We start from the raw sequence: 68,861 nt of genomic DNA, 5'->3' as shown, positions 1-68,861 counted from the left end.
CAGAGAGAGAGAGAGAAGCCCAGAGAGAGAGAGAGAAGCCCAGAGAGAGAGAGAGAAGCCCAGAGAGAGAGAGAGAAGCCCAGAGAGAGAGAGAGAAGCCCAGAGAGAGAGAGAGAAGCCCAGAGAGAGAGAAGCCCAGAGAGAGAGAGAGAAGCCCAGAGAGAGAGAGAGAAGCCCAGAGAGAGAGAGAGAAGCCCAGAGAGAGAGAGAGAGAGAGAAACCCAGAGAGAGAGAAACCCAGAGAGAGAGAGAGAGAGAGAAACCCAGAGAGAGAGAGAAACCCAGAGAGAGAGAGAGAGAGAAACCCAGAGAGAAACCCAGAGAGAGAGAGAGAGAGAGAAACCCAGAGAGAGAGAGAAACCCAGAGAGAGAGAGAGAAACCCAGAGAGAGAGAGAGAGAAGCCCAGAGAGAGAGAGAGAAGCCCAGAGAGAGAGAGAGAAGCCCAGAGAGAGAGAGAGAGAGAAGCCCAGAGAGAGAGAGAGAAGCCCAGAGTGAGAGAGAGAGAAGCCCAGAGAGAGAGAGAGAGAGAGAGAAGCCCAGAGAGAGAGAGAGAAGCCCAGAGAGAGAGAGAGAAGCCCAGAGAGAGAGAAACCCAGAGAGAGAGAGAGATAAACCTGGAGAGAGAGAAAAAGAGAGCGAAACCCAGAGAGAGCAAAGGAGAGAAAAAGAGAGTCCCAGAGAGAGAAAGAAAGAGAACAAGTCCCAGAGAGGAGATTGTGTCCCTAAGAGTGTCTCGCCAATCGTGAAAACAATGCAGGTAAAGACTGAAGTTTGGAAAACTGGACCAGCACAGCAGACCCCAACGGTGAAAGGTCTGGGTAATTAAAAAGGGCAAGGTCAGCACCAAGGGTGCAAATTGTCTTGCCAGCAGTGTCCTAGTGGAGGTTCTCCACACCAAACATTAACCTGCTCCTTCTCCCCATCCCCAGAAAGGCTGACAAACTCATATCACATTGCCAGCACAAAGAGAAAGTGACAACTCTAGTTAAGGTCTGAAGTTTTTGAAATTAAGTGAGGCCAAAGAGTCACAAAATTATCAACTATAAAGATATCACCCTATCCTCAACCTGAATAGAGCTTAATTAGGAAAATACAGAAGGCCAAAGGTAGACACGTTCACAAAATATGGGTAGGCAAGATGCAAAAACCCGGAAAATGGGACAAACCCAACTTAGGTTTCTACCACAGCAGGGAGGAAACAGGATATTTTGAAAGTCCTGATGTAGCAAGTGGCATCATGAGAAGGATGCAACTGAGACAGAGAAATTTGGAGTAAATGGGAAATTTACAGCAAAGGTGGTGTGAAATAGTGCACTCCAGGGGTTGTTCCAAGGGCTTGGATGTAAAAGGCAAGGGCAGCGTAGAAATTTTAAGCAAATGTATTTCGTTCTCTAACATTCTGTCATGCTGCTGCACAACAATTTACGGTGGTATTTGTTTTGAATAACCATATTTTACTAACAAGAGGTAACTTCTCAAAGCATTTGAAGAATCAACTGGTGGTCAAGACTATCCATACTAGTACATGGGACTGATACGAGAAAATTTCACTATTATTCGCTTTCTGATGCTTTTTTTTAAGGACAAAAAGTATATGCTCCACAAAGAATGTCACAGGAGATTTATCAAAACTTACAATTTGCTAAATATACCTAACTTTAAGAATAAATGTTCCATAGAGTGGTATGGTACAGGAGTTGTATGAAATCACAAAGAGAAAAGGTATTCTGTTTGTTTGTCTTTTAAAATGGCTATTAAATCAACCATGAGAGGGGCCAGACGCTGCTGCAGGACTGCAGCCTGCAAGTCTTCCTATAACTATTGTTCACTGACCGCTCCAAATAAGAATACTTATATAACCAGTATTAGAAAAAAAGATTGACTAATTGTGCTTTTAATCAGAGGCAAGATTGCTAATAGTTCTAATCTCTTACTAACAATATTCTAAAGTTAAAAGATTACACATATCATTACAATGCAGTTTTGAGTAAATACAATGTTTGATGTGGTCGTTAAGGTATTTTAGATTAAGGCTAGCCAGCACTACCTAAAATACCAGGTGCAACATAATACGATCAACACAGAACAATTAACCTCATGAATCAAAATCATTCTAAGAATCATGATGAGAGCACAAAGCAGAATGTGACCAAGGATATCAGAAGAACATGAAGGAAACGGAACAAGAAATGCAATATTTGTGTTAAGATCTATAATAGAGAGCAATAAAAGTCCAAAAAGATGTATACCTATGCATTATAAATTGCACCAAGGCACAAACAGATGTTTGAAATGCCTCATTAATCTTTCCCTTCTATACCTATGTTAAGACTGCTACAGAAAATACTGGGGCCAACAGCTGCAGTCAGTATAGATAATGAATACAGTTAATGGATAGCTATAAAAGGTGTGCAACAAGGTTGTGTTCTTACTCCAGATCTTTTCAATCTTTACAGTGAAATTATTATAAGATATCTATCAGAGTTACCAGACATGCAGTAGGTGGACAGAATATAAATAATCTGAGATACGTGGATGACACAGTATGGCAGTTACAAAGGAAAATCTACGAAGACTCAGAATGACGACTGTAACAAACTGTAAACGGATGTAGGTTACCATTAAATTATAACAAAACGTTATGCATGGTAATATCAGAGAAGGATTGTACCTAAATGCAAAATAACAGAGGAATTGAAAAAAATTAGGATAGAATCATTTTCTTATCCGGGTAACCTAACAACATCTTTTGGGGAAAGTGCTTAAGATAGAGAAGTGCATAACATTTTCAAAACAAACCACCTTCATTAAAATGTCAAAATTCTTTAGTAATAAGAACATCTCTATGGAAAGCAGAATGAAGTTACCAAAATATTACATCTGGTCAACATTACTATTATGGATGCGGAAGTTGGAATATAAACAAAATAATGGAAGATAAATTACAGACAACAGAGGTGTAGTTTGAATGTATGATGAGGATTAGCTGAGAATGTTTTGAGGAAAGCAAGCACACAAGAATAAGTGCGAGGATCACCCTATTATTCATTGGGTCCCTACTTAGAATTGAGAAACTAGAACATACAGTAGTGACTGGGGAAATTGAGGGCAGCAGAGCGAGAGGGAGACAAAGGTACAAGTACTCCGACAACTTAAGAAGCACGTACAAGACACAGTAGCCACATCTTGGTGTGGTTCTTATGAAGAAAGATGCAGAGCCATGATTACCGAAGTTGTAAAACACAGCATCTAAAGAAGCCAAATTGTTCCTGGCCACTCTCAAGTTAGTTGATCTTAGCCAGACCAAAAAATGAAAGCACTATAACTGGCCTCAGTATCAAAGTAAGAAGTTTAACAACACCAGGTTAAAGTCCAACAGGTTTATTTGGTAGCAAAAGCCACACAAGCTTTCGGAGCTCCAAGCCCCTTCTTCAGGTGAGTGGGAATTCTGTTCACAAACAGGGGCTTGGAGCTCCGAAAGCTTGTGTGGCTTTTGCTGCCAAATAAACCTGTTGGACTTTAACCTGGTGTTGTTAAACTTCTTACTGTGTTTACCCCAGTCCAACGCCAGCATCTCCACATCCTCAGTATCAAATAGCCAGGGGTCTTTAAGGGGAGAAAAGGTAAATAATCTGCTTGAGTAGCATCCTAATGACAATGCTAAAAAACACATCTAATCTGAGGGCATCATCAAGCTCAACTACAATGTCCTCCTACGAAGAACTTATCAACATGATCAAGCAGGTTGCTGCTGATGGTACAGCCATACCCAGCTTAAATCCATTCTGAATGATGTGGATCTCACTTTGCGTATTGAACATGTTTATATTTGTATGGCTGAAATTAAAAAAGGAAAGGGTGACAAGGAGAGTAATGAATACATCGACTGTTCATAGAAGTCTGCAGCTGCCAAATCCAAGATTAACTTCAGATAATTTATCATGTCATTCCTTTATTATCATAAGGATCTGTTGGTATTTTTAAGACTTGGGTTTAGACCAACAGGCAGACAAGTATCAATGCACAACATGGAGCTAGTGGACAAATGGTCACTGATCATCAGAAATGCAATCAAATCAATATCTGTAGTAAATTGAAAATCCGATCTAAATTTTGCAAATACCGGAAGTTGTTGTAAATCCAGAGAGTGACGCTTGTAGTTTGATATCACCCATGTCTCAGCTCTGTAATAGTTCCCAAAAAATGCTTTGTTCTACATTTAATCATTGAGAGTTGGGGAGGTGGGTGTGAAGAGATGAGAGAGATGCAGATACTTATTACAGCTTGGCCTGATCCTATTTACAACCAAACCATTCAAACTCTCCAAATAGGGTGATAAAACCAGCCCACTAACTGAGAAAGTGACCCACAGTTTCATATTTGCCAATCTTCTCCCTGTTAAAGCTCCCAAGAATCATGGCTGCAAATCAAATTATTAATCCTCAACTGAAATGCAATATGCCAGCACATTTAACCCTGTATCAGAGAGTTTCAGTAATTGAAACAAACAATAGTTCTCATGTTCTAGAACCAATTCTAAGCAGCTGACAATTCAAAATAAACACCAAACTGCCCCATTCCAAAAGCTGAATTCGTACCTTCCATCCAGCTGAACTGTTGCTATCTCCTTTGTCCTTGAAGTAAGGCACAGATTTGACCATCCAGTCATAGATTTGAGATAGAGTCAGCCTCTTGTCAGGAGAACTCTCAATTGCTTTGGTGATAAGGTCTGCATAAGACTGATGGCCCCATGCATTCCTTCTAGCGGAACTCTTCCGTTGAGCACTTGTCGCACCGACTTGGGAACAAGCCTCTGCATTCAGACTAGTTTCACACTCTGATTTTACAACACTAGAATCAGAAACATCCTGCTTTTCTTCTTCGGTTGGGGTTCCTGAGGCAGAGTCTTCCTGTTTGACAGTTGTCAGATCTGGTCTCGGCAAAGGCCAAGTGCAAGATCTGGGGCGGCTCTGTGGTTCAAAGTCAGGGTCAATTTCAGCCTGCGATGCTTCTTCAGCCATAACTGATAAGATATTTTACACAAAAAATCTTAAATTCAGACACAATGGCTAGTTTCTTTCTGTAAATAAAAGGCCATGACTACTGTCCTATAAAATGCATGCAGTTTCCAATTAATTCAAATTTTCCACATTAGAATAAAAACAATTTTGTATCTTTATAAAAGGAAAAAGATCCAGGCATAGTTCCAGTTATTTGTAAAGTCAAATTGGTTATAGCAAGCGCATATGCAAATATGCTGGTACTTCTCAGCAGTTGTAATTTTGATTTCAAACGAAGGTCAGTTTTAGTTCCAGATAATTAAGACAACGTAATTCCAACCAGGAGAAACAAAACTGGCACCCACTGTAATATGATCTGACATGTCCTTTCCAGTATTCACACATGCTCTGCATTCAAAGTCCAATTACTCTTAAACACTTGGCATCTTTCCTATGATGGAGAATCCGATTTGCTTATTATAAGTCATATAATACTGCACAATCTCAACACGCCAGTAGAATCAGACTTTAGTTAAATGTTGAAAACGACGTTCACGAAATCTTTAATCTTGTACAGCAACCTGAATGGCGATCTTCAGTAAGAACGATGTGATGCATAAAATAAAAACTTGCTTCAACATGGGAACACTTGCAGTCAGTAATTTCGAGTTTAAGTTCGTTTAAAATTCACAAAATCGGTGTAATTCCCGAAAAAGCATCCTGTGTGTAAAAAAAAAAGTATCTCCAAACTGGTGAGTTTGCAGTCCGTTTTCCTATGGAATACAGTATCTTATTTCATTTTGTGTAAAAAAAAAAGGCAGTGTAAAAAAGAACAAGTGAAAATTAATTCCTGATGGCTTTCTGTTCTGTTTCTGCAGGATTAAGTAGTCTTGTCAAGAGACTTCACTAAATAAAAGGTACACGGTTAAAGGAGGGGGGGAAGAGTTTCAAGAAGAACTTTAAAAAAAGATCAATGTGCACCCCTCAGTAAGTCAGTCCTGATTTCTCATGGAGCCATTCGAAGTGGCGGAGTCTCCAAGGCCTGTGGTAGTGGGTTGTCTGTATTTTTTTCCTCTGAAGGGGACAAGGAGCAGCTGCTGCTTCTTCTGCCTGCTGCTGCTGCCCTCACTCGCTGAGACCCGGTCGGGTTCCCGCCGCAGGGCCCGGCCACAAGGCGCCTGCACTCCAAACGACCATCTTGACGACGAGGGCGGGCAAAAGCACCACCGATGGCAAAAAAAAAGATTAAAAACCTGGAACCTCCAAGTTGAAGGGGGAGAGAGGCGGCAGGAGCTCCGATTCGCCTACCGGACACCCTGGCGGCAGCAGGAGGAGCGGCGGCGGCCTCCGCCGGGACCGCCGACAAACTTCATTAGAAGTGATTCCACGCCAGGGACGGATGAATTTTAAAATCGCCTCAAAAATCGAGCCTCTTTTTTTTTTAAAGAAATCGCTTATTTTCTTTTTCACCTTCCTCTCTGTTTTGACCCGTTTGGCTTCTTTTGACGCGTCTTCATGGCGTAGTTAACATCAGCGCCTGACGCTGGGGGGGGGGGGCAGGGGAAGGGAGAGAGAGAGAGAGGAAGATGGCGGCGACTCGCTGCAGCATGACGGGAATTGTAGTCCTACCGCTGCCGCTCCCGCCAGCGTTCGGGTGGGAACCCCGACGGCTGTTGAACTACACTTCCCAGAGCGCACCGCGGGAGTCCCGGCCTTCCGTTACAACAACAACTCTGGATATGTACACACACACACTGCGCCCTGAGGCGCTTCGGCTCCAGTCGTCGTTTGCCAGCTGACTGGATACCCAATCGTCATTGAATTGAGTCGGTAATCTTTTATTTATTTTTGAATGGGATTACGTTCTCAGTTGAACCCCTGTTTATTTTCTCGCTCGCTCTCTCCTCTCTGCAGCACGAAGCCGATGAAAGTGCCACGGCGATGGGGCTGATGCCAGCCATTTTGCCGCGGTGCCCGCTGGGGGTTGTAGTCCTGAAAGTCGGCGGTCCCGCGGCTTCGGGCGGCCGAGTTGGCGGCAATGGACTACAACTCCCAGCAGGCACCGGGAACAGGCCTCCCTTGTTTAAAAGCCTCCACGACGTGGAAACCCTTTTAATCACGAGTAAAGTAAAGAGCGTGCTCTTCTTATGATTGACAGGTCAACCGAACAAATGCCGCAAAATTTTGGCTAGCAACGTTTTAAAACAGGATGTCAACTAAACACGTTGGCCAGTAAAAAGCTGGGGGTGGCTGTCGCTCATGTGATGAATCAAGAGGTTGTAGTGTAGCATGTGGCCAGCTTTCCATGTTATACACAAGGGTTATAACGCTTCTAACTACTCTTTACAAAGAGAAATCAGGACTGATTACTGAGGGGTGCACATTGATTTTTTAAAAAAAGTTTGTCTTGTCTGATGGCCCGATTATTTTTAATACCAATATGAACATAAACACCTTTAATAAAGGTGGTTTTAAAAAAATGTTTGTCTGACCTCCACAGTCAGAGCATTTTAAACTGAAATCCCATATGTCAATCAAAGAACAATACAGCACAGGAACAGGCCCTTTGGCCCTCCAAGCCCGCGCCGCTCCCTGGTCCAAACTAGACCATTCTTTTGTATCCCTCCATTCCCACTCCGTTCATGTGGCTATCTAGATAAGTCTTAAATGTTCCCAGTGTGTCCGCCTCCACCACCTTGCCCGGCAGCGCATTCCAGGCCCCTACCACCCTCTGTGTAAAATGCGTCCTTCTGATATCCGTGTTAAACCTTCCCCCCCCCCCCATGAACCTATGACCTCTTGTGAACGTCACCACCGATCACCCCTCATCCTCCGTCTTTCCAGTGAGAACAACCCCAGTTTACCCAATCTCTCCTCATAACTAAGCCCTTCCATACCAGGCAACATCCTGGTAAACCTCCTCTGCACTCTCTAAAGCCTCCACGTCCTTCTGGTAGTGTGGCGACCAGAACTGGGCGCAGTATTCCAAATGCAGCCAAACCAACGTTCTATACAACTGCAACATTAGACCCCAACTTTTATACTCTGTGCCCCGTCCTATAAAGGCAAGCATGCCATATGCCTTCTTCACTACCTTCTCCACCTGTGACGTCACCTTCAAGGATCTGTGGACTTGCACACCCAGGTCCCTCTGCGTATCTACACCCTTTATGGTTCTGCCATTTATCGTATAGCTCCTCCCTACATTAGTTCTACCAAAATGCATCACTTTGCATTTATCTGGATTGAACTCCATCTGCCATTTCTTTGCCCAAATTTCTAGCCTATCTATATACTTCTGTAGCCTCTGACAATGTTCCTCACTATCTGCAAGTCCAGCCATTTTCGTGTCGTCCGCAAACTTACTGATCACCCCAGTTACACCTTCTTCCAGATCGTTTATATAAATCATTTAAGCAAATCAGCTGGATTGACACCTCTAATGCAGGCAGTATTGAATGCAAGAACTCGGTCATCTGAATTACTTTTGAATGGTACATGGATGCTACAAGATAGCATTAAATGAACTCGCAGATCATCTCGCTGCAGTTTGTGTGATTTTACTTTTCCTGAAATGACATCTGAATTGCCTATCTGACAACAAGCATTGCAATTTTAAAAATGTTTGAATGGGAGACATTTTGAATCATTTCTGTCAGACACTTGATAAATGAAACTATTTTTCTTTTGTTGTTTCAGTTTTTACTGTGTGAATCCAGAGCCAAAGATGCACAGTTTGTCTTGTTACTATTTGGGAGACTTCCACATTTCATTATAGTCAAAGTTTAAATGCAGATTATCTTGCTCTACAGTGGCTAGATTGCAAAATTACTTCGGCTACGAAGGATATGTTGAGCTCAGGAAAGGTGTGCAATGCAAGCTCTTATGTTAAACTTTCAAATGAAGCTCAACTGTTTCCAATTTCTATGGCTAGTTTTTGATTTGTAAATTAGATAAGCTGCAGAATTAGTGTGCAAAATTGGTGTGCATTGAATTATAGTTGTTTGTCCTTTGTTGCCGGTTGTGGCTCAGTTGGGAGCATTCTTGCCCTAAGTCAGAAGGTTTGGGTTTAAGTGCTACTCAAGGCATTGAGCACAAATGAGCGGCACAGTGGTTAGAACTGCTACCCCACAGCACCAGGGACCTGGATTCGATTCCTGGCTTGGGTCACAGTCTGTGCGGAGTTTGCACATCTGCGTAGGTTTCCTCCTACAGTCTGAAAGATGTGCTGGTTAGATGCATTGACCCAAACAGGTGCTGGAATGTGGCGACTAGGGCAATTCATAGTAACTTCATTGCAGTGTTAATGTAAGCCTACTTGTGACTAATAAATGAACTTTAAAAAGCAAGGCTGACACTCCAATGCAGTGGTCTGAAGAAAAATCAAATTTTGCCAGGCCTGCTGAGTTTTTTCAGCATTTTCTGTTTTTAATCCAGTGCAGAAATATGGGAGTGCTTCACTGTCAGAGGTGCTATCTTTCGGAAGAGGCATTAAACATTTTCTGCCCTCCAGGTGGCTGCAAAAGATCCATGGCATTATTTTGAAGAGCAGGGAATTTTCCCTGTGACCTGGCTACTGTTTATCCCTCGAATATCATGCAAACAGATTGTCTGGTTGTTACCACATTGCTATTTGTAGGAATTAACTGTGTGCAGTGTCGCAGCTGTGTTTTCTACATTACAACAGTAATTGCACTTTAAAAGTGCCTCATTGACTATAAACGTTCCAGGATGTCTACTATTCATGAAAAGCCTTATATAAATGCAAGTGTTTATAAAATCAACATCGCAAAAACAGATTGGTCTTTGTCACGTTCTGTCTGTGGGGGCGTTCTGTGTGCAAATTGCATGGCATGTTGCCTACATTATGACAGTGACTACACTCCAAAAGTACTTTGCACCTTGATTGTGAAAAGTGGTACATAAATACAAGCTCTGAAGAACAGTCACACATATTCAAAATGTTAACTCTGTTTCTCTCTCCACAGATGCTGCCAGACCTGCTTGAGATTTTCCAGCATTTTCTGTTTTATTTGAGATTTCCAGCATCTGCAGTATTTTACTTTTAATATAAACTCAAGCTGTCAGAATTCAGGAGCTCCCGCCCGAGCCTCACTTTGGGTTTACCTAAAGCAAACAGACTGCAGCGATTCAAAAAAGTGGCTCACCACCACCTTCTTGAGGACAATCGGGGATTGGCAATACTCACATACAATGAATGTTTTTTTTAAATTGTGTTCATTCTTAGCATGCTAATCAGACATAGGATTATTTTCTAATTGCTGTTAAGTATCAAAGTATATGAGTTTGCAGATGAATGCTTTATCGTGATTGACTTTACCACAATAGAGCTTTATTTTGAAAGAAATCAGGTGTCAAAAGAAAATGGCCACGAGTCTATCTTTCACACCTTATCTTCTTTATTATTAGAAATAGTTATTATCTCAATTGCCTGATTGTTCTAGCACCTTAGGCCAAAGCAGAAATGTAACTGAGCAACAGTCCATGATCCTCAGTTGCCACTTTTCTTCCTTTAATCATAGTAAGTAGTCTCACAACACCAGGTAAAGTCCAACAGGTTTATTTAGCAGCACGAGCTTTCAGACCGCTGCTCCTTCATCAGGTGAGTGGGCACTCACCTGATGAAGGAGCAGCACTCCAAAAGCTCATGATTCCAAATAAACCCCTGTTGAACTTTAACCTGGTGTTGTGAGACTACTTACTGTGCTTACCCCAGTCCAACATTGGCATCTCCACATCCTTTAATCATGAGAAGGGTCTGTAAGAGTTTAAATTGATTGAAGTAAATTGTCAGGAGTGTATCTCCTTATTCTGAAATGGTTTATGTATAGTTCGAGTGAAGTATTTTACTTCAGTACTAAAATACATGTGTGGTGTGTAAATAGGGCATCAAAATGACAAACAAACATTTTGAATTAATCAGGTTCTGGGGACCTGGGTTCGAATCCCACCATGGCAGATGGTGGAATTCAATAAAAAATATCTGGAATTAAGAGTCTACTGATGACCATTGTCGATTGTCGGAAAAACCCATCTGGTTCATTAATGTCCTTTAGGGAAGGGAGTCTTGCCATCCTTACCTGGTCTGGCCTACATGTGAGTCCAGAGCCACAACAATGTGGTTGACTTTCAACTGCCCTCGGACAACTAGAGATGGGTAATAAATGCTGGCCAGCGGGTGAATCCCATGTCCCACGATTGAATAAAAAATATTAATAAGGTAAGAGAAGTGGATTACAAAGAGTGACTTTGAATATATAGCACAGAAAAAAGAAAACCACACATTTATATAGCACTTTTCATGAAGTTTCAAAGCGCTTTACAGCCAATGAATTATCTTTAGAGTGTAGTCACTGTTGTCATGTCAGAAATACAGCAACCAATTTGCACACAGCAATCTCTGACAAACAACAATGTGATAATGACCAGATCATCTGTTTTCAGAGATGCTGATTGAGGGTGTAGCGGGATCTTTCTCTTTACTCCACTTACAAGCCGGTATTTGGGGGTCTGCCGATAGCTGCGAGTGTTTCTCTCTTACAGGCCTTGAAATTTCAAAGGCCGGGGAATGCTGCACTGGGGCAACTCCGCAGGAGAGAGCGCTGAACCAGGCTCACCGTTTATACCTGACCGGTAACCTGATACTTATATCACACAGCCATCCCAAAACCGCCACCAAGGCCTGAGTGATTCTCTCCCTTGTCCGTGGGAAAACGGCCACCCTGCACCCACTCCACTCGAGTAGGTCTCCAAGAGAGAGAACAGAGAGACTCTGTTCTTTATCTCCTGACCAGCAGTCTCCCTTGAGTGAGCGGGTTCGAATCGCTCAGATCACCCTCGATTCTAGACTCCGGATTTATGGTAAGGGATATTGAAACTCTGACCTCGCCAGAGTGCGCTGATGAGAGAACAAGAGGCAAGACGAACTACAAACGAGTTTCAAAACTTAGTGATTTATTTAACAATAGAATCAACCTCTCCAATACCACACCGCACATGAATAAAACTTATACTTTATACTATCACTATGGGAGAAATGCTAACGGGTACAACGTAAAATCTTACTTTACACAGTTCAAAACAAGATTACTGAACTTTAAAATTACAATACACCACCCCTCCCTTTGCCTCAACCTCTATCCTATCCTCGGGAGCTTCACAAGGTTGGCTGGGACACTCTCAATTCTAAAAGGGGTTCCTTTGTGATGGGCTCGAACGTCTTAGTGCAGGGTCGAAACTGGGCTGCTGTTGGTCTTCACCTCTGCACATGAGCTTGCGATTCTGGAAGAGAGCTTGGTTTGGCTTGTCTGCCTCCCTTGATTTTGACTTCAGCCCAATTTAACAACCAACTTCCCTGCCCCCGTAGGTGATTTTCAAGGACAATGGGCTTTCGATCACTGGCAGTCTCAGTTTAATTGAGTCAAGTCCAAACACAAAAGGCTGGAACTGCCTTGACCCCCGTTGGTCGTGATTTTAATGTCTTTTTAATGCTCTTCCGGAGCTTCCTGAACGGTGTCCCATTAGTGGGATGGGTCTTCTTGTCTTCTGTGGATGGGCCGGTTTCCGTGGCCATTGTCTCCCTGCTGGTCTATTTACTGTTCATCTGCTGGTCTCCATCTCCCTTTGTCCTTCTGATGATTAGATCACTGATGTGTCTGCCTTTCTGCCGCACCTGGCAACTTGCATATTCAGGGGCTCACACCTTTCCTTAGCACAGTCCACAGGCAGGTTATGTTTGTCCTGCCGAGCCTTCTGGGAGGTTTTATCAGCCAGCAGCCAGAGTTGGCCACTTTTAAACTGTCAGGTTTCTCCTGAGTCCTTTTAAAATATGGAGGATTGCCCTGAAACTTACAAGGGATAATATTGGCAAGGACATCTGGAAGAATTCCCTTGGTTTTGTTCAAAACATTGCCATGGGATCTTTTACATTTACCTGAGAGGGTAGACAGGGACTTGGTTTAACATCTCAGCTAAAAAACAGTACGGCATCTCCTCAGTACAACAGTGGAGTGTCAGTCTTCATTTTTCTGATGAAGACCTGGGGCTGGATGTTATGGACCTTCACTGGGCGTGTTTTTGTTTGGAAGGCACATTAAATACAAGATGTGGATAGCCCACCACCTTCTTGCCCACTCCTGAGCTGTCCCCTGTGAAGGGGAAGTGGGTGGGTGCCGAAGTTAGCAGCCCATCTACCATATATAAATAATTAAGGGTCAAGTGGACTTATTTACAAGTCAATTGACCCCGATATTATGCTGCCCATTCCAGGGCTTGAGAGAAGAGAGTGCATACATTGCCAACAGCTGGTGCCTCAGCACCATGTTGTAAACTGAGTTTCCCGTCTGCTGTGGACCTATTGTGATAGGCGAACTGTAGTGAATCCAGACAATCTAGAAAACCGGAGTTGATGCGTGCCATGACTAACCTTTCGAAGCACTTCATATGATGGAAGTCAGAGCCACTGAGCAGTAGGCATACTGCCTGGCTTTTCTTTGGTACAGGGATGATGGTCATCATCTTGAAGTGGGTAGGGCCTTCAGGTTGGTGTAAGGAGGTTAAAGATGTCTGCAAATACCCCTGCCAGCTGGTCTGTGCAGATCTGATAGCCAAGTTCCGCACACATGAGGACGGCCTAAACCGGGATGTTGGATTTATGTCACATTATCAGTAACCCCCACAGCTTGCCTCCTGGTCTTGCAGAATCTCACTAGCTGTTCTGTCTGGAGACAATACACATTTCTTTAACCTGTGTTTAATGCTCCCTCCATCCACATTGTCTGTAGCACGGTAGCACAGTGGTTAGCACTGCTGCTTCACAGCTCCAGGGACCTGGGTTCGATTCCCAGCTTGGGTCACTCTGTGTGGAGTTTACACATTCTCCTCGTGTCTGCGTGGGTTTCCTCCGGGTGCTCCGGTTTCCTCCCACAGTCCAAAGATGTGCGGGTTAGGTTGATTGGCCATGCTAAAATTGCCCCTTAGTGTCCTGGTATGTGTAGATTAGAGGGATTAGTGGGTAAAATATGTAGGGATATGGGGTTAGGGCCTGGGTGGGATTGTGGTCGGTGCAGACTCGATGGGCTGAATGGCGTCTTTCTGTACTGTAGGGTTTCTATGATTTCTTTAAGACCTGGCTGGCTGTAGGGATTCGCATTCTAATCAGTATTCTGTAACTTGATTTTGTGTCTCTGTGCACTGTTTGAGAGCACATTTCCACACCATCTGACGAAGGAGCAGCGCTCCAAAAGCTTATGGTATTTGCTACCAAATAAACCTGTTGGACTTTAACCTGGTGTTGTGAGACTTCTTACCCAGATCTGAGTATCCAGGTACCCCATCCAGGCCAGTCGCTGACCCTGGGTTAACTTTCAAGAAGGCCGATCTGACATTTGCTGTGGTGACCTTGGATATGGTTCGGCCGAGGCTTCCAGAGTGAATGACATCCTCATGCTGACCTCTTGCTCAAAATGGGGATAGAATGCGTTGAGCTCATCAGGGAGGGTACATTGTTGCCGACAATTCTACACGCCTTCACCTTGTAGCCTGTTATATCATGCAGACCTTGCCACAGTAAGTAGATGTTAGTATGGCTAGCCTGGAACTGTAACCTGGTCCAGTACTAGAGCTTGGGTTAATGTGGGATTAGAGAATAGCACTGCCTATGGTATGAAGTATAAGAGTCACATGGTAATTGACTCAGAGAGAACACTCTGGAAGCAGCGCCGTGCATGACAATAACCTGGGATCTCTAAATAGTTAAAGACAAACAATAAATGGTTCATGTTTAGGTTACTTATGTTTAAGTTTACATCAGGAACTTTGGTAGTAACCAGAGGTGATTATCAGGGATAATTTTAAACCAAAGTGGTCCAGTATCACGGAAGAGTTGTTCTTCCACACCAAGACTATTAATTTATGTTATTACTCAGAGTCAGGAAAAGGTTCAGAGTCAGCAACCATTGCAGATAAATGGCAGTAGGTAATGCTGCTGTGGGCATTCACCAGGAAGTACTTCCTGTGTTTCCAGGTTTGCCAATTGATTCTGCTGCGGGAGTGGAAGAGGAACGTTAATGTACCAGTCCTACAAATACATGAGAATGACATTAATACAGTTATGGTTGGATAATAGCTGTAGTGTTAGGTTAATATCGTGGGGTTTTCAAGCACCTACTTTAATCTGTCAATTAAGTTTTTGCATTCACCATCAGCATAAGATTAATTAACAGGATAAAGGCAAAATACTACAGATACTGGAAATTTGCAGTAAAAACAAAATATGCTGGATATACTCAGCAGGTCAATCGTAAACCTGTTATAACGTTAACATCTTCCAATTCCAATGAAAGATTAACTAACGGAAACATTAATTGGATGTTGTCTGTGACAGGGCGAGTGTGGAAGCAATTAACCACCAAATGTCTGCCCTTTTGAGAGGCTGGCTGTTACTGCAATTAAGGGACAATGAAATTGTAATATTCAGGGTAAAAGATAACCAGAAAGAGCGGTGAAAAGATTCTCAGTTTGCAGCTTCTAATAATACTTCAAACAGTATTCAGCCTATTTTGACCACGGGAAATAATATCTCAGCAATACATTAGGGTTACTGAAAAAATATTGTCACAAAAACAGAATATCTTTCTGGCAGGCTGTGTGCAGTGGAGTAATGTCATTGGTTTTCTGTACCTGCGCATGTGTAGATGGGTATCCGTGGCCACCTTGCATTGACAGGCAACACTGGTGATTAAATTCTAATGGCAGGGTTTTTCTTGCTACACCTTAGTCACGTGAAAAGTATAAAGAGGAACATTTAATAAAAGCTAAATACATTTTATCCCTGATTCTCTGTGGGAAATAGGTATACAGCAAATCATTTAATATACAAAATGCAAAATAGTGTGGATGCTGGAAATCTGAAATAAAAACAGAACATTCTGGAAATGCTTAGCAAATCTGGCAGTACTGGTGGAAAGAGAAACAGAGTTAATCGCCGAAAATCTCCAACATCATCCATGGCTGGGATTCTCCGCTGTCGCTGCAGTGGATGGAGTTTTGGGCTGAGGTACAGACGAGATTGGAGAATCCCACCTACTATTTCAGATCTGTGACCTTTCAGCAGAATTGTAAGTGTAGCAGGTTTTAAGCAAATACAGAGGCAAAGAAAGGGACGAGGAGGAATATCTGATGGGCTGAAAAGTAGGGGAAATTCAACGACAAAAGGGATAATGGATTTCACCCATTAAGGAACCATTTTCTTGAGTGAGGAGGCGGGGTCATGAATTAGTAAGTGGAAGTTCAGTTGAATAATCTGGTTTTGCCAATTTGCATTGGTTTGGGATGGGAATTTGCCTTGTATCCCAATTTATGGTGAACAGGCAATGATCAAAGTTCTGCCGCCACCAAATTTGTTCAACCATCACTCCTGGCACCCGATTAAGCAATTAAGCAAGCTTAAAATTCTCATTCCTGTTTTCAAATTTCTCAAAGGCCATGCCCATCCCTATCTCTGTAATCCCCTCCAGTCCCATAATGCTCTGAAATATCCGCACTTCTGGCATTTTGAGCACCCTTGGTTTTAATCCTCTCAGCATTGATGGTTGTACGTTCAGCCCCCTAAGCTCTGGAATTCCCTCACTGAACTATGTTTCTCCACCTCTCTTTCCTCCTTTTAGGTGCTCCTTAAAACCCACATCTTTGACTGCTGTAACATAAGTTCTTTAGATGTGTCAGTGATGAGAAGCTCAGACTTCTATGTTTTAACATGAACTGTTTATAGTTAATCTAACTGTTTACAGATCCCAGGTTACTGTCATGCACAGTACTGCTTGTATGCAGGTAGGCTGCTTCCAGAGTGTTCTCTCTGAGTCTATCACCGTGTGACTCCTGTACATCATACCATGGGCAGTGCTATTCTCTAGTCCCATATTAACCCTTGCTCTGCTGAGCACCTTTACATTACAATGGCATGCACACAATATCTAAGCTTCTGGTCATCTGTCCTTATGATCTCCTTATGTATCTTTGTATCAGATTTTACTTTATAACACTGCTGAGAAACACCTTGATTGTTTTATTATGTTAAAGATGCTATATTGTATGCAAGTTGTTGTCACAACAAACCATTTATGTTATGTACAGATAATTTAAGTTCCCACCTTGTTTTATATGTTTCTCCCTCTCGATACCCAGTGGATGCAATGCTGAAACATTTTATAATCAGAAACACAGGATGGCAGGTTTAGAAGTTAATTGCAGATCCACTCACCTTACCTATCTCTATCTACTGTCCTATTCAGCATTTCAGGCAGTAGACCTTCCTTCTGCCATGTGTTTTGAGACTGAACTTTGCTGCATTGCTCTTGTCAATCTACTAATTTAGAAGAATCTACTCCATGCTTCTCTGCTGGTTCTGCACACTGAGTAACATTTACACAGGCTCAATTTTGTGTGGGCCTGGGTGCAGCACGACCAGGCCCATCCATTGCTACTATTCCCATCCTCCTGATCCAGTGCCTGCATTTTTGGCATGTTGTCTTTGATCAGTTCAAAGGTCTTCCAGTACGAAGAGCGGTCGACGACCGTGTGCTGCAAACTGACATATATGCCAAGATCCTGGACAATGTGCTGAGAGGCACACTAAAGTTTGGAGCAGCAGCCGGAAGGGTTCAATGGGGAAACGCCACTGACCAAGGCCCACCTTGAACACACTGAACAGCTGGAAACTGCAAAATCCCCCGGGCTTTATAAAATATTTGACATGAAATGTAAATTTACATTGTAAGTATAACCTGTAATGGCAAGTGTGATGAGGAACCTTGTGTTGGACTGAAAGAAATTGTATCAGACTAATGTCAAACTTGAACAGTTATGTAATATACTTTCATACATTTTATGAATAAACTATATTTTTGGAAAAATCTTTCAAATCCTGCAATGTTTATTACTAGTCACTAGAGGGTGAACTATGACTTACATTGGTGAACTGAGGTCTGGTGGGCAAAACCTGACACTGCAGCAATGCAAGACACTTAACCCATAGAATAGAGCCATTGAGCCCCTACAGTGCGGAAGGAGGCCATTCAGCCCATCAAGTCTGCACTGACTCTCCAAAAGAGCATCTTACCAAGGCCCACTGCCCTGCCCTTTCCTCGTAACACTAAGGGGTAGGGTTAGGTCTTCTTTAGCTTATAGGATATCAGAGTGAATCGTCTATTGCACCCACCATTGCTTGTCTCTGATGAGTTCAGACTTTAAACCTCCGTATTCACAGTCCTTTGCTATCCTTGAGAGATCATTTATGAAGGACTCATTAGGTTCCCTTGGTTGGACTCTCTTATTGAATATAGCTCTCTCCAGTATCTTATTGATTTGGAGTTAAAATAAATGTCAAAAGATTTAAAACCCTCTGAATTTCCCAGATGACTCGTTAATACCCTGTCTTACAATAATGTGTCTGCAATTGGGCCTATAGAGTAAAACAGCATGTTCACCTGCTCTTCTTTTGACTAATTTTTAGACCAGAAGTGATGCTATATCATAAAAACATTCCTCTAAATACCCCAGTTTTGTGACTGGTCTGGCCTCGGGATTGTCCAAAGGGTGTTGGAAGTGTTGAATTGTGATACATGTTAAAAATAAGTTTATATTTTATGAGCAGCTTTAAGAGCTTACAGGCTTTCAACATATAGTCGCCGTTGACTCCAAGACAAAGGTATTTCCCACACTTGCCAGTTTTGGCAGGCAGTGCAAAATGGCAATGGTGCACTTCTTGAAAAAGACTCTTAGCAATGGCTGACTGGAAGGGGTGTGTGGCGACTTAGTTTGTTCCACAGCTGGCAATGCAGATTAAGAAGGTGTTCAAATTTAAAGTTATGCATAAATAAAGGCAAAGTACTGCGGATGCTGGAATCTGAAACAAAAATAGAAAATGCTGGAAAATTTCAGTAGATCTGATAGAGTCATCGTTTTGTGTCTTGATGCCAGACTTATTGAAATATTGGCTCTATTCTCTCTGCATAGGTGCTATCAGATCTGCTTAGATTTTCCAGCATTTTCTGTTTTTGTTAAAGTTATGCTTGCCGTTTTACAAGCTGGACGGACACAGCATTCCAGAGAGATTTAAATATTAATTATTTTTCTGACATGTTCAGAGGGCATGTATTGGGGCTCCAGTTGGGCAATTGGATTTTAGCTACCAGCTTTTCTTCAACAGTGCCTCTGACACTGAATTAGGGAAAGAGTTCTCAGAATGGTGCAGCATGGGTTAGCACTGTGTGGGTTAGCACTGCTGACTCATAGCACCAGAGACCCAGGTTCGATTCCAGCCTTGGGTGACTCTGTATGGAGTTTGCAGGTTCTCCCCGTGTCTGTGTGGGTTTCCTCTGGGTGCTCTAGTTTCCTCCCACAAAGATGTGCAAGTTAGGTGGATTGCCGAGCTAAAATGTCCCAAGATATTTAGATAAGTTGGATTAGTCATAGTGAATGTGGGGGGAGGGCCTGGGTAAGAAACTGTCAGAGTCGGTGCGGACATAGTGGGCTGAATGGCCTCTACACTGTAGGGGTTCTATGATTAGCTGCAGCCTGGAACTTTAGAAGATTTAGCTCATCCTTGCAGGCTCTGTGCACTCTGCGCTCTGAAGCTGGCATTCCAAAGGCGATTCACTGGAATCTTTTGCTGCAGGAAAATCTCTGCTTTCAATCTCCAGGCCATTTCTCTGGTGTGTTTTCTAATGACTTTTATTTGTGTCTTCAGTTTCTGTTGGGAGTTTCTCTCAGGTTAGAGTTTTTGTTAGTTTTTTCTTAGTCTTCCACCATCTCAGCTTGTTTCAGCATTTTAGTGAGCTTGAAGATTTTTGATCCCCAGTTGCCATCATTTTGGCAGAGTTTGGTGTTTCTTGAAGAAGTCTTCAGTGGGTTAACTAAGTGTTTATTAAGAAGTAGAACTACTTATACATGTGTCGTTAAGGTTACAGGCTATGAACAATGTCAATGCTTAGATCTTTTCCCATTTCTGCTCAACACCACACTACCTCTGGATTTGGGCCATGTGCCGTCTTACATAACTGTGTGGGCAGTCTTGTACTCAGTCCACATTAACCCTGTATGTGCCATATCCTTATGTCATAGAAATGACTTGTCATAAGTATGAGGTTTATAAAATTGTTATGTTTTGGGATTGTGTCTTTAAGATAAAATGAAGGTTTTCTTATGACCTATTCTCAAGTCTTCCTGACAGCAAATCTAGGTGGTTTGATTGTTAGTGATTAAAGCAGTGGTTCCCAAACTTTTTTCACTGGGCCGCACTTTCGGAATAAAAATTTGCTCGCGCCACACCAAATTTTTTATTGATAAGAAATACGTTCAAAAACAAAAAAACCCAACTCCTAGCAGTGCTTGATTCATAACATAGAACACAACTACTTTATAACATGATCATGGGACATCCAGAAAGTATAAAACAATCACTTTGGAAAAATATCTAAACCATGTTTAAATGTTTCTTTGATTGTCCTTGAATCTTCCCGCCACACTTGCCATCCTCTCTTGCCACACCAGTGTGGCGCACCGCACCCTTTGGGAACCACTGGATTAAAGGGTATCAGAGGGATTTTACTGCAAAGAAAGTGAAGAGTGTTTGCACTTGGAGACAATGGTAGGAGCCTGTGTGCTAACAGTGTATAGACTATGAGTCTCCAATGTTCCAGAAAAGTGCTGAGCATGTGGGGTTGTAAACAGTTGTGCTTTAAATTATCCGGATACTCCCAAGATAAAAAAAAGAGTTGGGGGGGCTCAAGGATAGATAATCAGCATTTCCATCTGGATACAAGGCCAATGTGAGATGGGATTTCAGAAGCCAAGGTTCTAAGATATATAAAAACTCAGTCAAGTTTCTCTGTCAGATCTGGGAGAGGGAGAGCAGCTACAGGCAGCGAGGTGCTGTGGTTTACCAGAGAGCTCTCACTCAGATTGAAAAGACCAAATTTATGAGGAATTAAACAATGTTGGAAGATTCGTCAAGTTTGCACTGGAGGAAGAATGCCTGGGGAAATGTCTCACTGTGAAAGATAATTCGGAGATTAAAAGTTTCCATGCCGAGAAAGGAAAAGAACAGAAGTAAACACTTGAACCCTAACAAATCATCGTGAGCTAGTTCCAGGAAAATTGAATGTCTACTTCTACTTAATGGACTGTATAAAATATGTTTGTGAAGTGTGTTTTCGGTTGTGCTAAGAGAAAAAAAGGGAATGTTCTGTTTGTGGTATAAAGTATAACTTGCCTATATGGATAGTGTTTAGTCAAATGTGCTTTTAGTCTTTTGTTACAGTAAAAGTTTTAAAACATTAAATCCTGACATGTTATCCTTTCAGTTAATAACTTGAAGTTTAAATTTCTTTTTAGAAATTATCAGTCTCCACAGAGATGATAACGAACTGCATTGCCCCGTTGCAGCAATAATACGTCCCACTACACACCCATTTCTCCTCGGATTGAAATACTACTCTTACCAGCTCACTCTGCTCCTGTGTGAGAGAGCCCTGTCATTCAATCAATACACTCCTTGCCTCTGAAGTGCACCATGAAAAATAACATGCCTCGCTACATCCTTGCTGTCTTTAAAATTTTCCTCAATGGTTTTCTCTTTGGCCTCTTCTCCACTTCTAGATGCTCTTCCTGTGTCCATTTTTTTCTCTGTTGAGTGCTCAATTGCTAGAAAATGCAATCTGTTGTACAAAATTTTAAATTGTGGTTTTGTTTAGTGTTGCCAGTTCTTCCCAGACACTGTCTTTTGAATGTTGCATTGTTTCTTTGCTTCAAGGCAGTGAAACCAAGATTATGAATAACCGTAACGGCGACAGCCTAAATTTCACAGTATCTTTATAGTCCAGAAGGAGGCCATTTGGTCATTGAGTATTTATATCACACATTTAATTCAAAATAATATCCCAATGCACTTCACAAATAAATCATTTTTATTTACCTAGCACTTTTGACATATTGAAATGCCCCAAGGCACTCCATATTCTAGAACAAAGAACGACACTAACCACAAAAGGAGATTTTTTAAAATTCAGGGCATCACTGGTTAGACCAGCATTTATTGTCAATCCTTAATTGCCCTTGAACTGAATGGCTTGCTAGGCCATTTCAGAGGGCAGTGTCAATCAAATTGCTGTGGGTCTGAAGATGTATGCACTCTAATTCAGGTCTATTATGCATTCCTAATTTTACAAGACTCCACTTTGCCTTTATTTATGCATGACTTTAAATTTGAACACCTTCTTAATCTGCATTGCCAGCTGCGGAACAAACTAAGTCGCCACACACCCCTTCCAGTGAGCCATTGCTAAGAGTCTTTTTCAAGAAGTGCACCATTGCCATTTTGCACTGCCCAGATTTGCAAGCTGTTATCAACCTATTTAATGTTGCATAGAGGAGATCCTGCCTGTCCTTGAATGTTGTCAAAACAAAAATCCTATTTCAACCCAGACCTCACCAGTCAAATATTCTATCTCCCATTTATGTTGAAGGACAGACTCTGGAAAATATTGAGTCCAGTTCAGTTTCTGGTCAATGGTAATCCCCAAGATTTTGATAGTGGGGGATTCAGCGATAGTGATGCCATTGAATGTCAAGGGGTGATGTTTAGATCCACTCTTGTTGAAGATGATCATTGCATCACACAGGGAAGGAGGTAGAAGAGGGGGAGGGGTAGCATTATTGGTCAGAGATTGTATCACAGTGTCAGAGAGGAGGTTTGATGAGGACTTATCTGTTGAGGTAGTATGGGCGGAGATTAGAAATAGGAGAGGAGAGGTCACCCTGTTGGGAGTCTTTTATAGACCTCCTAAAAGTTCTAGAGAGGTTGAGGAAAGGATTGCGGAGTCAATCCTGCTTAGGAGTGAAAGTAATAGGGCAATTGTTATGGGGGATTTTAACTTGACTAATATTGACTGGAATTGTTATAGCTCTAGCTCGTTAGAGGGGTCAGTTTTTGTTCAAAGCGTGCAGGAAGGTTTTTTGACTCAGTATGTAGACAGGCCAACTAGAGGTGAGGCTATATTGGATCTGGTGCTGGGAAATGAGCCAGACCAGGTGCTAGACTTGGAAGTTGGTGTGCATTTTGGTGATAGTGACCACAATTCGGTTACGTTCACCTTAGTGATGGAAAGGGATAGGCATGAACCTCGGGCCAGTGGTTTTAGCTGGGGGAAGGGTAATTATGAGGCTATTAGGAGAGAATTAGGAAACATAGGTTGGACTAGGAGATTACAGGGACTGGGAACGTCCGACATGTGGAGTTTTTTCAAGGAGCAGCTACTGCGAGTCTGTGATAGGTATGTCCCTGTCAGGCAAGGAGGAATTGGTAGGGCTAGGGAACCGTGGTGCACCAAAAAAGTTTCTTTGTTGGTTAAAAAGAAAAAGGAGGCTTATGTTCGGATGAGACGTGAGCACTCGGGTAGTGCACTAGAAAGCTTTAGATTGGCTAAGAGGGAGTTGAAGAGCGAGCTTAGAAGGGCTAAAAGGGGACATGAGAAGACTTTGGCGGATAGGGTTAAAGAGAATCCTAAGGCGTTCTATAGGTATGTCAAGAACAGAAGGTTGGTTAGGGCAAGTTTAGGGCCAGTTATAGATGGCAGAGGGAAGTTATGTGTGGAACCGGAGGAGATTGGTGAAGCATTGAACCAATATTTCTCTTCGGTGTTCACGCAAGGGGACATGAATATAGCTGAGGAGGACACTGGGTTGCAAGGGAGTAGAATAGACAGTATTACAGTTGATAAGGAGGATGTGCAGGATATTCTGGAGGGTCTGAAAATAGATAAATCCCCTGGTCCGGATGGGATTTATCCAAGGATTCTCTGGGAGGCAAGAGAAGTGATTGCAGAGTCTCTGGCTCTGATCTTCAGGTCGTCGTTGGCCTCTGGTATAGTACCAGAAGATTGGAGGTTAGCGAATGTTGTCCCATTGTTTAAGAAGGGGAACAGAGACTTCCCCGGGAATTATAGACCGGTGAGTCTCACTTCTGTTGTCGGCAAGATGTTGGAAAAAATTATAAGGGATAGGATTTATAGTTATTTGGAGAGTAATGAATTGATAGGTGATAGTCAGCATGGTTTTGTGGCAGGTAGGTCGTGCCTTACTAACCTTATTGAGTTTTTTGAGAAAGTGACCAAGGAGGTGGATGGGGGCAAGGCAGTGGACGTGGTATATATGGATTTTAGTAAGGCGTTTGATAAGGTTCACCATGGTAGGCTTCTGCAGAAAATGCAGATGTATGGGATTGGGGGTGATCTAGGAAATTGGATCAGGAATTGGCTAGCGGATAGGAAACAGAGGGTGGTGGTTGATAGTAAATATTCATCATGGAGTGCGGTTACAAGTGGTGTACCTCAGGGATCTGTTTTGGGGCCACTGCTGTTTGTAATATTTATTAATGATCTGGATGAGGGTATAGTTGGGTGGATTAGCAAATTTGCTGATGACACCAAAGTCGGTGGTGTGGTAGACAGTGAGGAAGGGTGTCGTAGTTTGCAGGAAGACTTAGACAGGTTGCAAAGTTGGGCCGAGAGGTGGCGGATGGAGTTTAATGCGGAGAAGTGTGAGGTAATTCACTTTGGTAGGAATAACAGATGTGTTGAGTATAGGGCTAACGGGAGGACTTTGAATAGTGTGGAGGAGCAGAGGGATCTAGGTGTATGTGTGCATAGATCCCTGAAAGTTGGGAATCAAGTAGATAAGGTTGTTAAGAAGGCATATGGTGTCTTGGCGTTTATTGGTAGGGGGATTGAATTTAGGAGTCGTAGCGTTATGTTGCAACTGTACACAACTCTGGTGCGGCCGCACTTGGAGTACTGTGTGCAGTTCTGGTCCCCACATTACAGGAAGGATGTGGAGGCTTTGGAGAGGGTGCAGAGGAGGTTTACCAGGATGTTGCCTGGTATGGAGGGGAGATCCTATGAGGAGAGGCTGAGGGATTTGGGATTGTTTTCGCTGGAAAGGCGGCGGCTAAGAGGGGATCTTATTGAAACATATAAGATGATTAGAGGTTTAGATAGGGTGGATAGTGATAGCCTTTTTCCTCTGATGGAGAAATCCAGCACGAGGGGGCATGGCTTTAAATTGAGGGGGGGTAGTTATAGAACCGATGTCAGGGGTAGGTTCTTTACCCAGAGGGTGGTGAGGGATTGGAATGCCCTGCCAGCATCAGTAGTAAATGCGCCTAGTTTGGGGGCGTTTAAGAGATCCGTAGATAGGTTCATGGACGAAAAGAAATTGGTTTAGGTTGGAGGGTCACAGTTTTTTTTTTTAACTGGTCGGTGCAACATCGTGGGCCGAAGGGCCTGTTCTGCGCTGTAATGTTCTATGTTCTATGTTCTATGTGTGGCATGAATGTTACTTGCCATTTGTCAGCCCAAGCCTGGATATTGTCGAGGTCTTGCTGAATTTGGACTGCTTCAGTATCTGAGGAGTCGTGAATGATACTGAACATTGTGCAGTCATCGGTGAACATCCCCACTTCTGACCTTACGATGAAAGGATAATCATTGATGAACCAGCTTAAGATGGTTGGGCCTAGGACGCTACCCTGAGGAACTCCTGCAGTGACATCCTCAAACTGAGATGTTTGACCTACAACCGCCGGAATCATCTTCCTTTGTGGCAGGTATGACTTGAATCAATGGAGAGTTTGCCCTCTGATTCCCATTAACTCCAGTTTTGCTAGGGTTCTTTGGAACCATACTTGCTCAAATGTAGCCTTGATGTCAAGGGCAATCACTCTCACCTAAAGGCTTCTTAAACGTTGTGAGAAGTAGAGACCCATACAATAATTCAATGCCTACAAGAATGAATGCAACAATGAGTGTTGCTTTCTGTTCATGGAAAGATGAGCAACTCAGCACCCCGGAATCTGAGTGCATTATCTCCAATAGCGATGTATTTGATCGGCCACTTCTGCGCCTCCAAGTCCCAATCTCCTAACGCAGTGTGGGCGCAACCCCGTAACGTGAATAACTCAGTCTCCGCTTGGAGGCCCAAACCCTGTAACATGAATAACTCAGTCTCAGCCTCCGTTCCCGAACCCTGTAACATGAATAGGCGAGTTTGCCGCAGGGGCTCAGGCGCGGCGCGCGCGGACGAACCGCCTCCCCTCCCCTCGCGACGCCAAGAGATCCGAAAGTTAACCGATGCGGGAAGTCCGGCCCAGGAACATGAATACCCGAGTTTCTGCTCTGGCGCTCCGTGCAGTGGCAGCGAGGGCGGGGTCGGGGCCCCGAACCGTGAATAGCTCAGTGCCCAGCTGCGGCCAGTGAAGTGGAGACTGTTGACGTGTGCTCGGTCCCGGGTTCCGGCCGGCGCCCCGGCGGAAATCTGAATATTTAATCGCCGAGGCCGAAGGCTGGCCGCGGTGTTATTGGGTTATGCCGGCGGCGGGTGGAGTCTGCGTGTTTGTGCAGCTTCAAAAGTGTCGGGCCGACCGCCGGGCGTAAGCTGAGCGGAGCCGGGGTTTAAGAAATTTAATTTGTTTGTGTTTTAGTTATTGTTTCACTTCACCCCCGCCCCCCTTGCTGAAGATGGCAGAGGCACTGGGGGTGGCTGACACCCGCAGGCTTCACAGTAAACCCCAGGATCTAAATGATGCTTACGGGCCGCCCAGCAACTTCCTAGAGATCGATATCTTCAACCCGCAGACGGTGGGGGTCGGCAGGAGTAAATATACTACATACGAGGTCCGAATGAGGGTGAGTATGTGGCGCCGACCCCCGCCCTGTGTGTGTTGGGGAGGGTGTAAATCTAGCCCGAGGCTTCAGCCTTGGCCTGCTCTCTTTCTGCCCCCGCAGAGCAGAAAAGGGATGGCAAAATAATTTTTGTTTTTAGAAGGGGGAATCCCCCTGTCCTTGTCTATATTGTTCTTCGAAAGCGTGTTCCAGAGCTGTCCACCGCCCACATTTGCCTTGCAGTGAAGTGCCCTCGATTGTTCACAGTTCTCCTCTTCTAAACCAAATGCAATCTTTATTTGCAAGCTGTTAGTTACCCTGAGTTTCAAGCTTCACATGTGTGAACTGTCTTATCTTTGATAAGAGCTGTTGCAGGTCCCACCTTTCATTCGCCCCTCTCATTTTAAGAAGATGGGGAAGTTTTTCCAAACCTTCCCATGCATTTTTCAATTCTGCTTTCAGCATTTAATTATAGTAATTGCCTGAAAGAGCAGACCAGCTTCTGTCCCTGAACTGTATTCCCATGCGACCCAGCTGTGTATAAGACAATTTAAAGCACCTTTCTTGTATTTAAAAAAAAAATCTAGTGATTCTTGTTTCGACTTAGTTCATTTTTGGGAGGTGAAGTAAGTGAGAGACTTTTTTTCAATGTGAAAGGAAGTAGAATGGCTTCGAATGACTTGGTAAGAGGTGTGAAGGAAAGAACATTACTCTTCAAAAATGCATCCAAATAGCTACAGCACTTCAAAAGTATTTCCAAACGTTGCTGCTGCTTGTTTATATGTTCAGTCTTCTCGCCACTGCCCCAAACACAGGAAGATGCAATAAAATATGATGTTTGACATTGAGTATTGTGCCATTCCTTCAAAACTTGTATTTGTTGAATTCTGTTTTTAAAGTGGATTCATGCGCTTTTTCTCCTCTCCAATGCTGTGGAGTGTTTCAACAATTCAAATGATGAATCTGCATTGGGCAGCTGTACAGACTCTGATTTGCAATCTCAAAGAGCACAATGAATTAGGGTTTTCTGCAAGTATTCTTTTGCTCTTGATACCCAGGATGAAGCATTGGTAGCCACCTGACTAATCCGAGGGGATGAATTGAGTATCGCACAAAAAGTGCCATGTGTTAGTGTTATTTCCCCTGCCATCTCTGTACCTGATGCTGGAGTAGAAAATAAGCACTTTAAAGTTGCAAATATCTTTTATTTTAGTCTCTCAAGGGACATGGGTGTTGCTGTCTAGGCCAGAATTTATATTGCCCCTTTAGAAGGTGGAGAGCTGCCTTTATGAATTGTTGCTGTCTCTATGGTTTAGATGTATCCACAGTGCTGGTAGAGAGTTAGTTCCAGGATTTTGACCCAGTGATATAGTTCAAAGTCAGGATGATGTGTGGCTTGGAAGGGAGCTTGTAAGGTGGTGGTGGTAGTATTACTATTCATTTGCTGCCATTGTCCTTCTAGGTGGTAGAGGTCACGGATTTGGAAGGTGCGGTCGAAATTGAATCTTGTAGAAGGCACACAGTGCTGCCACTGTTCATTGGTGGTGGCGGGAGGAGGGAGTGAATGTTGAAGATGATGGATGGGTTGCCTATTGCTTTGTCCTGGTTGGCATCAAGCTTGAATGTTGTTGGAGCTGCACTCATTCATGTAAGTGGAGAGAATTCCATCATGGTCCTGACTTATGCCCAGTAGATGGTGGATGGGCTTTAGCGAGTCGAGGTGATTTAGCAGAATTCCCAGCCACAGTACATGGCTACCCTGGTTCAGCTTTTGGTCAAAGGTAACTCCTGAATGTTGATAGGGGATTCAGCTGTGCTATTACCAATGAATGTCATGGAGATCGTTGGATCCTCTCATTAAAGATGATGATTGCTGAGTACTTGTGTGGCATCAATGTGGTCCTGATCTTGCTGTGTATGGGCGCAGACTGTTTCGGTATCTGATGAATCCTCAATGGTATTGTACATCATGCAATCATCAGTGAGTATTCACACTACTGATCTTGTGATGGAGGGAAGGTCATTGATTAAGCTGCTGAAGTTGGCTGGGAATGGGACATGACTCTGAGAAGCTCCTGCAATGATGGCCTGGGACTGAACCATGATTCAAACCTGTTCCCCAACTTATTCCCATTAATTCCAATTTTGCTAGGGCTCCTTGATGCCATATCCGGCCAACTGCTGTCTTGATGTCAAGGGCAATCACTCTCAGGAGTTCAGTGACCCTGGTGAAACCAAAAGTGCATCAGTGAGTATTGCTAAGTACTGCTTGATACCACTATCAATGACATCTTCCATCACGTTGCTGATGATTGATTAGACAGATGGGGTGGTAATTGGCAGGGTTGGATTTGTCCAGCATTTTGTGTTCAGGGTGTACCTGAGCATTTTTTCTACATTGCCAGATAGCTGTATTGGAACAGCTTGGCTAGGGGTGCAGTTAGTTTGGGAGCACATATCATCAGTACTATTGCTGGAATGTTGTTGGGGCCCATAGCCTTTGCAGTATCCAGTGCCCTCAGCTGTTTCTTGATTATAGAATCAGAAAATCCCTACAGTGCACAAGGAGGCCATTCAGTCCATTGAGTTTACACCAACTTTCCCACCGTGCGAATGCTTGAGCCTTATCTTTGGCATTGATATGCTGGACTTCCCCCATCAGTGAGGATTGTGATATTTGCGGAGCCATGGTTGTTTACTTGGCCACCATCATTCATGGGTGGAAGTGGCAGGATTGCAGAGCTTGGATCTGATCTGTTGGCTGTGGCACTCAGCCCTGACTATCACATGCTCCTTTCACTGTTTTAACATGGCTTCACCAGGTTGACACCACACCTTCTGTATGCCTGCTGCTGTCCCGGGCCTGCCTTCCTGCACTCTTTGATCCCCTGGTTTGATTGTCGTCAAGGATATGAGGCTACAGTTCTGCTGCTGGAGTTGGGCAAAACCAGACTAGGTAAAGATGTCAGATTTCCTTTCCTAAAGGACAATAGTGAACCAGATGGATTTTTACAACAATCGTGGTCACCATTACCTCGCCATATCCTCGCCCACTCACTCAGCCTGTCCAAATCTCTCTGCAGATCTTCTCCGTCCTCCACACGATTCACTTTTCCACTTATCTTTGTGTCGTCTGCAAACTTCGTTACCCTACACTCCGTCCCCTCCTATATAAATGGTAAATAGTTGCGGCCCGAGTACCGATCCCTGCGGCACGCCACTAGTTACCTTCCTCCAACCGGAAAAACACCCATTTATTCCGACTCTTTGCTTCCTGTCGGATAGCCAGTCCCCAATCCACTTTAACACACTACCCCCAACTCCGTGTGCCCTAATCTTCTTCAGCAGCCTTTTATGGGGCACCTTATCAAACGCCTTTTGGAAATCCAAAAACACCGCATCCACCGGTTCTCCTCCATCAACCGCCCTAGTCACATCTTCATAAAAATCCAACATGTTCGTCAAGCACGACTTTCCCCTCATGAATCCATGCTGCGTCTGATTGATCAAACCATTTCTATCCAGAATGTACCCCTACTCTTCCAAATCTGAACAGTGGAGTTTTTTTATTCATTTGTGGGACATGGGCATCGCTGGCTGGCCAGCATTTATTGCCCATTCCTAGTTTCCCTCGAAAAGGTGATGGTGGACTGCTGCCTTGAATCGCTGCAGTCCATATGCTGTGGGTTGACCCACAATGCCATTAGGGATAGAATTCCAGGATTTTAACCCAGCGACTGCAAAGGAATGGTGATTTCCAAGTCAGCATGGCGAGTGGCTTGGAGGGGAATTTGCAGATGGTGGTGTTCCCATGTATCTGCTGCCCTTGTCCTTCTAGATGGAAGTGGTCGTGGGTTTGGAAGATGCTGTCTAAGGATCTTTGGTGTATTGCTACAGTGCATCTTGTGGATAGTACACACTGCTGCTACTGAGTGTCGGTGCTGGAGGGAGTGGATGTTTGTAGATGTGGCGCCAATCAAGCAGGCTACTTTGTCCTGGATGGTGTCAAGCTTCTTGAGTATTGTTGGAGCTGTACCCATCCAGGCAAGTGGGGAGTATTCCATCACACTCCTAACTTGTGCCCTGTAGATAGTGGATAGGTTTCGGGGAGTCAGGAGGTGAATTATTCCTAGCCTCTGACCTGCTCTTGTAGCCACTGAGGTGAGTTCAGTTGAGTTTCTGGTCAATGGTAACCCCAAGGATGTTGACTGGGGGATTCAGTGATGGTAACACCATTGAAAATCAAGGGGTGGTGGTGAGAGTGCCTCTTATTGGTGATGGTCATTGTCTGGCGTTTGTGTAGCACAAATGTTACTTGCCACTTGTCATCCCAAGCCTGGATATTGTCCAGATCTTGTTGCCTTTGAACATGGACTGCTTCAGTATCTGAGGAGTTGCAAATAGTGCTAAATATTGTGCAATCATCAACGAACATCCCCACTTCTGACCTTGTGACAAAGGGAAGGCCATTGAAGCAGCCTAAGATTGTTGGGCCTAGGACACTACTCTGAGGGACTCCTGCAGGGATATCCTGGAGCTGAGATGACTGACCCTCTGCAATCCACTTCCTACGTACCAGGTATGACTCCAACCAGTGGCGTGTTTGCCCCCTGCTACCCATTGATTCCAGTTTTGCTAGGGCTCCTTGATACCACACTTGATCGAATGTGGCCTTGATGTCCAGGGCTGTCGCTCTCATCTCACCTCTGGAATTCACCGCTTTCATCCGGGTTTGAACCTAGGCTGTAATGGGGTCAGGAGCTGAGTGATCCTGGCAAAACCCAAACTGGGTGTCGCTGAGCAGGTGCTCAACCTGAGCAAGTTGCACACTTGGCAAATTGTTTGTATATTTTCTTTAAAAACAAAGATGCCATACGGTGGCACAGTGTTTAGCACTGCTGCCTCACGGTGCCAGGGACCGGGTTCAATTCCAGCCTTGGGTGACTCTGTGTGGAGTTTGCACATTCTCCCCACATCTGCGTGGGTTTCCTCTGGGTGCTCCGGTTTCCTCCCACACTCCAAAGATGTATGGGTTAGGTTGATTGATTGGCCATTCTAAATTGCCCCTAGTGTCAGGGAGTTTGTGGGCTAAATAGGTGGGTTTACAGGAATAAGGCCTGGGTGGGATTGATGGGCCAAATGGCGGCCTCCTGCACTGTAGGGATTCTATGATCTATGACTTTCGAACGGATTAGCCTCAAATCCCATGTGATTGTTTGCTGAACATACAAAACTTAAACAGGCAACAGCTTTACTGGTGCCAATGATGCAGAGCAGTTAATGTTTAAATAACCACTGACTTCAATTTTAAATATTTAAGCTCACACTCTAACTCTCGTTGATGGGGAAGATCCATATGTCCTAAATATTTATGTGGGCATAAAACAAGCTTTATATGGAAGAGTGCAATATTGTGTATGCTCCTTCATGTGGAAATACAAAGATATTCTGTATTTTTTTTCAACCTTCTTCCCTGAAGGTGGGAACTTCTGCTGGAGTATAGGTCTAAAGGTCACAGGAACTTGGTGTCTTTTGCATTTCCAGCAAGCGGATAAGGCAACTCTGAAGCAAAACCGGAGACCTACGCTTCATTTTTAAAATCTATGTTTATGCTTCCTGCTAACTGAACTTTTTCTGCACCTGCAATACCACCCTGTAAATGCCATCATAGAATCCCTACATTGCAGAAAGAGGTCATTTGGCCCATCACATCTGCACCAACTGTCTCGCCCAAGCCCTATCCCCATAACTCCAAGCATTTACCATGGCTAACTATTCTAACCTGCATATCTTTGGGTGATGGGAGGAAACCGGAGCACCTGGAGGAATCCCACTCCGACATGGAGAAAATATGCAAACTCCACACAGGCAGTCACCCAATGCTGGAATTGAACCTGGGTCCTTGGCACTGAGGCAGCAGTGCTAATCACTGTGCCAATTTCACAGTAACTTCATTGCAGTGTTAATGTAAGCCTACTTGTGACTAATAAATAAACTTTACCTTTTCCTTAATCTGCTGCCTTTTATGTAATGAGTATGGTATGTAATCTGTCAATTATATTTTAGCAATAACCTCATTATTTTAAAATAAACTATTGAAGGCAAGTAGCTGCATGACATAAAGGCTACTAACTGTGCATTTGCTCCAGTTTCCTCGTGCTGAAGACCATGTGACTGTTGGCTTTTATTAGCTGGACCAGTGGGTGATGCTTTATGCCTAGGAGCACAAAGTAAAAGGTAGTAGTAACAGAGCCATTCATTCATACAAAATTGTCATGAGCTATGAAAGTCTAACATATCATAGTTGTAGTGTTTAAGTTGACCTGACATATAAGACGACCCCATTTTTTTTCTAGCCTTAAAATCATGTTTTTGCATAAATCAACTCCCTCCTATTTTGACTGTACCAATGCAAGCATAGCATGTCAGTCAGCCTCCGGTTTTCTCACACATGCATGTTTTACTTGCTGGTGCTTTGTAATCTGGGCACAGGGATCACGGAGGTGATCCAAGCTATGTTGTGAAGATGCATGGAAGTTTAAGACCCACAGCTCCCCCTGTGTTCAACTGTTGAAGAGATGAGTCCAACAAAACTAATGAAATATGAAAAGCAGGATGCTTGAACTAAACTGGAAACACATGAGTCAGGTAGCACCTCAGGAGAGCAACTGTTAACATTACAGGTCTGTGATCTTTCATAATTGGAAAAAGTTAGAAATAGACTTTAAGCAAGAGATGCATGGTGCAAGAACAATAGGGAGGTCTGTGATGGGTGAAACTTAGGAGGGATTGAATGACACGAGTTAGTCTTCCTCAGGCGAAGGTGATGGGGCAAGAAAAGAAACAATGTGTGCCTAGAGCAGTTTTACTGCTGATTGAAGATAAGGGAAATGCCAAAACATGGCAAGAAAATTGGACAAAGATTATCAGTTAAAATTGTTGAACTTGGTATGAGTCCAGAAGGCTGTAAAGTGCCTAATTGAAGTTGAAGTGCTGTTGCTCAAGCTTGCATTGAACTTCCCTGGATCAGTGCTGTAGGCTGAGGATTAAAATGTCTGAGAGCAAGGTGGAGAATTAAAATGACAGGCCATTAGAAGCTCGGTCAGCTTGTGGAGTGAATGAAGGTGTTCTGTAGAGCAGTCACCCATTTTGTTTTGTTTTCTCCTTTAATGGAGAGGAGACCACATTATGAGCAGGAAATAAAGTAGACTAGATTGAAAGAAGTGCATGTAAATAACTGCTTCATCTGGATGGAGTGTTTGGGACCTTGGATGTTGTAAAGGGCAGGTGTTACATCTCATTCCATGGTAAGTGTCATGTGCTGATTGGGTGGGACACTGGGAGGAATGGCGAGGAACAAGAGTGGACCATGGTATCATAGAGGGAGCGGTTCATTCAGATGCTGAAAGGGGTTGGAAAGATGTTTGGTGGCATCGCACTAGAGGTGGCAGAAACTGATCATTGAATATGGAGGCTGGTGGGGTGAAAGCTGAGAACATAAACCCTAATTGTGGTTCTGGAAGGGGGTGCGAGGAACATGATGGACATGGTCAAGGGCCTTTTCAGCTACTTAGTGAAGGAGGTCATCAGAAGAGCCGTGGATGTAGGTAGAGAGGGACTAGACAAGGGCAGAAAGAGTCACGGTAGGAATAAATTACTTCAGTGGGGTCAGAACAGCTGGAAACATTAGCTCTACCAGGGGAGTTCTGTATATGGATCTTGGGAAGGAGGTACAAGCGAGTTGTAGATCAGAGGAAATGAAATCTGTGACTATTAGAAACAATGACTTGATGTTTTGTGGGTTCTAGGTCATAGAGTCATAGAGGTTTGCAGCATGGAAACAGACCCTTTGGCCCAATTTGTCCATGCCGCCCAGCTTTTGCCACTAAGCTAGTCCTAATGGTCTGCATTTGGCCCATATCCCTCTATACCCACCTTATTCATATAACTGTCTAAATGTTTTTTAAGACAATTGTACCTGCCTCTACTACTGCCTCTGGCAGCTCATTCCAGACATTCACTACCCACTGAGTGAAAGAATTGCTTCTCGGGACCTTTTTGTATCTCTCCCACCTCACCTTAAACCTATGTCCTTTAGTTTTAGACTCCCCTACCGTTGGGAAAAGATGTTGACTATCTATCTATGTCCCTCATTATTTTATAGACCTCTAAGATCACCCTAAGCCTCCTACGCTCCAGAGGAAAAAAAGTCCCAGCCTCTCCTTGTAACTCAAACCATCAAGCCCTGGTAGCATCCTAGTAAATCCTTTCTGCATTCTCTAGTTTAATATTATTTCTATAAAATAGGGTTCCAGAACTGTACGCAGTATTCCAAGTGTGGCCGTACTAATGTTTTGTGCAACTTCAGCAAGCTATGCTGAATGTCTTCTTCACCACCCTGTCCACCTGTGATTCCAATTTCAAGGAGCTATGAACCTGTACTCCCAGATCTCTTTGCTCTGTAACTCTCCTCAACACCTTATCGTTAACTGAGTAGGCCCTGCCTGAATTTGATCTACCAAAATGCATCATCTCACACTTATCTAAATTAAACTCCATCTGCCATTCATTGGCCCACTGGCCCAATTGATCAAGATCCCATTGCAATCCTAGGTAACCTTCCAGAGGACGGTTACAGAGAGTTGAGGTTTCACCCCTGCTTAGGGTGTTCTCTTGCCTGGAAAACTGAGCTATCAGCAGGGTTAGACCTGAGAGAGTGCAGCAGGTTCAGAAGGAAATGGGTTAGTGAGTGAAGGGAGCAGAGAGTTGAGACAGCCAGTGGCATGCCAGCTGTTGTCAATATAGATCAAATGTGGGTGAGGGGCCCAGGAGGAGGGAGAGTATTGGTGAAATGGTCCATTGGAAGTGGGAAGCATTCCTGGCTAAAGAAGAGGACATGAAGGCATTGTAAGAGCAGCTGGTCATGGGGCAATAAGGGGATGAAGCACAGTCCTTGCTCAGGACAGATCATGCAGCATCAGAGGGTATCATAGGCAGAGATGGGGTCAGCGGGAAGGGGAAGAGCAATCTGGAGGGACATTGGTATCCATGATCCTTTTGTAATACCCGACAGAAAAAGAAGGAAGCAAGAAAGTGTTTTCGAGCTCAAAAGTTGTAGCGTTTGTTAACGGATCAAATAATTGTTTTAAATTTGGTGTTAGTGGAAACACTGGAGAGGAGAAGGAAAAGAATCCACCTGATTATGATGCCAAAGACCCAATGTGAGTATAGGAATGAGATAGAGAATCTGATGAACTGGTGCAGCAATAATAATCTCTCCCTCAATGCCAACAAAACGAAGGAGATTTTCATCGACTTCAGGAAGCATAAAGGAGAACATGCCCCTGTCTACATCAACAGGAACGAAGTAGAAAGGGTCGAGAGCTTCAAGATTTTAGGTGTCCGGATCACCAACAACCTGTCCTGGTCCCCCATGCTGACACTATAGTTAAGCCCACGAATGCCTCTACTTTCTCAGAAGACTAAGGAAATTTGGCATGTTGGCTACGACTCTCTCCAACCTTTACAGATATACCATGGAAAGCATTCTTTCTGGTTGTATCACAGCTTGGTGTGGCTCCTGCTCTGCCCAAGATCGCAAGGAACGACAAAAGAGCGTGAATGTAACCCAATCCATCATGCAAACCAGCCTCCCATCCATTGACTCTGTCTACACTTCCCACTGCCTCGGCAAAGCAGCCAGCATAATTAAGGACTCCACGCACCCCGGACATTCTCTCTTCCACCTCCTTCCTTTGGGTAAAAGATACAAAAGTCTGAGGTCACGTAGCAACCGACTCGAACAGCTTCTTCCCTGCTGCTGTCAGACCTTTGAATGGACTTACCTCGCACTAAGTTGATCTTTCTCTGCACTCTAGTTATGACTGTAACACTGCCTTCTGCACTCTCTCTTCCTTCTCGAACTGTATGCTTTGTCTGTATAGCACGTGAGAAACAATACTTTTTACTGTATGTTAATACATGTGACAAATCAAATTAAAATCCACAGGGATCAGCCACTGGCTTGAACATGAAGCACATATTTGGGTCCTAACGAATCCTCAATGGTTACATCGTCACCAGAGGTGTATATATAAACTTAAGTGGGCCAAATCAAACCCCAAGTTTGATTTGGCGGCAGTGGTTAGTACTGCTGCCTCACAGCGCCAGGGACCTCGGTTCAGTTCCTGCTTCTGGTCACTGTCTGTGTGGAGTTTGCACATTCTCCCTGTGTCTGCATGGGTTTCCTCTGCTCCAGTTTCCTCCAGCTTCCTCCTTTCAGCGGTCACGGGCATTCGGCCTCTGATATTCGGGTAAGCGTTCTCCAAGGCGGCCTTCGCGACACACGACAGCGCAGAGTCGCTGAGCAGAAACTGATAGCCAAGTTCCGCACACACGCGGACGGCCTCAACCGGGATATTGGGTTCATGTCACATTATTTGTAACTCCCACAGTTGTGTGGACCTGCAGAGTTTCACTGGCTGTCTTGTCTGGAGACAATACACATCTTTTTAGCCTGTCTTGATGCTCTCTCCACTCCCATTGTTTTGTTTCTTAAAGACTTGATTAGTTGTAAGTATTCGCATTCCAACCATTATTCATGTAAATTGAGTCTGTGTCTTTATAAGCTCTGTTTGTGAACAGAATTCCCACTCACCTGAAGAAGGGGCTTAGAGCTTCGAAAGCTTGTGTGGCTTTTGCTACCAAATAAACCTGTTGCACTTTAACCTGGTGTTGTTAAACTTCTTACCCAGTTTCCTCCCACAGTCCAAAGATGTGCAGGGCAGATAGATTGGCCATGGTAAATTGCCTCTAGAGTCAGAGGATTAACAGGGTGAATATGTGGAGTTACGGGGATAGGGGCTGGGTGGGTTTGTGGTCGGTGCAGACTCGATGGACCAAATGGCTGCCTCCTGCACTGTGGGGATTCAGATTCTATAAACAACTGGTTGGTGTAGCTGCTATATAGAACAAAAAAGCCTCCTATTGCAACAGAGGGCCAAGGTTGCTCAGGCTGCCAAGAAACCGAAACCTCTTATCAAAATTCAGTTTCCAGTAATTTATTAAAGTGGCAAAAAAACAAGTACCCTTGTGCCTTGTTGGCGAGGATGATTTTGAAACCAGAAGCACCAAATCAGATACAGAGTGAGGTCCTTGTGATGCCATTGCTAAAGGACTTGGGAATAATTTGAACTCTTGCTGAAGAAAAATAATCTGGGTTTTAAAACTCATTGGTTAATAATATCATTAGTTTATTGAATAAACTGTCACTTTTTAAAGTATGATTGATGGTTTTTATTTTTCACATTTTAAAATGGCACCTGTGCTTGGTGTGAAAGTCAATTTCCCTCTTATTTTAGTGGGCCAAGTAATTCTGCTCCTATGTCTTGTGATCTTATTGTGGACGTGGAGAGAATGTTTCCACTAGTAGGAAAAACTAGAACCAGAGGGCACAACCTCAGGCTAAAGGGACACTTCTTTAAAACCGAGATGAGGAGGAATTTCTTCAGCCAGAGAGTGGTGAATCTGTGGAACTCTTTGCCACAGAAAGCTGTGGAGGCCGGGTCATTGAGTGTCTTTAAGACAGAGATAGATATGTTCTTGATTGATAAGGGGATTAGGGGTTATGGGGAAAAGACAGGAGAATGGGGATGAGAAAAATATCAGCCATGATTGAATGGCAGAGCAGACTTGATGGGCCGAGTGGCCTAATTCTGCTTCTATGTCTTATGGTCTTATTTTGGGAGTGATTTTCTGCTTCAAAAGATAACTAAGTTATGTACTGGTACAAATTGCACAACTGTTTTATTTTGATTCTGAAAATATTCATTTCTGATCTTGGGGTAGCTGCACTCTGCTCAATTTTCAAATGCACTAATTCAAGCAGTCAAACGAATGTTAATAATTTGGGTGATCCAACTAAGTAAAATAGGTGTTTGAAAATGTCGTTTACCTTTCTGTTCCATTCAACAGAATAGTTGCACTAATTTGTGATTTGGCAGCAAAGGATTGAGGAAAGCTTTAGTTACAGATAGAACATAGAACAGTACAGCACAGAACAGGCCCTTTGGCCCACGATGTTGTGTCGAGCTTTATCTGAAATCAAGATATCCCACTCCCTATCATCCTGGTGTGCTCCATGTGCCTATCCAATAACCGCTTAAATGTTCCTAAAGTGTCTGACTCCACTATCACTGCAGACAGTCCATTCCACACCCCAACCACTCTCTGCGTAAAGAACCTACCTCTGATATCCTTCCTGTATCTCCCACCATGAACCCTGTAGTTATGCCCCCTTGTAATAGCTCCATCCACCCAAGGAAATAGTCTTTGAACGTTCACTCTATCTATCCCCTTCATCATTTTATAAACCTCTATTAAGTCTCCCCTCAGCCTCCTCCGCTCCAGAGAGAACAGCCCTAGCTCCCTCAACCTTTCCTCATAAGACCTACCCTCCAAACCAGGCAGCATCCTGGTAAATCTCCTCTGCACTCTTTCCAGCGCTTCCACATCCTTATAGTGAGGTGACCAGAACTGCACAGAATATTCCAAATGTGGTCTCACCAAGGTCCTGTACAGTTGCAGCATAACCCCATGGCTCTTAAACTCCAACCCCCTGTTAATAAAAGCTAACACACTATAGGCCTTCTTCACCACTCTATCCACTTGAGTGGCAACCTTTAGAGATCTGTGGATATGGACCCCAAGATCTCTGTTCCTCCACAGTCTTCAGAACCCTACCTTTGACCCTGTAATCCACATTTAAATTAGTCCTACCAAAATGAATCACCTCCCATTTATCAGGGTTAAACTCCATTTGCCATTTTTCAGCCCAGCTTTGCATCCTAGCTATGTCTCTTTGCAGCCTACAACAGCCCTCCACCTCATCCACTACTCCACCAATCTTGGTGTCATCAGCAAATTTACTGATCTACCCTTCAGCCCCCTCCTCTAAGTCATTAATAAAAATCACAAAGAGCAGAGGACCAAGCACTGATCCCTGTGGCACTCCGCTAGCAACCTGCCTCCAGTCCGAAAATTTTCCATCCACCACCACCCTCTGTCTTCGATCAGACAGCCAGTTACCTATCCAATCGGCCAACTTTCCCTCTATCCCACACCTCCTTACTTTCATCATAAGCCGGCCGACCATGGGGGACCTTATCAAACGCCTTACTAAAATCCATGTATATGACATCAACTGCTCTACCTTCATCAACACACTTGGGTACCTCCTCAAAAAATTCAGTCAAATTTGTGAGGCACGACTTGCCCCTCACGAATCCGTGCTGACTATCCCGGATTAATCCGCATCTTTCTAAATGGTTGTAAATATGTTGATATGTTAGGAATAACTCGAGACCTCGGTAATTTTACTGTTGAGCGAATCATTCCAATGGATGTTGTTGAAGGAACCATCGCTTGACATGTTCAGTTTGTTTTGGGTTTTAACTTTGTTCCCTTTTTTTTGTTGAGACTATCTGTTACCAAGCTGGATAAACAAATGTAGTTTTTTTTAATGAAGCTGTATTTTACTCCACCCCAAAGGATGTAGACTTTACACTTGCAATAACAAGATTTTTCACTTTTACACCCAGTTGATGGGTTTAGCTGTTTTCAGTTCCTTCAATCTCTGGATGAAAAGCTAAAGATACTTCTGTTGAAAGTAACTTCACATGGAAGCTGCTGCAGGACACGTCTTAAAGCACGGTACTAGATAACACCCTCTTGGCTTGTGTGCCAAAACCCTTCCTTTCTCCATTTCCTTCCCCACTCCCAACCAATGAACAGAGCATTTAGTTAGAGGTACATATCCTTGCAAATTACTACCCCATTTCTAATCTCTCTCACCAGCCCTTGGCCATGGCACTTCCCAAATCTCTGTCCATCTTTTCCATAACTCCACGTTTGAACTGCTCAAATCATATTTCTGTCCCTGACAAAGCACTTAAACAACTTTAAACAAAGATATCCACTGTGACTATGGTGTACTATCTCTCCTCATCTTTGCCTCCCTTACCTGAGGAAGGATGTTCTTGCCATAAGAGAGAATGCAGCGAAGGTTTACCAGGCTGATTCCTGGGATGGCAGGAATATTGTAAATTGGTTAGGATTATATTCATTGGCATTTAGAATGAGAGGGGATCTCCTAGAAACTTATAAAATCTAACCAGATTAGACAGGGTAGATTTAGAATGTTCCCAATGTTGGGTGTACCCAGAACCATCAATCATAGTTTGCAGATAAGGAGTAAACCTTTTTAGGGCTGAGATGAGAAGAAATTTCTTCACCCAGAGTGGTGAATCTGTAGAATTCACTACCACAAAGTAGTTGAAGCCAAAATGTGTGATTTTCAAAGAATTAAATCTAGCTCTTGGGGCTAAAGGGATATGGGGGGTGGCAGGATCAAGGTATTGAATTTAATCAGTTATGATAATGAATGGTGGAGCAGACTTGGATGGCCTATTCCTTCAATTTCCTATGTTCCTGCAATTTTTGACATGGTTGATCATGCAACTGGACAATGGAGGAAGATAAAAAGAGACTGCCCTTGCCTGGATCTACTCATCTGTGTTCACTTGCTCCTGCACCAGTATCCCTGGCGGTCTCCCAAGGATTTTTCTTTGAGGAGGGTGGGAGATGCTAAGTATGTATATAAAAAGGAACAGTGAATCTGCCTGTGTTCCCTGGGTTATGTGCATGTTCAGGAAAAACTGGCTCCAGATTATTTTTTTTTGCTCAATGAATGAACAGCTTATAACACACTAACTCTGTCAGACTGCTTAACTAATGTCCAGACGTGGAAGAACTGCAATTTCCTCCCTCAAAATGTTGAGGACATCAAACCATTGCCTTTGGCACCTCTGCCATGAATTCTGTTGCTTGGCTACTAATTCCATCCCTCTACTTGAGCATTACCTCAGACTGAACCAAAATTTGTCACCTTGTCGTATCTGATTATTTGTCCTTGCCCCTCCCTCTCTTTAGTTTGGACCAGGCCTAAAAATCTAGCCTATTGCAAATTGATGAAAATGTAGATGCATATCAAATTGCTAATCCTCTAAGGGACTTCTACCACTGGGGGACAGTCTCCAAACTGGCAAATGAGGAATATATAGTGATTAGCTTTGAGACTGTATTGCTTAAAGTTGCTGAATAGGGGCTGCATGTAGGTAGAACTACAATTTGAATATCTTTGGTATACAGTAAAAAATCTTCGCAAACATCTGCTCTTGCAGTGACTCGTGATTAAAGATTTAAAAGTGTGAGCACAAGAAAAACCTAGAGCCTGTGTAAATATTTTATAATGTAAATTGAGTCCATTTTTCTCTTGGGTACATTGCAGCCTTTGGAACATGTTTTCGATTTCATTAAATTCTGTTAGATTTTAGCCATTCCTGTTGAGGATATGGAATGGGGCATATAGGGGTCCAAGTGGATGGTGAGCTGTGATATTTTTTTTGTTGTTTTTTCCTCCCTAGTATGGGCATTCTTGAAGCACAGCTAACATCAGTGGGTGCTCAGTTGCAAGGGTGTTGGATCTTTTTTGCATTGGGACTGTTTTTATTTCAGTCCTTTGTATACGGCTTGTGCCCCTTGCCGTGTCTTTGTTATTTGTACGTTTTGTTCTTACCTTGTCATCTTTTTATATTAACAGATTTCTGCCTTTTCTATTTATGGGCAATTTGCAGAGTTTTCTTTTACTGGCTGTCTTTCCATTCTAAAAATGCACATAATCTTCTTCCCAGTTCTGCAGCGAAATGTTAACCTGTCGTTAGATGTTGGTCTTTGCATTTTCAGTTTTTTATGAAGTTGTCTTGACTGCAGTGAGAGGCAGCATACAGGCTTTACAGTCTACTTGTGGGCAAAATAATGTTTATCCTCCCGTTCCCTATTTTAAATGCAAGGATTAAACAATGATGTGCTTTCACATTTGGCAATCATCGGAGCATTATTGCTGGTCTAAAGAGTGACTGTAGCCTTGGTCTATGACTTGCAATGTCTGCCCAATCAGCAGAGACCAGTTTGGATTTTTATACCTAAAAAATATAAGCCCTCACTAGTCTTCTCTGAATAGCTCATCTGTATTTTTGATTTTTATTCTTGTACCATTAGCATTCTGTTTATATTTTTAAAAATCTAATTACTGGGATCATATACAAGGGACTTATGAAAAATATTACTTCATGTAAGTCACTGTAGTTGAGTGCTGCTGTTTAGGTTGATGAGACTACATTTATTGATGGCCTCAAGTTTCCCTTCGTAAAGTGATAGTTGAAATTAATTTTCCTTGAACTGCTTTAGCTCTTACATTTAGCTAATGTCGAGAATGCCTGGGTTTTACTGGATTACAATAAAGGAATGGTGGTAGCATATGCCAGGATGGTGTGTGACTTCGGGGTGATGGCATTAACCTGGTATTTTGCTTAATAGTAGAGGCTGCAGTGTCTAGAGATGCCATTGAAAGTTTGTAGGAATGCAGCTTACAAGGGGCTTTTGTTCAATGGAATTGGGTTTTTTTTGTAGCTGACTCTATTCCATCATGCTCCTGACTTAAATTTTGAAAATTGAGGTGGTGGTGGGGGGTGTCCAAAGATGTGCGGGTTAGGTTGATTGGCCAGGTTAAAAAAAAAAATGCCCCTTAGAGTCCTGAGATGTGTAGGTTAGAGGGATTAGCGGGTAAATATGTGGGGGTAGGGTCTGGGTACGATTGTGGTCGGTGCAGACTCGATGGGCAGAATTGCCTCCTTCTGCACTGTGGGGTTTCTATGATTTCTACTGGACATTTGGCTGGAAACCCTTGCAAAAGCTTCAGCCTTCCCTTTTAATACACAGTACACGGTCCATTATCATCTTCCCTGAATCTAATTGGACTACAGAGCTTTGAATTGATCTGTGATTGTGGATTAAACCAAGCTTAATGGGAAAACTAGTAAACATGTCTGAACCCACAGCACACCTGACGGCTGCTGCTGCTATCTCCTATCTTCATATCGCTCTTGGAATGGCATAGCATAGTGCTGTAGTACAAGATGTCTCTTTTTCTTGCTTGGTCACTCCTACCAAAGATATTGGGGATCTGTTTCTGCAGCTATATATATTGGTGGGGCCGTGTGTTAGGTAATTTCTTCATGCTGGTTCCCTCACTACCTGCCACACAGCCAGTCTGAAAGCCGATCACAGATGGTGAATGCCTGAAGAGTACTGTTGAGTCTTTTTAGCGCTTTCTCCAAATGGCTCCACATGAATATTGATTAAACAATTGTAGGTGGTTGTTAGTGGAAGATTACCATGGCTCCTTAGTGTGAAGCTGTTAGAATTCATAAGTCTATGTTCAATGTTGAGGACTTCCAGGACAATGCTTGGCTGACGAGCTACTGTCACGCAGCTTCCTCACACTCCTCAACCCACAATGGGACAGGACAAGACTGGAGATGGTGACCAGTCTTGAGTGTGACAGCTCACTACTATTGGCCTGTTGCTTTACTAATCTGTAGGAAAGCAGTCTCAATTTCTCTTTCAGATGGCAATGAGAACTTTACACAGCCAACTGGGTTGAATTAGCTCGCACCTAGCTCAGTAACTTGCACACCAGTCTGCGTTCAACAGTTGAAATGAGCCATACAACTCCATCACAGTTTTTACAATATTTTGTTTTAAATAAGCCAGCAATGAGGTTATCATTTAAAAATATTAATTGACCGTGTATTCAACACAGGCAAAATGTTGCATCTGCTAGAAATCTGAAATAAACAAGAAATGGTAGAAATACTGAGCAGGTCACAAGCATCTGTGGAGAGAAACAGTCTGACCTGTTGAGTATGTTTTCTGTTGTCTTGTGTAACCAAGAATCACTCCAGAAATGTAAATTTACTTGGTACATCCCACTTCTTGGGTTTATCTTGGTCCATTGTTTTGCTGCCCAGCTGTGGAAGACTGACTCTTAACAGTGTAAACATGGATAACACCAGGAACTGACTACTAGATCTTTGGGATTCAAAATTTAAAAGCCAACTTGCATGGCTAAATAAGGAATGACCTCCAGATTTCCAAAACACTTATGGTGGATTCACTTTGAGTGGTCACCACTTTTTGTTTTTAAAGTAGTTTACAGTCTAGGTTGCTGTTGTTTTGTGTGATGTTGGGTCATGTCTCACAAATTGAAAATACTGCATATGAAGTTGTATTGGAGAGATGGAAGGAAGCATTGGCATTACACTGCTTGCTTGTCCTGAAGTCACATGATTGTTCAGCCATTTTGACATTTGAGGAAATAAGTTTTTTTTTCCTATGTTTTGAGATCTAGCTTGCAAGTCCTTAAGTTGGCTTTCCAGTTGTCTTTACATCCAAATTTGAGATGACCTGTAATACAGATTTCCATGCTCTGCTGCCTGTAGAGTACTGCCTTTAATATGCAGAAATCTTCTGTGCAAACTACATGCTGATCAAGCAAAACTGAGCTCTGATGAACATGCTCTTGATGACGTGTGCAGCATTTGCAAGGACCTCATTGGGGATTCTATGATAGAGTCCCCACAGTGCAGAAGGAAGCCATTTGGCCAATCAGGTCTGCAACTACTGTGCAGAGCATCTTGCCCAGACATACCCTCTACCCTATCCCAATTACCCTATATATTTATACCCCAAACCTTCACATCCTGGGACACCTAAGGGACAATTTAGCGTGGCCAATCTACCTAACCTACGCATTTTTGGACTGTGGGAGGAAACCGGAGCACCTAGGGGAAACCCGTGCAGAGAACATGCAAACTCCACACTGTCACCCAAGGCTAGAATTAAACCCAGGTCCCTGGCGCTGAGGCAGCAGTGCTAACCGCTGTTACCATAGTGCCCCCAATTGTCCTGCCATCTGATGTTGCAAATTGATGCTTCTAGTTTTGTGATGCACTGGTAGGTTGACCAAGTCTTGCACCTATAAAGAGGTGATGTAAAAACCACTGCCTGGTAGACTGATATTTGTCCTACGACAAACTCCATGTGCTTTCCTAAGTCTTGAGGCAGCCTGTCAAACGCTGAACTTTTATCAGAGAATGGTTGATTCATGGTGTGGAATAGTGTTATTGGAGAGGATACTCCCAAGATAACACAGCCAGTACAGAAATTTTGCTGTTGATAGTGACTGTGGTGTCTTGGAGTACATGCCAGGGATGGGTTGATAAAAAATCTGTCATCTTCAGGCTTATTGTCAGACCAGTGTGTTCTGAGGATAGGGCTAAATGCTCCCCAGCATGTGCTAGGAGAGTGCAGTCATCTGCAAATGAGAGTTCACTCAACTTTTTGTGCAAGCTTTGAGCCTTTGAAAGTTGAAGAGGTTACTTTTTTTTCTGAACTGAATGTGTACTCCTGTGTGAAGATCTTTTGAGTGCATATCGCTAATGCAACAAGTGTGGTCACTGTTATAAGCCAAACAGCAGTCAGTTACCATGCAGCAAGATCCCATAAGTGGCAACAAAACAATGAGTGCTTTGGATCTTTCACACCCGCCTGGATGGACATACAAGGCTCAGCTTATCTGAAAGAAGGAAATTTGTAACAGTGGTTATGTGCTAAAATCTCACCTTCACTCAAACCATAACCTGGCTCGAGTGATGTGGCTGACTCCTCACCAAAATGAGATTAGACATCAGTGTATCCATGAAATAGACGATCAACCAAGATCCACAATAAGCAAACCCCACTTGAGAACTTTATTTTATTTTCTCATCACCATAACATCTGTTATGATGCTACCTTCCATACTGCTGTTGTCTCAATCAAAGATTACCCTTTGTTGTGGTTGGTGGGACCCTCTACCATCTGTTCCATTTCCCAAATGCTGCTCTCGCCCTTTATGGCAGGCTGGTGTAAAAGGTTAAATCTCACGGGATAAAAGGTGAGCTAGGGTGGAGAACTGGCTTAGCCATAGAAAGAGGGTAGCAGTGGAGGGGTCTTTTTCCGGTTGGAGGTCTGTGACCAGTGGTGTTCCGCAGGGCCCTGTACTGGGACCTCTGCTGTTTGTGATATATATAAATGATTTGGAGGAAGATGTAGCTGGTGTGATCAGTAAGTTTGCAGACGACACAAAGATTGCTGGAGTTGCGGATAGTGATGAACATTGTCAGAGAATACAGCAGGATATAGATAGGCTGGAACGTTGGGCGGAGAAATGGCAGATGGAATTTAATCCAGATAAATGCGAAGTGATGCATTTCGGTAGATGTAATGTAAGGGGGAGCTATACAATAAATGGCAGAACCATCAGGAGTATAGACACACACAGAGGGACCTGGGTGTACAAGTCCACAGATCCTTAAAGGTGGCAGCACAGGTGGAGAGGGTGGTGAAGAAGGCATATGGCATGCTTGCCTTTATTGGATGGGGCATAGAATATAAAAGTTGGCATATGATGTTGCAGCTGTATAGAACGATGGTTAGGCCACATTTGGAATACTGTGTCCAGTTCTGGTCGCCACACTACCAGAAGGACGTGGAGGCTTTGGAGAGAGTACAGAGAAGGTTTACCAGGATGTTGCCTGGTATGGAGGGTCTTAGCTATGAGGAGAGATTGGGGAAACTGGGGTTGTTCTCCCTGGAAAGACGGAGGATGAGGGGCGACCTAATAGAGATATATAAAATTATGAAGGGCATAGATAGGGTGAACAGTGGGAAGCTTTTTCCCAGGTCGGAGGTGACAAACACAAGGGGTCACGGGGGCAAGGTTCAACACCGATGTCAGGGGGACGTATTTTACACGGGGTGATGGGGGCCTGGAATGCACTGCCAACCAAGGTGATTGAGGCGGACACGCTGGGATCATTTAAGACTTATCTAGATAACCACATGAACAGACTGGGAATAGAGGGATACAAAAGAATGGTCCAGTGGGCACATGAGCGGCGCGGGCTTGGAGGGCCGAAGGGCCTGTTCCTGTGCTGTATTCTTCTTTGTTCTTTAGCTGCCACCACAACTGATAGGATTTTTCTTGTTGCACAAATGGAAGGCAAGGACACTAACCTCACCAAACACCTCTTTCCCCTCCCTTTTCAATATTTCAGAGGAACATCCTGGTCTACTACTCAATCATTGTTCTCATGCAAGTCTAGGAGATGCAGCACCTTATAGCTCTACCCTCCCCACCATTCAAGGCCCAAACACCAAGTAAAACAGCAGTTTACTGGTAGTTTAAATGTCGCTGTTCATTATGTGGTTGTCTCTACATTGAGGTGATTTTTAAAAAAAAATGCTTCTGTTTTGTGTAACTTTAGGTTTCTGATTGCCTTTCTTGAAATCCCTGCCCCATCCTTCAATAACCTAGGCCTCCAATACTGTTCCACTAAAGTTCAACAGAAGTTTAAGGATCATCTCTTAATCACTTTACAGCCTCTGGCCTCAATAAACCTGGTGTTGTTAAAACTCTTACTCAATTTTCAGGTCATAATTTCTGTTCCTATTTTTAGTGGCAGATGCTCATGTTTCTGCTATCACCCTTTTACTGTTCTCTAATCTCCTCATTTCACTTGTCCCAGTATCATTTTTGCCATCGTCTCTTTGTCATTTAAACTCTCCTGTCTTGCACACCATTTCAGACCTTCCTATACAAAGATGAGTATTCATTTGATTCACCTGAATTGCTTCCAGTTATTCTGCTTTAATATCAGTGATTCTCCCTAGGAAACATGACTTTGAACAGACAAGTAACTGTTCTGTCCAAGACCTTGTAGGAACTGATGGAATACTAAGCAATTGTTAACTGAATTTCATGAGTGTTGCTATAAAGTATAGTTTGCCCCAGATACTTGGTTAGCTTCAAAATAATTGTGCATAATGTATCCCTAATGCCCTTCTCATTCACTCTCCTCTTTCCACCACACCACCACACCACCCAGATACTTGCACATAAACAACACTTGGGCTCATCCAACTACAGTTGCACAGTAAGAAATCTCTCAACATCAGGTTAAAGTCCAACAGGTTTATTTGGTATCAAGAGCTTTCAGAGCGCTGCTCCTTCACCAGGTGAGTCAGTTGCAGCCAGTGCTTTTTCTTCATGCCAGCTGGAGCCTGGGCTATCCTTGAGGTGTGTAAGAGATTATTTATAGTTGGTTCTCCTTACCCCTCCCCACTATTTTTTTGAGAATGTGAAGAACTGGTTTTCTAGGGCAAAAAGTGGGGGGACTCAGCAAATTATTTTGCTTTCACAATCGACCTTGTTTAGAAAGTTCCCCACACTAGCTTATCTCTCTGCCTCTCAAACTCTTGAGTTGGATGTGCGTTAGTTTGGCATAATGTTGATGGGAGTGATGTAGTATAACTTTCACAGCAACTATTTGAGATTATTTTGTCATGGTCCTGCAAGTAAACATTAAAATCACCTTTTTGAAATCAGTTTGCCGGGATCTCTTTTACGATAGTGTTTTGTGCAGTTCTGTCCTTTAATTGCTGCTGGTTAACCACTCTGTTAAATGAAGAGAAGCAACAGCATAAAGATGACAGTAAAATTTGATCTTTTCACAGCTGGAGTTGAAATTAATCCCTCAGTGGATGACATTTTCTCATACTTTGATCTGTACCAAGGCTTGCTTGGGTTCTGCTTTGGACAAATTTATTGTAATTTAATGTTGCTTTTCTATTATAGCTGCGTCTAGGAGAGCAACCCTCCCCCCAATTTCAAGCATAGACAGGCTGACTATGGCCTGCAAGTCCGAAGTTGTCAGGATTTTTTTTTTCAGCTGATTTAAGAAAACTAAAATTATACTCCGTAGTCCTGAATAAATTGCACAACTGTCATCTGTGCAGACACTTGACCCATAGCAGTTGGTGTCTCAGGATCACTAGGAAAATGGTATAAAGTATATTTAAAAGTTAACCATAATTGGTTAAAGATGAATCTCCTCTGATCAGTTAATGTCTACACATCTTGCATCGTTATCCATTGTCCCTGCAAAGGGGGTGTGGACTTGAGTAAAGTAAAATAAAGTTTGTTTGTTAGTCACAAGTAGGCTTACATTAACACTGCAATGAAGTTACTGTGAGAATCTCCTAGTCGCCACACTCCAGCACCTATTCAGGTACACTGAGGGAAAATTTAGTATGGCTGATGCACGTAATCGGCACGTCTTTCAGACTGTGGGAGGAAACCAGAGCACCCGGAGGAAACCCACGCAGACATGGAGAATGTGTGCAGACTTCACACAGACGGTGACCCAAGCTGGGTCCCTTGTGCTGTGAGGCAGCAGTATAAACCAACCCACCGTACAGAGTCTGCTCAACTTAATTGACCCCTTGATAAAGTAGTTGCATTTTATTTGCTTTCTTGCCACAGCTACAATTTTAGTTCATTTTTTTATTTTGAGTAAAGGCAACGATTTGTGTTCCTAAAGCCACAAGGACTGCAGATTTTTTTTGAAATGTTTACGTTTAAGCTAGATAGTTTGGTAATCAGCTAAAGCTTTAATGATATCGATGGAGACTAAACTGCGTCGGTAGCAATCCAAACTACTTGTCCTTCAAATTTGCGTGACCTCCTTCTAGGCATAATGGTGAATTTCTTGATGGCAGTTTTTTATGTGTGATGTACAGGTCCATAGAAATAAAACTGCATTGCCAAAGCAAGCCTTGGTACAAATGGAAGTATGTGACAATGTCAACCACTGAAGGATTCACTTCAACTCTGAAAAGATCAAGTTTCACAGTCATTATGTTTTTGCATCTCTTCATTTAACAGAATGCATTTATCCTGACAATTAATATTTCTTCTGCAAAATCTTCTGGAATTTTATTTTTAATCGGTTTAATTCATTCCAGTAATGTTTTTGTTGTTTGTTTGAGTGTCCCACTTTAGGAAGGATTTCAAGGCCAGGCAGAAGAAATTTGTTGAAATGATATTGGTAATGAGGCTATAGTTCACAGGTTTAAAACCTTGAAGGGCTAAAAGGAAATCTGTTGAAACTGACTCTGTACACAAAATAACCATTTCTGTTTTTATATTCTTGGTCACTTTCCTCTCCCCAATAATATTAATCGTGGAAGTATTGTGAATTTAGGTGGATAGTGATAGGCTTCAAGAAGACACAGGCTGACAAATGGACTGACAAGCAGTGGATGAAATTTAATGCAGAGAAATACAGTGTCAATCATTGGCAGGAAGAGCCAGGAGAGGCCGTATAAAATAATGTACAATTTTAAATGGGCTCCATTAGCAGCGGGATCTGGGGGGTATGTGGGCACAGATCTTTGAAGGTGGCAGGACAGGTTGAGGAAGTGGTTAGGATCCTAACCATTTCCTCAACCTGTCCTGCCACCTTCAAAGACTTCATAAATAAGGACATAAAGTACAAAAATGAACAAATTTATATAAAACAGGTTTGACCTTATGTCCAGTTCCATAGGAAAGATATGAAGGCATTAGAGAATAGATTGGTGGATATGGAGCTGCTCATCCTGGAGGAGATTGAGGATGAGTCTGGACAGAGTAGATGCAGAGAAACTGCTCCTACTGACAGAAGGATTGAGAATTAGTGGATGCTAATTTAAGGTCATTGGCAAAAGAAGCAATGGCGAAATGAGGAAAAGCGTTTGTATGCAGCACTTGGTTAGGTTCTGGAATGCACTGCCTAGTGGAGGGGGAAAAACCTGAAGGAGCACTTAACTTTTGGGAACTGAGGGTGAACTACTGAAATGGTGAAGGTATATTGAGTGAGTTTGGAAGATTTGTTCCTTTTCTTTCTCCCCACCCCCTCAAAAAGATGCAGTGCGTAAATGCACAGTTACTTAATTGTCCATATTGTATTGTGTACTGTCCCATTACTGGTATAATTGATTTATTTGCAGGGTGTATTATGACAATTAACTTGTAAGAACTTCTGTTCACAGGAATGCAATCTTAAACCATAACTTTCCCTTTTTTACAGACAAATCTTCCCATTTTTAAGATGAAGGACTCCTGTGTGCGTAGGCGATACAGTGACTTTGAGTGGTTGAAAAGTGAATTGGAGAGGGACAGTAAGGTAACGGCCACAGTGATTAAATTTGAAAAAAGTATATTGGGATGTACTGTATATCTCTTTACTGGTGATGTCAGTTAAACTTGACTTGCATGTGGACAGTAGAACATTTTTCAGAAGTGACAGTAAATTGCAAGCAATGCTATAAATGGGTGCACTTCACATTTGAACAGTTACGATTTGCGTATCCAGCCCCATATTGTGGTCAGTGACAAAGCAGCAATGCTTGCCACTGACTTCAAAGAAAACTGCCCACAAAGATCCAGTGATTTCCTATGGGGCAGACTTTCCCTTTCCTGGTCGCATTTTAATGGCTCCAAGTCGAGGAGCTCGCCAGGCATTGAGCAACAGTAATGCCAGCAAGCTGGGGGTACACCAGTCACAATGATATTCTCCGACAGCAAAAGGGCAGAATTTTATTAAGTTATAATTTCCAGTAGTGAAAATTATTGTGATTGGACTTGCATAGTAACTCCCCTCCTGACTTCCTCAATGTCCGCCTCTATCTGCAAGGCACAAGTCAAGAGTATAATGGAATGCTCCCACTTGCTCAGGTGAGCGCGGATCCAACAATATTCAGCCATCCATGACAAAGCAGCCCACTTGATCGGCATCCCATGCACCACCTTAACATTCCCTCCACCACTGATGCACACTGACAACAGATCCACTATAGCAGCATACCAAGGTTTCTTTCACAGCACCTTCCAGACCTGCAATCTCCACCACCTCAAAGAACAAGGGCATCAGAACGCTACCATCTCCAAATCTCACCAACCTGATTTGGAGCTATATCACTGTCCCCTCACTGATTCAAAATCCTGGAACTCCCTTCCCATCTGCATTGTGGGTGTACCTGCATCACGTGGAATTGCAGTGGTTTGTTTCAAGAAAGTGACTCCCCATCACCACTTCGTAGGCAGTTAAATATAGTGAACAAATGCTGGGCTTGCCAGTGATGCTCATGTTTCATAAATAAAAAAACTTTAAGTATTCACAAAGAATATTTTAATGTAAAATTGTCTTTCCAGGGCCAGTAAGGGTGTTCAATAATGAACTTAGTATGCTGTTTAGAAACCCAGTTGTACCTTGCTCAACATGGCTTAAATTCTCAATTTATGTTTTCTGGGAATGGTTGTGAATACTGAATCTAAGTCGATTCTCTCTTTCTCATCACACTGCACAACAATCCTGGCTGTTAAAAGCAGTATGGTGGTTTCTTTCAGCGGGAAGATGCTCTCTTGGCAAAGAGTGATTTCTTGGTTGCCTAATAACCAACTAGTGACACTACTGCCCCCTAAGTTTTAATGTAGCTGCTGCAAAGACTGGCATTGGATATTGTTCTTTGCAAATGCAGCATCTGATGTTGGAAAACTGCTTCAAGACATTCTTCCACGATTCTGTTTTGCCTGCACTTTTACCATGCCAAGAGCATTAGTAATCTAGTGAGAAACTGAGCAAAGTATGAGAATTCTGATGCCCAATGACAGGATTTTCCGTCATGCTTTTGCATGTTTGCTGTATGTATTGAAAAGTGAGTGGTAGCAAAAATAGTGACCAGTATAAAATTTAATGAGTGATGCACAGATGTTTCAAAGTTGTAGTATTAAAAATTTTGCTGTCCAATCATGCTGTATGGTAACTTCTGCATATAATCTTTGGAGCTGGAGAAATGTTGAATTTTGAAAGTTGAATAGACTGATTTCAAAAATACTCTGATAGTGTAATGTTCAATGTGTTTTTTTATATAATTCACTGCAGATTGTTGTGCCACCTTTGCCAGGAAAAGCTTTGAAACGTCAACTCCCGTTTAGAATGGATGAAGGAATTTTTGAAGAGTCCTTTATTGAAGAAAGAAGAGTTGGATTAGAACAATTCATTAATAAGTAAATCTTGTGACTAACTCCTACACCCTTCCCATTAAGGAAGATTCTCTCATTTAATCTTCATTGCAGTTCTGTTTTTTACTTGTATGCAGCTTCAGCCTTTTGCAAGTACAAGAATGTATGAGCAACCTCATGATGACCTGTTGCATCCCTAATAGCAGGAAAAGACCTGTTAAGATGATACATATGTCCACCTCTAGCTACTGATCCTGGAATTGTATTATTACTGGTTTTCTTCTACTGTTTTTAAAAACAAACCTTGCAATACCAAAATATAAATATCCTCAGATATTGAGTACTTTCTTTCAAAATTGAGCTCTTTTTAAAAAAAAAAAGTAAATAGATTGTAGTGACTGGTGAAATTAGTGACCAGGTAGCTTGGGCTTGATTTTACTAAAGGGGAAGTTTAATTTTGTTTGAGGTTGTTAGGAAATGGGTAGTTTTGCCACAAATGAATATTGGGATACATTATTTATCTAAAGTGAAATTGACTAAGCATTTTAAAGGAATGGTGTTGGGAAAATGCAGGTGAAGTAACATTACAGTAGGTAGTTGCAACTGGAGAAACTGCCATACAGCTCGAAATATTTAATTGTGATCCATTTTCAGTGTTTTAATTAGCTGAGGCAATTATTGAACACTCAAACCATCAGGATGTATTATTTCCTTGCTAATTGATCCCTCTTTTTTAGAATTGCAGGTCATCCATTGGCCCAAAATGAACGCTGTCTGCACATGTTCTTGCAAGAGGAAAGCATCGATAGGAATTATGTACCTGGCAAAGTACGTCAGTAGGGGAACTAGGTGCTTTGGTTTTTCCTCCAGCGAATTACCTTTATTTTTACACTAAAATTTGTACTTTCATCTTATCACTTGCCTTTAATCTCAAACTGTTCAAAAAGTAAACACTGCTGGTTTCATGATTATAATGTGGCTTTTTAACATCATTTCAAACCCTCTGAATTCCAGCAGAGGTAGCATGAGGCCTACAAGCTCAAATGAGCATCAGGACTTGTGCCATTGATTTGACTTGTCTTGACCTGAAAACCTGAGCCTACAATATCAGATTGTTCAGGCTTTCCATTTTTCTTTTCTTTTACATCTTCCACCCCGAGCTCACCATGACTTCACTTGGAGGAAAATAAAAGTTCATTTAAAGCTCAGCTCACAGACCTCTGGATGTTAAATACAATTTCTAATTTTTGTATGTCTTGATGCAAATGGTGTTTAAACTTGTAACTGTTCATATTGTAACTGCTAAAGCTTGTGTAACCTGTAAAAGTTTGCTATCTTGAAAATACTACTGGAGAACAATTTGTCTAAAGATTCTTAAGCTGTTCCTAAAGCTTTTTAAAGTTTTTCCCTTTGAAGATAACTTGATGAATACTTAAACAATCCCACTTATCCTGAGTACAGATTACCCTTTCCTCTTAGTGTACCAACATATTTTCTGTTCTGTAATGCACTGAATGGCTTTAAACAGACTTGTTTTTTTAAGAGCACTGCAAATGGACAAAAGTAAAATTCTAAGATGTCTAAACCCATTGAGGAGATCTACAATGTAAATGTTTACACCTGTGAGTACTTGCCTTTAGTTAGGCTTTGGCAACATCTGCCAGTATGTTGACATCATACCCTTGGTTTTTATTTTTCCTGGCCAAAATCAGCCAAAAACAAGAAATTCTGGGGAATCATCAATCCAATTGTTATCCCATTTCACAGGAGTTTAAAATATCAGGTGTGCTTCAATTGTTCTCTTTGATGTGCAGTTGCTGAGTGTTCAACATTGCTGCAAAATGTATATAAGCTTTATTTAAAAAGTCTTGAGGTGTTGTGTCAACTTTGTGGTAAATGATAATTTGTTGGCTAACTGTTCTATCAAAGTTGATTGTTCACTATTCGCAAGTAACCACTTCGATAACAAGTGTTTTACTACATTCCTACTGTAGTAACCTGAATTGAGGGGGGAAAAATGTACAGGAAGCAAGCTGGATATTGTTGATGGAAATGTGTGGGAAATGTTATCGTTGGCTCCAGGCATTGACTTTAAACTGCATCAGATTAATTTCTGGTTTCTCGTCTCCATTAGATTTCTTAACTCCCTTGCATGTTCACACTTCCATATTGTATTTTCCTTGTCACTTTTGTATTCTGAACCCAGAAAAGTGAAATGCTGCTGCTTCAACTGGAAATAAATATTTGTGGAAACTATTGTGTGATTACCTCTAGTACTCAGATTGTTGACCTTTCTATATTCTCTTAAATATTTAATTCTTACTGAGTGGGTGTGGTTGGTTTGGAATCTACTAGCTTAAATTTGAAGTGGCAAAATCATTTTTTGGAAAATAAAATATTACAAGTTGTAGAGCAAGTGTTAAAGCAATATTCATACCTAGTTACCTTAAAAAAAATTGTAATGCTGAAGTATCACTGGCATCTCTTACCAGCTGCTGCCTTTTGATCACTGACTATATTTAAAATCAAGCTACTTTTTTATTCCCTTTTGTTCTGCTTCAAACTTGCTTTGCTTCAAGTGATGGTGCCAGGTAGATTATGATGCTAAGTGAATTATTAATCTGATTTTTAATACAACTAATCAATTCACCAGAACTAGTTATTGGCCCCCTGAATTCAAGAGTTCTGCAACATAGCACATGCACTTAATTGTATTTAGATATGTAATAAAAAATGAGTGGTTTTGGGGTGGGTTCTGTCTGCTTCAGTCAATAGTCTACTTCTGTTAAACTACCAATTTTGTGATTTTTGTTTTTTTCCCTAATCCAGATTCTGTGTAAATGGACTACTAAAGACTAGTAGGGGAAGCAAATCTGAGTCACCTGCAGCTCTTTGGATGGAAAGGCTGTTAACCTGAAGAAAATGACAATTGTTAGTCTCAATGTTTCACTCTGTTACCCTTCTGTCTTGCTGTCTTCCCTTCCTTGTGACCTAATCGGCTTTACTTTCCTCTACTGCTTATACTCTTGCATGTGGATAACTTTTGCCATCGACACTAGTGGTTAATCATCCTGACTGTTTGGAATTCAGCAAAAAGTTGCCGTTTTTGTTTAAGTCCATCTGGGGAATGGTTTAATATGATTCCAGCTGATTTTTGGAGGGGTATGGGTATTGGTGAGGATGGAGACCTCAACTGCTTGGTACCTGAAACTCAAGAGTCATATTGACTTGCCAGTTGTTACAGAATTATTTGAATTGGAGCTTCCTATTGATGTATTCACAAAATGTTAAGATACATGCAATTGCCTCCTTTTTTTCTTTGAACTGGAGCTTGAAACGTGTGTGTTCTTTTATTGTTCCTTCCAAATGGGTTGCTGCCACACTCTAGCCAGAAAATTTAAACCTTCACTAAAGACTTTGGAATTTGGAGCTTTTGGCCTGAAAGGGTTAGTGGAGTTTGAATGTGGCTAGCTTGGAGAAGTTAGAACAACCCCGAATAGTTCGTGAATGAAGAATCCTAAGATGGAGACCTCTGTAGCCTGGACCTCAACCAGTTTCATCATGATATGAAGATGAGGGGCGAAAAGGGAAAAAGCAAATAAGCACAATCCACTTCCAACTCATTGGTGTAGAGATTGTGTTCTTAATAGTGCAAGACCAAATAGGTTTGGGACTGTCGCAGTCAGGCATTCCTTTTGAGAAATGCAGCTGTAATTGTAACAATACATTAACAGGTTATTGGCACTTGGAATGCTAGACTAGATGTATATACAAGAGACAAAGGTGGGTGGATGTGTTCATTTTATAACTGCCCTTAATGAAGACACTTGTTCTCCCAGAAAAAAACTACCTGTTGGGATGATGATGATGCTGCAGGATTATCTTTGCCAAAGATCATTACAAATTGCAATCTCTACTTTTCCCTCTGAAACCAGAAATGAATCTGTGTATTAATGTAGATATACTGGCATATGGAGCTGATAGCTGAATCTTTAACTTGTATTCAGCCAGCCAATGTTGTCAATAATGGTATTCTCCTAAGACATTCCATACAAAGCAGAGTTCCTCATGTATTAATTCATTTGTCTCTACTATCTGAAATACATTGGTTTTATTTTATTTTCGATGCTTTTGTATATGTCACTGGGAAGATAGCTCTTGCTATGTTAAGCAGCCTTCTCTTTATCCAAAGTCATGTCGGATCTGTCCAAAATGTGTTCACTTATTGCATTCATATTAAACTATTGTAAAACCACAAATTCTGCTGGTCTTTTTTATTTTCATACAGGGCATGTATTGTTTGTATTACTATTTTTTTAAAAATCCAGGTTAGGTTACCAGTTGCCATTGCAAATTCATTTCATGTGAGTTTTGACTTTATTCCTTTTGTGCTGCATACTGTTGCAATTAGTTGACCAGTTTGATTCCTGATATTCAATCTTCAGTCAGTCCAGAAGCATGACTCCAAGCTTCTGGTTGGTTGTAATTTTAATTCTCCATCTTGGTTTCATGCCTATCTGTCCTCTGTCTGCTGCAGTGTTCCAATGAAACTCAATACAAGTTTGAGGTACAGCCCCACTCTCAATTAGGCACTTCCGGATTGAACAGTTGAAACAATTTCAGACTGTAATCTCTGTTCCTATTTTGTTTCCTTTTTCTTCTGGTCTTGTTTGCTTTTTTTGCATTTAATGGCAGCTATTTATCATTTCTGCCATTTTTAACTCCCAGACATTTTTATTTATTCTTTTGCTTCCATTCTTTGACCCTGCATGACTGACTTGTCATTTTTAATCTGTCCCATCTCCCACCTTAGACTTTTTGTTTTTCCCCATCCTCTCCACTTGCTCAAAAACTATTCCTTTCTAACTTTTCTGATAGGTTATTAACCTGTACTTAAACTCTTTCCCACAAACACTGCCTGAACTGCTGAGTGCATTTAGTATTTCTATTTTAATTTTCTGGAAACAAACTTGTGATTTAGATTTTTGCCTTTGCATCAAATTGGCATTAGCAAATAAAGGAAAAGTTTAACCTGAATTTGATCGTGACATGAAACCTGGGAGAAGGAGGGAATAGGAGAAAAACACAATGTTGGAAATATCTTCACTTAATGTTTTGTGGTAGAGATGTTTGTATTACAAGTCATTTTGTAATTGCACTCTTTTTAGCAATTCCAATTTTTGCTGCAGATGTTGTACAAGATGTTTATAATGAACCTTTCATACCATATAAAAGGACATTCTTCTCCATTTAAACTCATATTTGCTACATATCTTGGCGATCTTCCTTAATGCCTCTCAGGCAGGTATGATGCTTGCTCATTATCCTCCTGTACAAAGCAGGAGCCAAAAGAATGTAGTCTTGCAACTTATCAGCCAAAAATACTTGCCTCCTGTGCTAAGTGAGGAGGAAATTATCTATCTTGCTGTTTTGGTCAGGCTGATGCTGTTTCACTGCATGTAGAATGGGGAAGGCAGGGAACCTTGGGACTTGATGATACTAGGCCAAGGAGAGCATTGCAGCAATGCAACTTGGACAGAGACAGGGGAAGGGGTCTCTAATTTATTGTGAAACCCCTGTCTGCTGTGTTACTGTCATTTGACAAAGTTGTGCCCGACTGGAAATGAGGATGGGTGTATCTTGCACCTACACTTCACCCTGTGCTCTCGTCAGGGACGACGACAACGGCCAGAAACCCAGCTAGTTCTACCACTGGTATCCCAAACAAAATATTCCTATATCCTGCAGGAGTGTGTGCCAAGCGAACATGTTCATGGCAGTGGATCTATTTGGCTGATTGTCAATAAGGAAACCCATTTAGTGCCGTTTCCTCCCACAGTCCAAAGATGTGCGGGTTAAGTTGATTGGCCAAGCTAAAATTTCCCCTTGGTGTCAGGGGGATTAGCAGGGTAAAAGTGGGGTTATGGGGATAGGGGTCTGGGTGGGATTGTTGTCAGTGCAGGCTTGATGGGCCAAATGGCTTCCTGCAGAGACAGGGGAAGGGGTCTCTAATTTATTGTGAAACCCCTGTCTGCTGTGTTACTGTCATTTGACAGGATTCTACGATCCTTAGTATAGGCCCTTTGGACCACTAGCCATTTGTCTGGCTCTCGTGATTAATAGTTTAATAGAATAATCTCATCCTGTCTGTTTCCCTCCAATATACAATTGACTTCTGAGCTTTTGGTGTGGTAGAAAAGTGACATTGAGGGTTATGTCCTACAGGTCATCAACTTCTTGTGCAATGCAAGTGTTGGGAAGGGGAACCATTTATTTTTAGAAATCTACCACTGCTTTTGTAAGTTTTAATGTATTAACCTGGGAAGACAAACCAAGGTTTAGGGTGTTTCTTTGGCATTTATTGGAAAAGTTAATGCGAACTGAGATTCTAATTTCTAAACTATTGGGAAATAGAACAATGCATCTTTACAAGCAAATGTTGGTGGACATAGGAAATGGCAGAAGTATGGGCAATATGGCCTCTTGAAACATAGAAAACTACAGCACAAAACAGTCCCTTCGGCCCCACAAGTTGTGCCGAACATATCCCTACCTTTTTAGGCCTACATATAACCCTCCATCCTATTAAGTCCCATGTACTCATCCAGGAGTCCCTTAAAAGACCCTATTGAGTTTGCCTCCACCACCACTGACAGCAGCCGATTCCACTCGCCCACCATCCTCTGTGTGAAAAACTTCCCCCTAACATTTCCCCTGTACCTACCCCCAGCACCTTAAACCTGTGTCCTCTCGTAGCAGCCACTTCCACCCTGGGAAAAAGCCTCTGAGAGTCCACCCGATCTATGCCTCTCAACATCTTATATACCTCTATTAGGTCTCCTCTCATCCTACATCTCTCCAAGGAGAAAAGACCGAGCTCCCTCAGCCTATCCTCAAGGCATGCCACTCAATCCAGGCAACATCCTTGTAAATCTCCTCTGCACCCTTTCGATCTTTTCCACATCCTTCCTGTAATGAGACGACCAGAACTGAGCACAGTACTCCAAGTGGGGTCTGCCGAGGGTCTTGTATAGCTGCATCATTATCCCCGGACTCCTAAACTCAATCCCTTGATTGATAAAGGCCAGCACACCATACGCCGCCTTAACCACCTCCTCCACCTGCGGGGCCGATTTTAGAGTCCTATGGACCCGGACCCCAAGGTCCTTCTGATCCTCTACCGTACTAAGAGTCTTTCCCTTTATATTGTACTCCTTCATCCCATTTGATCTGCCAAAATGGATCACTACGCATTTATCTGGGTTGAAGTCCATCTGCCACTTGTCCGCCCAGTCTTGCATCCTATCTATGTCCTTCTGTAACTTCTGACATCCCTCCAGACTATCCACAACCCCACCAACCTTTGTGTCGTCAGCAAACTTACCAACCCATCCCTCCACTTCCTCATCCAGGTCATTTATGAAAATGACAAACAGCAAGGGTCCCAGAACAGATCCCTGGGGCACACCACTGGTGACCAACCTCCAATTAGAAAAAGACCCATCTATACACACTCTCTGCCTCCTTTGGGCAAGCCAGTTCTGGATCCACAGGGCAGCAGCCCCTTGGATCCCATGCCCCCTCACTTTTTCTAGAAGCCTTGCATGGGGACCTTATCGAATGCCTTGCTAAAATCCATATAAACCACATCTACCGCTTTCCCTTCGTCAATGTGTTTAGTCACATTTTTGAAGAACTCCACCAGGCTCGTAAGGCACAACCTGCCTTTGACAAAGCCATGCTGAGTATTCTTGAGCATACTAAACCTCTCTAAATGCTCATAAATCTTGTCCCTCAGGATCTTCTCCATCAGCTTACCAACCACTGAGGTTAGACTCACCGGTCGGTAATTTCCTGGGCTATCCCTATTCCCCTTCTTGAAAATAGGAACCACATCTGCAATCCTCCGGCACCTCTCCCATCTCCATCGGTGACGCAAAGATCATCGCCAGAGGCTCTGCAATCTCTTCCCTCGCCTCCCACAGTAACCTGGGGTACATCCCATCCGGACCCGGTGACTTATCTATCTTGATGCCATTCAAAGATTCCAGCACAACCTCTTTGTTAAAGTCCACATACTCAATCTTTTCAGTCCACCGCAAGCCCGCAGTACATCCTCCCATGTCCTTCTCCTCTGTGAAAACCGAGGCAAAATACTCATTAAGCACCTCTGCCATTTCTACTGGTTCCGTACTGATTTTCCCGCCTTCACCTTTTATAGGCCCTATTCCTTCACGTCTCATCCTTTTACTCTTCACATATTTATAGAACGCCTTAGGGTTTTCCTTAATTCTACTTGCCAAGGCCTTCTCGTGACCCCTTCTGGCTCTCCTAATTTACTTCTTTAGTTGCTTCCTACAAGCCGTATACTCATCTAGATCCCTATCTTCGCCAAGCTCGCTGAACCTTTTGTACGCTTTCCTTTTCTTCTCGACTAGGTCCCCGCACAGCTTTCGTGCACCACGGTTCCTTTAACTTACCAACTCCTCCCTGTCTGCTCGGAACATTGTCCTGAAGAACCCTAGACAGACATTCCTTGAAAAACTGCCACCTCTCTTCAGTAGATTTCCCCGAGAATACCTCCTTCCAATTTTACTCTAATTTGCTGCCTTATGCCTTCATATTTCCCCTTACTCCATATAAACCTCTAGTTTGCCTGATCCTCTCTTTTTCCAATGCAAGCATAAAGTAATTGGTCTTGGATCTCATTCCACTTTCCCACCTGATGCTATATACTTAGATTTATGGATTCTAAGGGGCAGTACGGTGGCACAGTGGTAGCACTTTAGGCTTGGATTCGCTGGAGTTTAGAAGGGTGAGAAGGGATCTGATCAAGGTGTATAAAATACTAAAAGGGGTTGACAAGTAAACGTAAACTAAATGTTTCCCCTTGTGGGGCAATCTAGAACAAGAGGTCACCAGTATAAATTAAGAGGCAGTAGATTTAAAACTTGAGATGAGGAGGAACTACTACTCGCAGAGGGTGGTGAATTTGATAACTTGCTTCCCCATAGTGCGGTGAAGTCTGAATCATTAAATGGTTTTAAGAAGGAAAAATATATATTTCTGATTTTAAAGGGATATGGGGAACAAGTAGGGAGGTGGATTTGAGACGAGGAAGAGATCAGCCATGATCTGTTTGAATGGCGGAGCAGGCTTGAAGGGCTGAATTGCCTCGTGCTCTTATTTCCTATATTCGTATGTTGCCACCTCCAAGGTAAGTATCTTTTCAGCATATCTCCTTTAGATAAGGAAACTGAAATTGTGTAGAGTGCTCCAGGTAGTGCCAAATTCTTGTATACTTGTAGTAAAATTTCCTTATTGCAAAATGAGCCATAACACACACACAAGGCCAACCTGCCATTTGCCTCCTAACTGTTGTACCTGTGTGTAAGCTTTGTTTTTTTATGAGGGCACCCAAATCTCTTCTGTGCAACATTTTAAAGTGTTTTAATCCTGAAACAAGTTATTTCTCATCTGTTGGTGGGTTCTATTTAAGCATGTTTTCCCCATGGTGTGTGTTAGTGCATTATGTAACCTGGCATCAAATCTTAATTTCGCTGAGCTGTACATTCATCAAAAACAACCAATAAATAATTGCTCTTGACCCAGATCCATTTTTAGTGCACAAGTGAAAGTGAGTAAATTGCTGCATCAAATTGACGCTTCAATTACCACAAGTGTGATGTTAGTGTACCTTAAGGCATGGTTTTTTAAAAATCATGTACTCTGCAGATGTAAGCAAACTTTTTCAGTTTGTTTTTCTCATTGTTGTTGGGCTGTCTACAAGAGTCTTTTGCTGCTTAAACGGGGGTTTGTTTGTTTTTGTTTACTGGGATGTTTATGATAATGCATTTGTGACAACTAAAAACTGGTTGGTAGGTCAGGTGAAAGGAGTTTTTTCATTTGCAGTTTGGGTTTTTAGTTCTAGAAGGGGCATCGAGCTGAATCGCTCTCCGCTCTCACTATTCTGCTGGTTAACTGAAAGCAAGGCTTGTCTAGAGTCCTTGGTGTTTTGGGAAGCTGTTCTGACTTCAAACTATTCTATTTAGAGAACTGCAGACTTCATTCAAAGGTCTCCAGTCCAGAATTACATGAGCAGCCTTTGCTGTGTTAAACCTGTGAAAAGGGTCTTTTGTCTACGGGATTGGTTTGATTGGAGAACATGAGATATATTTGTTAAGGGTTACACATTATAGTGGTTGTTTTGTTTCTTGTTTGTAATTGATAAAAGTTCTTGCTAATTTTCTTACTTTACATGTTAAATATGTTCTTAAATAAACTTTTTGATAAAGGCTCCTTAGTGGGTCATTTGAATCATACCTGAAGTGAAACATCTCATGTTTATCTTGGCCAAATTCAAGAGGCAAAATTTATGATCCATGTAGGCTCCATTTTAAAAGAAAAACTTTTTAGAGTTTCTGACCTGAACCATAACGCAAATAAATCAATTCTGTAAGACTGATTACCTTCTGCTGTATCCGAATTATTGCTGGCCAGAGATTGAGTTCTAATTTTATAGAAGAAAAAAAAAATCAAATCATTCATACTTTAATCAAAAATACAATTCAATCAAAGCGAATTCAAGCCTTTTGTCACTTATTGCTCAATTCAAGAACAAAGAACAATACAGCACAGGAACAGGCCCTCCAAGCGCGTGCCGCTCCCTAGTCCAAACCAGACCATTCTTTTGTATCCCTCCATTCCCACTCCGTTCATATGGCTATCTAGATAAGTCTTAAACGTTCCCAGTGTGTCCACCTCCACCACCTTGCCTGGCAGCGCATTCCAGGACCCCACCACCCTCTGTCCTTCTGATATCTGTGTTAAACCTCCCCCCCCCTTCACCTTGAACCTATGACCCCTCGTGAACGTCACCGACCTGGGGAAAAGCTTCCCACCGTTCACCTTATCTATGCCTTTCATAATTTTATACACCTCTATTAAGTCTCCCCTCATCCTCTGTCTTTCCAGTGAGAACAACCCCAGTTTACCCAATCTCTCCTCATAACTAAGCCCCTCCATACCAGGCAACATCCTGGTAAACCTCCTCTGTACTCTCTCCAAAGCCTCCACGTCCTTCTGGTAGTGTGGCGACCAGAACTAGACGCAGTATTCCAAATGCGGCCGAACCAATGTTCTATACATCTGCAACATCAGACCCCAACTTTTATACTCTATGCCCCGTCCTATAAAGGCAAACATGCCGTATGCCTTCTTCACCACCTTCTCCACCTGTAACGTCACCTTCAAGGATCTGTGGACTTGCACACCCAGGTCCCTCTGCGTATCTACACCCTTTATGGTTCTGCCATTTATCAAATACAAACATTTTGTTGGGTTAAATGTGTGTTTCTCTTAGTTTTTACATTTAGCAAATTTCTTGATAGAAAATGACCATTGTCAAATTTGGAAGTATTGGGAGAATCATAGTCAACCTTGATAACTTTACCAAAGGGAAATAGCTTCTAGAAACAATTTTGACAGTTTTATTACCCAAACTCCCTCATAACTCTTGTTGAAATCAAGGTTTAAGTAGCTGTCACTTTTTTAAAAATAGCAACTGAAAAAAGTTCTCTGATACGTGGGCCCAGTTACACGTCAAAAAATACTCTGAGGCATGAAAGCTTACCTACTGGTGTGGTCAAGGATACTGAAAACAAAAACCAAGAAGTGATGAGAAATGGCTACAAAAGAAAAATCTCTGCATCCTTAAATATCTTTTTTGTTCCTACAAGTGAATAGACCAATCTCTCTTTTATCCAGAGGAGATGTGGTTAAACTCTTGGCGTGTTCGCACATCGCTACCTAGTCTTTTCTGTTTGAGTCCATCAAATTTCAGTCAAAGAAATAAAGATGCGAGGGAGTGTTGCATTGTGAGAGATACTGTCTTTCACATGCAATATTCAAGTACAGCCTTGACTACTCAGTTGGGCAAAAAGAAACCCACTAATTTGTGGGTTATGAAGCCCTTTTCGATGCTTTGTGGGAGTGAATGAATTTTAAAAAAATACTTGGGTCAGAATCAAAGCCATTCTTAAATGGCAATGGAAAGTTTGCTGTCTTGGAATGCAGTCACAGGATATTGCCCCAAGGCTTGGGATCAAACCAGTTCTTGCATCGCAAAGGGACGTTTATCATCTTTGAATGTGATCACAAGATATCAGGGAATGTCTTCCAACTGATTGGGATGGATATAGGGTCTTCCATTGCCCAATCACTGAAACTCTGAAGAAAGGAGCCTTGAATTTTCCCTTAGTTGAACCTAAAAATCCAAAGTCTATGGTTTCTAACAAGCACATAATTACAACCTCAGTGTTGAACTCTCTAGCAGATCATATAACAAAATTAAAATATGACCACAAAATTCAAGTGTAAAAGGAAGAACTCCAAACTCATCTCTTCAATCAAGCGGCTTGTCAGTTTTTGCTACAAAGATTGAGTTTATATAACCTCATGACAGATGCATTCCAAAGCACTTTACAGGCAATGTAGTAGTACAGTACAAAATGTAATTGTACTGTTGAATAAAACATGACACCCAATTTTACATTGCAAATTCTTCAATAGCACATTGCTGTTTGTACAGAACTTGTTTTTTAGGTTTGCTGCATTATTCTTCCGTGAAGTAACTTACAATGCATTTGTGAGATAAAGCTGGTGTTATGGCAGAATTATTGTCATGGGATGTTGAAGTCAGAGGAGTGATTGTGGGTAATAAGACTTGGCATAAAGGGCATTATTTGACCATAGCAGTTTTCGGACTGAATGAGGGGAAGAAACTATTCTAGAGAACCTTGACTAGGGACAATAGTTGCAAAGGAAGGCACATTCTAGGAATTTGGAGAGAAAAAGGCAGTTGGAAAGAATGGTGGAATTAAATTATGCTTTTTGAGGAAGAGGTCAAAGCAATTATTTTAGGGAGAGTTAGTGCGAGAAGAAAACATCAATTAAGGAAGATGACTGGATGCTTATTCAAGATTTCATGGATGTGATGAATTTGAAGATGAGTTGTAGCAGGAACTGAAGAGCATTTGGGATTTACTTAGATTGGGAGGGTAATCACAATCTCTAGATGGACATTATCCAAAATTGAGGCCACCAAAATATTGCCTGCACATAAACAAATAGATTGAGACAGTCTAAATTCCCTATCTTATAAAGCTCATCAATGGTAGGAAAATGTTTTGAAAATTTAAGGAATTCAACCTGACGATAAGCGGTCTATGGGACTTGAAGGTGGCAGATCTTACATTTCTATTCTGTAAATTAAGGAGACCTGCATTTTGTAACATAGTAATTATTTGTACATTAAACTGATCATAATTATGCAACCATACATACATGGAAGATAGCAGGAGGAGGCCATTTGGCACTTCGAGCCTGCTCTGACATTCATCTCAATCATGGCTGATCGGCCAACTCAATAGCCTAATCCTGCTTCCTCCCCATAACCTTTGATCCCATTTGCCCCAAGTGCTATATTTAGCCACCTCTTGATGCCAAAACATTGAATGTATTCAACAACTTCCTGTGGTAATGAATTCCACAAGCTCACCACTCTTTGAGTGAAGAAATGTCTCCTCATCTCCATCCTAAATGGTCTACCCCGAATCCTCAGACTGTGAACCCCTGGTTATGCACACTCCCACCATTGGGAACATCCTCCCTGCATCTACCCTGTCTAGTACTGTTAGAATTTTATAAGTCTCTATGAGATTCCAACCCCAATTCATCAGAACTCCAGTGAAAACAATCCTAACCGAGTCAATCTCTCCTCTACATCAGCCCTGCCATCCCTGGAATCAGCCTGGTAAACCTTTGTTACACTCCCTTGAGAGCAAGAACATCCTTCCTCAGAAAAGGAGACTGAAACTGCACACAATACTCTGGGTGTGGCCTCACCAAGGCCCTGTATAATTGCAACAACACATCCCTGCTCCTGTACTCGAAACCTCTCGCAACAAAGGCCAACACGCCATTGACCTTCTTTACCGCCTGCTGTACCTGCATGCTTACCTTCAGCGACAGGTGCACAAGGACAGACAGATTCCACTGCACACTCCCCTCTCCCAATTTGCAGCCATTCTGGTAGTAATCTCTCTTGTTTTTGCTTCATTTGAAGTATAACATTGTTATAGACAATTAAAATAATATCATGAATCATAATTATCAAGGATTATACTTGTTTCATTTGTATCATCACCCATCACCATAATTGATACCAGAATTAAATAAGGTTCCTGACAGCTTATCATCTAACTTCTGATACTTTATATGCTACACTATGAAACATTTCACTATAGTATGCATCTGATTACATTGTACCTCTTATAACCAGATGTGTTTTATAATGAATATTCCATACCACAGTAAAAACAGTGTCAAAGTTGGAAGACAAGCTGCCAGGAGTTTTATTGAAGATGAATGAACTAGCTATTTGAAATAGAGCATTGATATACAACACACTCGGGAGACTTTTCCACCAGCAGCATTTATCAATAATTCAAGCCTGTGCTGCACATAAGTTTACACATTTATTTATTATTCAGCTATTTACATTGCTGTAAACCCTGTACAGTATCTGCCTAAATTTCAAACTCTCATGTATCAGCCTAGGAAGGCTTACTGCCTTAAGCACTGGGTTGGAAAATGACACCTTATACTGAATATTACATAGATGTGCCACACTTGAATGTAGCGTTGAGTGAAATGCATGACGAAACTGACAAAATAGTCATAGAGTCATAGAGGTTTACAGCATGGAAACAGGCCTTTCAGCCCAACTTGTCCATGCCGCCCTTTTTTTTTAAACCCCTAAACTAATCCCAATTGCCCGCATTTGGCCCATATCCCTCTATACCCATCGTACCCATGTAACTGTCTAAATGCTTTTTAAAAGACAAAATTGTACCCGCCTCTACTACTACCTCTGGCAACTTGTTCCAGACACTCACCACCCTCTGTGTGGAAAAGTTTGCAAGTCTGGACATTGCCCAACTCCCCCGATTACCGCCCTGGAGATCGCACCTCCCCCACTGCCCCCACGATAAACGATAAACGATAGAATGGCAAAAGGCCCCTTCATTTTTGTGTCTGGATATTTGAGGGTGTGTTGGTGGAATGTGCAACCACATGAGGGCATCCTAGCTTCACCTGTCAGACACATTCCAGCAGGCAGCAGTGGACAGGCATGATATTAATTAGCATTCGCTAGATTCAAGGAGTGCTTTTTGATTTATGAACATTCTATAGTTGAGGGGGAAAATTCACCAAAAGGT

At 42.4% G+C, this 68,861-nt stretch overlaps 1 protein-coding gene across 2 annotated transcripts; it reads left to right on the top strand.

Moving 5' to 3' along the window:
- Positions 1-26,185: 26,185 nt before the first annotated feature.
- Positions 26,186-57,836, top strand: LOC144489060 (sorting nexin-12). Of its 2 annotated transcripts, XM_078207010.1 has the most exons (6): positions 26,425-26,759; positions 28,888-28,983; positions 51,647-51,742; positions 53,501-53,625; positions 54,318-54,408; positions 56,410-57,836. In XM_078207010.1, the coding sequence occupies exons 1-6, from the start codon at positions 26,592-26,594 to the stop codon at positions 56,437-56,439; spliced, it is 606 nt and encodes a 201-aa protein (XP_078063136.1). In that variant the 5' UTR covers positions 26,425-26,591; the 3' UTR covers positions 56,440-57,836. The 2 variants fall into 2 exon arrangements, with proteins under 2 accessions (XP_078063137.1, XP_078063136.1); XM_078207011.1 differs by lacking the exon at positions 28,888-28,983 and having other exon boundaries at positions 26,186-26,759.
- Positions 57,837-68,861: the final 11,025 nt, after the last annotated feature.

Source organism: Mustelus asterias, unplaced genomic scaffold, assembly GCF_964213995.1.
Source record: "Mustelus asterias unplaced genomic scaffold, sMusAst1.hap1.1 HAP1_SCAFFOLD_1978, whole genome shotgun sequence".
Taxonomy (NCBI): Eukaryota; Metazoa; Chordata; class Chondrichthyes; order Carcharhiniformes; family Triakidae; genus Mustelus; species Mustelus asterias.
Note: the sequence above shows the minus strand (reverse complement) of the source record. Positions and strands in the feature narration are given on the sequence as shown.

What these genes read in the sequence shown, in the direction of transcription:
- LOC144489060 (XM_078207010.1), top strand. Translation starts at nt 26,592, where the DNA reads ATGGCAGAGGCACTGGGGGTGGCTGACACCCGCAGGCTTCACAGTAAA. An exon ending in CATACGAGGTCCGAATGAGG is followed by an intron (nt 26,760 to 28,887) that starts GTGAGTATGTGG and finishes CAATTTTGCTAG; the next exon opens with GGCTCCTTGATGCCATATCC. An exon ending in GTGAAACCAAAAGTGCATCA is followed by an intron (nt 28,984 to 51,646) that starts GTGAGTATTGCT and finishes CCTTTTTTACAG; the next exon opens with ACAAATCTTCCCATTTTTAA.